The 72089-nt window shown below is 45.4% G+C and overlaps 2 long non-coding RNA genes across 2 annotated transcripts; one reads left to right on the top strand and one right to left on the bottom strand.

Moving 5' to 3' along the window:
• Positions 1–7175: 7175 nt before the first annotated feature.
• LOC146174975 (uncharacterized) lies at positions 7176–19442 on the bottom strand. Its single transcript, XR_014701729.1, has 3 exons — positions 19300–19442; positions 13319–13378; positions 7176–7227 (listed from the first exon to the last, which is right to left on the bottom strand). It is a non-coding gene; the product is annotated as an uncharacterized LOC146174975 (long non-coding RNA).
• Positions 19443–52435: 32993 nt separating this feature from the next.
• Positions 52436–59731, top strand: LOC146174974 (uncharacterized). The gene is made up of 3 exons (XR_014701728.1): positions 52436–52600; positions 54474–54623; positions 59463–59731. It is a non-coding gene; the product is annotated as an uncharacterized LOC146174974 (long non-coding RNA).
• The last annotated feature ends 12358 nt before the right edge of the window (positions 59732–72089 follow it).

Below are 72089 nucleotides of genomic sequence, written 5' to 3'. Positions count from 1 at the left end.
TGTGTTTTCATCAATGTGTTCAGGAACTACGTGCTGTTTTAATTGTCTACCGATCACATTGTTGACTACGTCCCACATTTTCCGGCTGTTTCCTTGTGCTCTCTTTATTAGCATAGAGTTGTTCTCTTTCTTTCTAATCCGTATTAATGCCACTACATGGTTTCTGGAGGATTTGAACTTTTTTAAATAGTAAACGTTTTCTTTCTGACGCTTCCACTTATGATACCATTTATCCTTCTCTTTTATAGCCTCAAGTATGTTCTCATTCATCCACGGGCACAAAGGTTGTTCGTACCTGCGGGTAGTGCATGATGTGCATTGCGATATGGCAGACTCAAGAGCCTCAACAAAATTTTCAAATTCAGTGTGTACATTTGTATGATACACGTTGTTGAAATCTAAATTGTATATTTTCTCCTGCAATAGTTGATAATCAATTCGCGCAATTGGTGCAGACCTGTTTCGAATGGGAGTGTTCATATTCATGGGCAGCAGGCAGAAGATTGGCGAGTGATCTGTTATAGTGGTATTGTACACCCCTGCTAAGACATTGTCCGTACCATTGCATATTAAGTGATCAATTACAGTTGCTGATGTAGCGGTGATCCTTGTTGGATCAGAAATTAAATTCTCAAAGTTATATTATTTCAGCAAAAATGCGTAGTCGCTGCATATGCTAGAAGATACGTCGATGTTCATGTCGCCCGTGATTAAAACAGAGCCCATTGGTTTGTCCGCTATATCGCTCAGTATACTCTCCATGAAGTCTAAAAACTGGGTCATATCAGAGTTTGGGGGTCTATATATGACACCAACCGATATTCCTCCAGACAATGTAATGAATAGTGAATCAACATTTATATTCCTGGTCCCACTTTCAGGTATAATGTTAAACAATATAGTAGATTTAACTAACAGTCCCACCCCTCCACCACGTCGGTTATCTTCTCTAGGGCTTGATACAAAATTGTATCCAGGAATAGAAAGTTCATTACCCTTTCTCAGCCAGGTTTCTGATAGAGCTATAACATCAAATTTAAACTCGTGTTCAGATACAAATGCTAGAAGTAAGTCAAGGTTTTTTTGAACACTACGGACGTTACAATGAAGTAAGGAAAAGCGTGAGCCTTTTGTAAATACATTGTTTACTTGTTCAACCATGAAAGCCATGGTTGTTAGATGAAGTTATAAAATAAAATTGGTAAACCACTTTCAGACAACTACAGCTAAGTCCTCTTCGCAAGCTATATGAAAAACATGGGAGTTTTCACTTTTCCGCATTAGAATCTTGCCTTGTGACACCCAGGCAAACTTCCAGCCCTTGTCTTTTTTCTGTTGTACCGCTTTACCAAGGAGAATCTTGTTCTCCGGACATAGGTGTTCATTCAGGAAGAGTGGATTCCCCTCCTCGAACCCTAAGACTGAAGTAGAGAGCCTTTGTCTTCTTGCCTTTTGTACCAGCTGGTCACGAACCGTTCCAGAGAAAAACTTCACGACAATGTTTGATTGATCTTTCTTTTTGGTAGGAACACGATGAATGACATCAATATCCTCTGCTTTAAGATCAGCATTTAGGTGACTCGCTATCTGAAGCATCATGTCAGGTAGTGATTCTTCAGCGCACTGCGGCACACCTTTGATTTCAATGTTGTTTCGGCGAGAATACTGTTTCAATTCGACTACCTCCCTTCGCGTTTCACTTAGTTCTTTACGTAGTCGCAAAGTCTCCTTCCGGTGCTCTGCCTGCTCATTCTTGACAGCTGTCAGGTCCTGCACAACATTCTGTACGTCTACACGCAAGCCTTCAAAAACCGAGTTCATGTGTGTCATGGAATCCTTAACTTCTTGTAGTTCGCTGAGCGCAACCTTGTTATCAGCTGCAACAGCTCTGATTTCAGCTCTAATGAAAGTAGTTGCAGACTCAAGTTTCTGCACAAGGTCGACTAGAGTCTTCGCTAGCTCTTTTACTGTGCCAGGAGGCTTCTCGCTCAGCCCCTCACTTAGCGATAAAAGGGGATTCAGGGGCCGTATCCAGCGGAGGTTCCTGTCGGGAACCGTTCTCTTTCAAGATGACGTCAATTTGACGTCAGCAAGGCAGCGGGCGCCACCTCACGGCGAAGACGGGAAAGAAATCGGCCAATCAGCGATGGCCCCAGATCGTAGGCGTGTCCATCACGAGCATGTGGCTTTTTCTGGTACCAAATGCTTGTACCAAAGTGGTGTTAAGCACGAAATAAATCTAATAATTACATAGTAATGCAAACTAGTGAATAATAGACTGAAATATTTTTAGAAGCATCCTGTTAACAACTGCCAAGCAATTATCTTGGCTCATGAGTACCTTTCTTCGCCGCTAGATGGTGTTGCGCGCGCCGCGGCGTCGTCTGCTTTCTCGCTCGCTGTGAAGTTTTTGTAAGTTCTGCCTTTCGCACAGAGTGGCAAATATCCTAATAACGATGTCTACAACGCCCGTAGTATGCAGTCCGAATCACGCTAGCTCTTTGACGGAGGAGTTGCTGCCGCCGTTGCGAGTACGAACGAGCTGCTTGATACCGGCACCGCGCCGGCGCGTCCGCGCCTGCCTATGTAGCGGGGCAGCGTCCGTAGCCTTATCGGCCGCTCAAGCGTCGTGGGTATGCGCGACCTTTCCGTGAATAGCTGTCAATGTAGGACGCAGCCGATGACACAGGGAATCCGACCGCACTCGACCCGGTCAGCCACCGTCTGCTCCCCTTCCGCTGATGTAGAAGGAGGGAAAACCCAGCCCGCACTTACGGACGCGAATTATTTGTCTCTACGACTGCCGGATTCAAATGATCGCACTGCTGTTGGCCGAGAGCTCCCGATCGCAAAGTAGCGATCGAAGCGCGTAGAGCACCTTTGCTTCTGACGGCAGCCCGGCATACCCCTTCGTCCCCACTTCGCTTCGCGATCGGCACGCAGCCTTAGCCAGTGTTGCCGCAAAACCTCCTGAGACATGTATAAGGCGTTGTCTCGTTTTTCTTTTTTTTTTACTGCGTCAGTTTACTAAACACGCAAAGCGCTGCCCAAAAAAAAAACACACACACACAAAAAAAAAGGATACCACGGCCGTACTCAAGCAGCTGCGCGGCGCGCGCCGTCGCTCGACTACGGCCATGAGGCGCCACAGCGAGCGCAGAGCGGTTCCATCTCGAAGCAGACCAACTCGTCGTGGTTCCTGCGCCGGCCGGCAAAAAGGTTCCTTTCGGAGAGGTGGCCCCGCCCCGTGCCGCTCCGTGACGTAGGCGAAAAACGTGGAGCCGCCTCCGGAAGTTTTGGGGGTCGCGCCGGACGTGACGCAGAAACCAATTAGGAGCGGCGAAAGGAACCAGTTCCCGAACGGAACCGTCGCGGGATCTGGCCCCAGTTATTCATTCATGGTAATCTACACCGTATCGAATGCTACCCAGTTACAAATTTATACTCATACACACTGCATACACCGTTAACAAAGATAAATGAATGTCTAGTAGTGGAAGGCCTTATGAACGACGCCTAACATCAGCTCAGTTCTATCGCTCGTGGTTACAGGCGGCATGCATATCCAAATGGCAGGTGCAACACAAGTCCAAAGCAACAATATGCAAGACAAAAGACACTTTTCTGGCAGCAACGGCAACGCGATCAACCTGGATCAGTTTTATAAATGCCAAAGAATAGCACCAACCTGTAAAATGCAGAGCAGAGTTATTTGGTGTCCGTGTCCCGTTGCCGCTGCTGCCAAAATGTGCCGCACTCAAATTGCATCCGCCCACAAGATGTAGACAATAGATAACCGTTGGTGTAGTTGCAGCCCGTGCAGACAGATGGCGATGAATGCGAAAAAAGGGGGCCGCTGGTCAGAACTCGACAGTTCCGTGGTCCAAGAAAACGCGTCTTCACACCAGGTTCGTCTAGGAAGTACACGTTGAAATGATGCCGCTTGAAATCCAGGACACGTCGCCGCCTCAGAAATGTGTCTTCAAAAAGACCACAGGCACGCCAAGCATCGCCACTGTAAAATGCAGAGCAGAGTTATTTGGTGTCCGTGTCCCGTTGCCGCTGCTGCCAAAATGTGCCGCACTCAAACTGCATCCGCCCACAAGATGTAGACAATAGATAACCGTTGGTGTAGTTGCAGCCCGTGCAGACAGATGGCGATGAATGCGAAAAAAGGGGGCCGCTGGTCAGCACTCGACAGTTCCGTGGTCCAAGAAAACGCGTCTTCACACCAGGTTCGTCTAGGAAGTACACATTGAAATGATGCCGCTTGAAATCCAGGACACGTCGCCGCCTCAGAAATGTGTCTTCAAAAAGACCACAGGCACGCCAAGCATCGCCACTGTAAAATGCAGAGCAGAGTTATTTGGTGTCCGTGTCCCGTTGCCGCTGCTGCCAAAATGTGCCGCACTCAAATGCTTCAGCCTACTAGCGGTCTTAAAACAATCGAAGTATTTCTTGGCCTAGTATCCTGTGTTGTTCTGGACCTCCTTGGGCCTTTCACAAAATCTATTTCCAGGAACAGATGGAATGCGCCCGCCCCTGCTTACTTCACCTCGTAGGCTCTCACGCAAGCTTTCCCAACAAGCAGTGCTTTTGACGTCGCTGAGTTTCTTCTTCACGACGTCATCATCATCATTATCATCATCAGCCTGACTATACCCACTGTAGGGCGAAGGCCTCTTCCATATTTCTCCAATTAACCTGGTTCTGTGTTAGCTGCATCCACTTGACCCTTGCGAACTTCTTAACCTCATCCGCCCACCTAACTTTCGGCCACCCCTACCACTTTTTCGTTCCCTTAGAATTTAGTTTGTTACCCTAAGTGACCATCTGTTGTCCTCTCTTCGCACTACATGTCCTGCCCACGCCCATTTCTTCTTTTTGATTTCCACAAGAATGTCTGTAACTTGAGTTATTTCTCTGACCAACTCTGCACGCTTTTTATCTCTTAATTTTACCCCTACTATTTTTCGTTACTTAGCCCTCTGAATTGTTCTTAACTTAAGTAGAACCCTCTTGGTTAGCCTCCACTTTTCAACCCCATAGGTAAGTATAGGTCATCCTACGTCATCTTAATTCATGGCATTTCCCGTCAGCTGCTTACAGATCGAGGTCCCTGCTTCAGTTCCAAGTTGTTAACTTGTTCCGGTAGTGTTCTGCCCATCATAATTTAACGATGGCATGTTACCCCAGAATACTTTCCTCACTGAGCGTCCTAACCTGGCGTTTACGGACGTGCTGTCCACGTACGTTTCTGACCACCATCGTCGCGGTGACGTCAGTTTGCCTTTCTTATTTGGGTACAATTCGTCCGTCAAGACACAACCAACCCCTCACCTTTTCATCTCCTCTTTGGCAGCGATATCTTGTAGCCTTTCGATAGTTTACTGACTACTGAAGACTTTGCTAATACTTATGCTTCCGATACCATAGCACGCGCTGACGTCGCCCGGAACATCTATCGGAATAGCCTCATGGCTTCCCAGACAGCGCAACAACACTGTTACAACCATTACCATCTAGATGTCCAGTGTCCTCCTGGCTCCCGCGTCCTCATTTGGCTCCCAGCCCGTCATGTGGGCATCAGCGAAAAACTCATACCTCCTTAAGTAGAGCCTACCGTGTCTTGCGGCAACCGAGTACCGTGACCAGCAAGATCACGCCCCAGTCTCCAAGCCCCGCACCCCTGCATCCCCTACATAAATTGTTCACGTTGCACGTCATATGTCCTACGGTTCCCACTCCTCGTTTATCAAGGACCGGAAACTTGCTTCTCCCGAGTGGAGGGGATAGTGTTACGGGCGTAGCGGAAAATGTCACATGACGACAAGGATGTTTGGGCTCTGTGGGGCAGAACGACGATGCTGAAGTTGGAGCTGGTATGTTGGTGTGCCCTGTTCTTCGAACGGTGTTCCTGACTTAAACGTGTGACACTTGCCGCTCGGGAACACCCGTTAGCAATATTAGTCACGTACAAAGCAGTCGTGGTCGATGTAGACCTACTTTCATACTATGATTCCCATGAGGCGTTATGGCGCACATTGAGCTGATTTTCCCTTTAAAGTACAGTGTTCCAGTACCTGCAGGCAATGGTCTGTCCCTTTTATGTAATAATACTTCCCCTTGTAGGCTTCGAAACACGACAATGGAATGCCACTCATTCAAATCTCTGTCATGGCCATAGCTTCTAAAACTAAATATTTCGTATCTTCGCATTATAGTTTTCTCAAACACTATGCCTTGACACATTAGGTTGAGTTAATGCTTAGCTATATCTACTTTCATATTGACACCTATTTTCCAGCACTAAATATAAAAGTTATCAATATTGGCTTTATGGGCAAGGACGAATTTTATGCAGGAGATTTATCACCAGATTATGCGTTTTTATGTAACTAATGATTGCAATAGGAATTAACAATTGATTTACCAACAATTATTCCAAAAATTTTATTTCAGAAAATTTTACGTTCGTACAGTTCAATGTTTGAGTTGATATAGTAGCAGATACAGGTAAAAAATAGCATCGGTGTTTTTACATGTTTTGTCCCAATGAGTAGCAGGGCCAGTTGTATGCGTTGTTTACCCCACTTGGAATATCAGTGAATTGTTTTTATCTGACCATTCCTGGCTTAGCAATGTCGCAGTCAGTGTAACAGGTGGGCACAATTGAATCACATGATCGGCCATGATATGTTAGTTGGCAGGGGCTAAACCGCAGCGCTATGTTCTCCTCGACCTCCCGCAACATGAGGCAATAATAATATCACCCGCATTGATTGCGTTATAAGCTATTCGAGAAAAGGTGCAAATTTTAAACATTTCCAAACTTAGCTGCACTTTGGGTGTCTGTGCAACATTATGCACAACATAAAGAAGCCACAAGATGTCGACGTAGTTGGGAGAATGCACTTACACTGAGTGTTACCAATATGCAATGGTGCAAATAGGCGAGCAAAAAATCTGCAGTAATGTTGTAATTCTTACTCTTTAAACATGTACTTCTTATAAGTAAAAAATCTCCTGTCCAAAAACAATATGAAATTTTATTTCCTACTTCTTGCTATTTGCAAGCTCTGTAGCAATCCGTCACTGTCTTGAAGTTGTTGCAATTGCCACCGTTTCCGAACCAGATGAAATCCTCGCATTCTCCCCTTTTATTGTAAAACCAGCGCAGTTCTTGTGTGTAGCGCATAGTACCCATTCTTTTCGGACATTTGCACACTGCAAATAGAATGAAAAAAAGTAAATTAGGTTTATTTACAACACATATTAATAGATAACGCATATTTAAAACCAAGTGCAACAAAACATGGATATTCGCATTGTCTTCAAAAGGTGGGCTTTTTACTATGCGAATAAAAGAAGTTTTGAAGAAACGTTTACTCATCCTTAATTGCATACACATTATTGGTATTTATTGACCAAACTATCAAAGTTAGCAACAAATGTATCAACAGATTTCGTAACATGCTATATTCTGAACACTAACTGCCACTATAATGCCCATATATTTGGTATCAATAATTGCAAACATACTGAAATAATCAAACTAAGGAACTGAAAAAAGGAAACATAATGCACCCACATGTAATGTATTGCTGCTTTTATATACTTGAAACGAATCTTTCACTACAATGGGAGGTACTCGACCTAAGTAAGGTTTGCGGATTGTTTCCGGAATACAAAGAGCAATCTATTAACTTTGGCTTTGGCAAAGGATAATGGTAGTTTCTTTTTCATATATTTTTTTCGAAAAAAAATTTGACACTAGAGTGCGGCTCCTAATTTTATTCTAATAATTTCTATTTTGTACAGGCTAAAAGGAGTGAAGCCGTGGATATTGCTTTCCTTTTTTATAGTGTTTTGAAATTAGAAACATGCTCTCAGGGAAAAAAGGCATAATGCGATTAATATGATGACTGGACTAGGCCTGATCCCAACAAAACTTGCAACCAAAGCAGGACAGCGATTCTTCTGCAGTATGAACAATATAAATGGAAAAATATATACAATATAAACACAATATAAATGTATGCACTGAGCTATATATTAGATTTTCGACATTGATTTGCATTCTTAGAAAAGAGCAGGCACTGCACCTGAAGACAGAAATAAGAAATATCTAGAAAGGAAGAAGGAATAGGGTAATATCTGTGCTTACCTTTGTTATGCTTCATAACAACCATGTCATCGACTTTAAGAAGTGTGTGGAATATTTAAATGTAAAACTTCTTGCTACTTTGCGGCAATCGGAACAACTTATTGCTAAATATCTTAGCTAATGAGATCAAAGCACACTCAGCTATATGTTTATGAAATTCAAGTGAAGGACGCCACATGAAATCAATAAAGCGAGAGAAGCGATTGAGCTACGATAAGTTCGCGCCTCATTACTTTCTAGCGCTACCACCTGTTCCATGTTGGTGGTATATACCTATATTATCTGGGTATATCATCATCATAAGCCTGATTATACCTACTGCAGGTTGAAGGCCTCTCCCATATTTCTCCACACAACCCGGTTCTGTGCCAGCTGCATCCACTTGACCCCTGCGAACTTCTTAATCTCATCCGCCCACCTAACTTTCTGCCGCCCCCTGCTACGCTTTCCTTCCCTTGGAATCCAGTTTGTTACCCTCAGCGACCATCGGTTATCCTCTCTTCGCACTACATGTCCTGCCCATGTCCATTTCTACTTCTTAATTTCCACTAGAATGTCGGTAACTTGAGTTATTTCTCTGACCCACTCTGCACGCTTTCTATCTCTTAATGTTACCCCTACCATTTTTCGTTCCATAGCCCTCTGGGTTGTCCTCAACTTAAGTAGAACTCTCTTGGTTAGCCTCCACGTTTCAGCCCCATAGGTGAGTACAGGCAAGATGCAACTGTTGTATACTTTCCTCTTGAGCGATACCGGTAAGCTGCTAGTCATAATCTGCGAATGCTTGCCAAATGCGCTCCATCCCAATCTTATTCTTCTTGTTATTTCTTTTTCGTGGTCCGGATCTGCGGTTACTACCTGCCCTAAGTAGACATATTCGCCTACTACTTCCAGTATTTCGCTACCTAATGTAAACTGCTGTTCCTTCCCGAGGCTGTTGAACATTACCTTAGTCTTCTGCATATTGATTTTCAAGCCTACCTTTCTACTTTTTCTGTCTAGGTCATCAATCATTATTTGCAGTTCATGCCCCGAGCTGCTTAGCAAGGCAATGTCATCAGCAAATCGCAGATTACTGAGGTATTCTTCATCTCCATATTTTGTGGGTATATATACACACAAAATATATATGCTGTTTGAGACGGCAATAAAACCTGCAGCTCTTTCCCTTTTGAATCTTGAAATAACTATGTTGATATGAATGCTTTCCAGCCTCTCTATTCAACAATTATATTTTGTGAGCTGTATGCGACGCCATTAAAGCATATTCCATTAGTAAGCATCCTAAACTGCCAGCAAATTTGGTTCACATTCCTATTACTGAAATAAGAACCAACTTGAAACCGACAGCCTACAAGACTCATAGATAAACCTGGGTAGTGTTCGAAATATTTATTCGCGCCTTTCGATAATGTTAGTCATATTGTTGAGAAGAGAAGATCGGCAGTGGCTCGAGAGGAGCCCTCGCGCTAGGCCAGACATTAAACCATCGTTCATCCTGTTGCCATGTTGTGCTGTCCATTTTGCTTGTCACCACGTAACATTTTTGGTTGGAGGTGCAGCGTACGTCATCCACATCCTCGCCTTGGAGCACCGACACCACCTGTGCGCCGCGACAATCGACCCAGGGCCCAGGGACATCGCCGAGCAGCTTCGCCCCAGCTCTTCAAGCCCATACCTGACCAACTACCACCGCCCAGCCTCCAGCCTGGACCTGAAGACAAGGAGAGAAGACAGACCAACCAGAACCGAGACGAAGGACCTGAAAGACCCGAATGACCCGAAGGAACCGATGGATGCGGACACGTAACCGCCGAGCAAGCCTCCCGACGTGACCTCGAGCCATCGGTCCCATAGATTCTGGTGACGGATGGTTGACAGCTCCAGGGGATGTGGATCACCCACGCATCAGTCATCGGGTTGGAAAGCAAGTCAATCACTCCTGTCTTTCCTTGAACATCCTCACCGCCACGTCACCATCAACTTCAAGTGAACCAATTGGGACGATCGCTCGGTGGCTCTGGGAAGTGTTACGAAGATCACCAGTGGCGCGAAGGGATCACTCGCGCTAGGCCAGATATTATATCATCGTTCATCCTGTCGCCTTGTTGTGCCGTCCTCTTTGTTTGTCACAACGTAACAATATTCTTAGAACATATAAATCTGGGCCTCCAGAAATCCATACTCTAGAGGTGGGTCATCAAAAATATTATTCGTGCCACTGCATTGCGCACACTAGAATTAGGCTGGCCAAAAGTTTCCTCAAAGAAAAACTCCGGGGTCTGAAGGGTGAGGTCTCAAGGCACATTCAGAAATGTTATGTGGTCATTTCTGCAGATGATGGTTTGCAACATATACGCAATAATCATCATCATCTTCACCTTAATCAGCCGGCCTTTATATATGAGAATGAAAGTTTCTTCCATATTCCTTCAATTACCACAGTCTTGTGCTAGCTGCCTTCATTCGTCCCATGTGACCTTCTTAATTTCATCTGCCCACGTGACGTTCTATCGCTCACTGCTAGGGTTTCTTTACTTGAAGTATAATTAGCTACCCTTCGCGACCATCACTTCTCTTTTCGCTCTACATGCCCTGCCTATGCCCCTTTCTTCTGGAATTCCAGGATAATGTTTTTAACTGCAGTCAATTCTCTTCGCAATGAATGAATGCTATCTATTGGGCTGGTGATTACTCCCTGCAGTTTTCTATTTCCTCATAGATATTATGGGTGTGACTGGTTATTGAGTGCTCATCCGAAAGCGTACTTGGTCATTTTTTTTTAAGTCTAAGGTAGCCTTGATTATATTAGCGATTGCTCTGATAAAAACCTTGTGCGTAACACCTCAAACATTCTCAAACCATGCTTGGCATCATTTTGTTATCTACAGTAATGCTAGCGCTTTTTTATAATACAGGTAAAATCAATGTCCCCAGGATTTGCGACTACAAGAAGACCAGAATTTCAAGTACGACATCCCCCGTCTTTCCAGAAATCCGCCATAACCTGATCTTCTCCAGCTACTTTCCCCTCTTTCATATCTTTTAAAGCTTTCTTGAACCCGGCCTTCGTTTCTGGCGGAATGTCTCATTGTTCTTCACTACTGCTAATCTCATTATTGCCATGAATACTTCGGCTAGTTTATAATGCAGATATAGAACTTCCCGGCTATATTTTGAACACTTTGCGCATATTGGTGATCACACTGCTCGCCTTTTCCTTTAGGGCATACTTTTTAATTTGCATATGCCTAAGTTCTTCACGACTTTAGACCTGCCACCATTCTTCAGACTATGCTCGATTTTCTCGTTAGTATACTTTCTTTTTCGGACACTCGGCATTTACTGATTACCTTTAATAGCTCTGCATGTGATTTATCACTCTCACTTCTCTCTGAATTTTTCTCCCTTACATATTTTATACACTTAAGCATAGCCGAGCTGCGTTATATGCTTACGATTTTCGCAAATATCAATCAATAAAAGGGCAATAATACAGCTCCAGAAAAACATCATTCAATCACTTGGTGGTAAATTCAATTCAAAATACAATTTGTGCTACATCTCTTGAGGGCTAAGCAGAATTCCTGGTCAAAATTATCTACTTCTGGACTGTTTTCTTTCTACCTAAAGCATTACAGGCTTACGGATCTTTGTACAGCCGTACGCTTGATTTGTTTCAAGAGGAGAAGTACAGGTTTCGAAAGGAAAAAAGTTGCAAAGGAAAACATATTCCAATTTGAAAATAGACATTTAGTTAGGTGAGGGCGTATTCTGATCTTCATATGTACAGTCTTGAACGTGTTAGGTGCGATAATCACACATGTAGTTGAAATTCTTCCGTTTTTGTAGCCATAATCTTAAACTAGAACTACTCTACAGTCTTACGTTTAAGGCGCGTTGTGCTACTGCTGCTGAAGCGCTCCTTGAGAACCAAATTGCGCATTCGCCACTGTAAACGAACCTTAATAGTCTTGTGTTCACAATATCCTCTTTCGCCTTTTCACCAACTACCGATTCCTTGATAGTGCACCTTGTAGCCATGCTTCCGTTTAAAATTCGTAGCACTCTCCACACTTCCACACACCCATTTTATGGTCCCTCTACATCCATTCCTATGTTCTTCCATAAGCATCTTCATACCAAAACAACTCATCAACTGACCTTGCAAAAGAAAGCTCCTAATTGGTATGATGAGTGGTACCAATATTATAACGACGTGATACCCTAAAACAACAACAGCACAGCTTTGAGAAGAAAACTTGACAGGCCACGACTTTCATGTTTTTTTTTTTTTTTAAATTTGGGTTACCAGGCTTCGCGTGCAGGTAAGGGTATAATTGCAATAACTAATACTAGCGCAACACAGCAAACACAAGACTAAGACACGGAGACATACAAGCGCTGAACATCCAACTGATATTTATTGGGTTAAATGCTACTTACGTACTAATTTCTCGAAAACATGAAGCAAATTTCTTAGCTGGTCACTTCGTCAAAAGCAACTCTGCCTTTGCTAAAGCGACCGAAGGGGAACTAACACAAATGTCACGCCGACCGGATATCTGGGCAGCCTCACCGATCTCTCGCACTATATGGTCGTAAAACCTGTTTATTACCGAACAGCTGGCAAGGTCTGGGGCACACTGTTTTACTTTCCGGGAAACTAGGTGTTTGATCTTGCACTGACGACGATGCAGGGTCAGATTGCCCGTGCCTGTCGATAAGGTGCTTGATATGTTCTTTTGGGGCGCTCACACAGGCACCTATAGATCTAGACAGTATAATGCTTTCTGCACGCAAAAGAATGGAGTGTACCACGCCCTCCACACACAAAACCAATGTGTTCAGGAGTTTTCCTTGCTTTTTTGAAGAAGTGCCACGCTAAGAAATTTTAGTAATGTAGTTGGGATATCGTATAAAAGTAGTAGGTTCAGCGGTTGTGTGTCCTCATTTCTTAGTCGTGTTGTTTACTGTGTTGCGTTGGCTTATAACATAAGGTAAAACCAACTGGCTAGCGCAGTTACCATACTTGAATAGACTACACTCGTGTCGGCGCGACAAAATGAGGTTGAACAAATTTTTTATCCTAACAATCGTCTTTTACAGTAACAAAGTTACAATGGGAAGACAGGTATTAAAATTGCTTACTTTCTTTTCCAAGGCTTGTACATGTAACGTTGTCAGCCGGAATTTTGCATGTCCGTGTACCTACAAGTTATAAACGCCAGCGTTTAATTTTCTTTCACATTTAAAAGAGTGGTGCGACATCATTAATGATGCAATTTACAATATTTCTGAACCACAATCTTCAAATATTGACTATAAATATATGGCGCAGACACACAAAATTTATTTGGAAATTGGCCTCTTTGTAAAGTTTCAACGATTATCCCTTAATCAGTTCGCCCTTAAGAAGTGTTAGTGAGATAATAGCTTCTTAAATGCATGTGGTTGGTCTAAATTTTGGCTCAAATCTGTGCATAGAAAAGGACACAAACGAAAAAAAGAGAATTATGCAGCCGAGAAAATGCAAACTTTTCTGAGCAAACAAGTTTCAGATTCACAAGAACGAATTTATGCTGTGCAAATCTGCACAGTAATTTAGTGAACTCGACCATAACACTGTGTTTGTATAAAAGTAGGATAAACAATTTTATCCTGATGTTACTGCACTTCGTATCGTACACTGCTGCGCATGAGCATCTGGAAGATATGGTCTTCAAGATGCATCAAGAGAAGTTCAACGGCAAGCGCTTATCCTGGCGAGATCTTGCTTCAAGTGGACCCCTTTCGATAAACCGAGATTTTGCGCGAAGCGTAAAATGTAATGAACAAATTAAATGCGGTGAGGGGGCCATCAAAATTTGTGTTTGACGATGGAAATCAGGTAGGACATTTTAGGCATGAGTCGCCAAGCGTTGAGGGATTAATCAATTTCCTAAACTGCAGTTTTCAGGTGGTACTGAATATCCAAAAATGCGGAGATAACGTGAAGGACGAGCCCCGCGCTAGACGGCCATCGGCACACAGAAACCACAACAACGTGCAATGTGTGCATGAAGTGCCGAATTCAGGAAATCTATTAAGTTTGCGCTTTATCGCTTTTGAAACTGCCACTGACGAGATGGTAGAGCACAACAGCATTGCTAAACAACTTGCGATGTAAAAGTTCTGCTCTAAAATTGTTCCGAAGGACTTGAAAAGCATCACGACCATCCATCCAGTTACATCTACACCACGATTAGCGACTACCAGACAATAAACAGCATCTCAAACCACTAGAGTTCTGCCGTGCCACCAGTAGACAATTCCCTCTCCCTAAACAACGAACACCACCATGGGACTCTAAGCGCCGTCAAAGAAGCTTGCGCAGGGACTTCCAGAAACATTCTACCGGGGAGCGTTCCAGTCTCCGAAAAGCCATTCGCAAAATATCTTCTACTTAACGAATATACTCTGCACACTCTTGAGGCATTGTACACGCAGCTCAAATAATTCTGTTTTTCCGAAATGTTTGCCGATAGTTTTTATGCACACCCCCTATATGGCAGCAATTCATCGAACAACGTATCATGTACTTCTACTTAAGTGGCATTATGTGATGAAATCACATCTTTCTCTGCATCTCTAAGCCAACAGTGTCGCCCATTTTGACCTATAGAGTAATATGTATCGGGTGACGTGGCTATTTGAAGGAATGAACACTGATAGTTTACTAGGCGGGTAGGTTGAGGCCTACCCCGCACCTGTTGGAAATTAGTTTTTACCACCGCCCCGTAGCACGCCCTGCAGCTTATTCGCAATATGAAGTGCTATTGCCATCCTGGTGCTAAGCCCTTTGTGAGTTAGAGGTAGTTTTCATTCGGAATCTGAGATACTAGCTGAAGGAGTGGGCGGCTCACAAAAAAGAGAATTTCAATTCGCATGCAATCGTTTTACCGCCAAAGTAGCGTCATAGGAAGTGGCAAGCCATTATTATGGGTGCCTTGGGATTATCATCCTCCAGGGACCACTATTTATGCTTGTAGATGACTTGTAGGGTAGCAAACCGGTTGCTGTTACGGGCTAACCTCCCGGCCTTTTCTCCTCATCTTCCTCCTCCTTATCCTGCTTGGTTAAATGGTGAGTTATCTATATGGCTTTTAGTGAGCTTTGACTAAATGTGGCTAGATACGACAGTATGTATTTATTTATTTAACGACATTGGCAATCTCGCAGGAGATTATAGCAGAAAGGACGCACAAGTATTACATACAATCTGGAACAAAACGTTGCCCGCAAGGCAAAAATATACCGGATACAAAGCCGTGTTATTTATGGAACTTCCATATGACATGAAGAGTGAATGATATCAATTTAACGTATAAACTATGTGACAAAGCATGGTAATGCAGACTGAGATAAATGCAATAATATTAGGCCATCAGACAGAACTGAAAGTGATACATTGTTTATTTCATCGAAGGCTAAGAGGCTGCATTTAGATCAAAGAAAAGCAAAAAGCAAATGGCTAGCAAACATTGTACGTTCAGCACTAGAAACGCTTATAAGATACGAACATGCAGTAGGCTTCATATTGAATAGAATACAAAAAGCAGGTCAAATCTTGGAAGGCTTTCCTATTACATACTCTACACAGTACCAAAAATGAGATCATAATCATGACAACTTGGATGGTAGTAATTCATTTCAGCAAGTGTTTTTAAGCTACTTACTGAATTATTGCTTGCAATTGAAAGATTCTGTTGGTTCTGTTCTGAAGTTACTTGTTGGGAATATGAACGTTGAAAGCAACATATGCTGTGTGAGTATTCGTATAGTGTGCTGATGCTTATGGCGTGTTTATCTAGTATGTGTGAAGGAGATGTACGCCCACCCAAGTTTTTAACGGTTCCATGTGTCGCGTCTCTAACTGCAACACGTAGAATGCTTCTATAGGCTACACTGCGTGCTAATTTGTGCTGTAATTTAATCCATGAAGCGGCAAGTAAAAGTGCCTGTCTTTCATAAAACACGCTAGTTGCCTGTATATTTCGTAAATAACCTAAAATCAGAATCGTCTGGTGTGATGTAAACGAAACAAGCAGCATACATCGCAATGGTTCTTGCGGTGAATTTACCCTAAAATAACTTACCAAAATAAATTCGCAGGTACTTCCAGTTTTCGATCGATCCTTCACCCAAATGAAGAGAAATGAATGGCAACCGCTAATTCGTATGCCGCTTGGATTGTCTGTTGGTCGCGACAAACAATGCTGATTTTAGTTAATTCTGGCGGATTCTAGCAAACGTCCCATTGTAATTTTTTATTACAGTAAAGGGACCATTTGTTAATACCCCATGCGTTACGTTTCTGTACGAATGAGGAACCTCCAAAGCTGAAAGACACATTCTATGTGTTGCAGTAAGAGACGCAACACTTGATATTGTTAAAAAATTGGGCGGGTGTACTATGAGGAGTCAATTATTATTTGACCGTGGATCAATTGATCCAGAATTTTTAATCGCGCTAGCTTAGCTCGGTTTTGTACAGTTAGCATTCCGACATCAATTAGCAATTTGAAAGGTTACTCACTAATTATGCATTTGTTAATTGTAAACCTGATAGCTATAAGCTCAATAGCCTCAGTTTCTTCTGTGAGTTGTTTAGTATCGGCGATCTAAACAATATTGCCATAATATAGTATTGATTTTATGAATTTATTATATGGCATAAGTTTTGTGTGTTATTGTCCTGTTGTTACTATGGTAATGAATATAGGTTATTATGAGGGGGATTGTTCTTGGGAGTGATAATTCACCTTTTAATGAATAGCTTCTCACTGAGTAATGCGTTTACGGGAACGAGGTGGCGTAAGGAAGGCCCATGGAGGTCCGGAGAAGTAGCACTGTCTAGTAATGCCCTAATGAATGGGGATTATGTTCCCATCCCCTCCTCTGATTCTTCTGGTAAGTTTCCCCCGATTGTTGATAGAACCAGTTTGTGAAATGGGTATATTTTGAAGGTACAATGAGCAAGCACAGAAAGCCTTAAGAGTTTTGAAGCTTGAAAAAGGGTCATTCACAGCGTCGCAATTTAAAAACTCCGGTAGCATTCCCAAGACGTACAGCCTAAACTTCCAACCGCTAGAACGGGTAGTGCTTTGTGCCAATTTTAATAAACTGAGATTTAGGTCACTGGAATTCAAAGAAAAGTCTTAGCGTTGAAGACATCACCGTCTCCTTTAATATTGCGAGTTTCGTTGACCAACGGCGTGACAATTCCCATCATTATCAAAACTCTTGTGAGATACTCCCAAGAGGGAGCTCGGTGTTTTCATTCAAGCGCTTCAGAAAATGGTGTTTTGAAGACCCCGCACGCATTGCCAAAAATTTAATAATGATCACTATCAGCATGTATTCCTTGCCTCAAACGGTGCAGCAGCAGCAGCAAATTTGTATTAAAAAGCTGTTTTTAATTATTGTCGACTATGTAAGTGTGGATGTGTATTGAAAATAGAGGAAAGGAAAGCCAAATCATATTAAAATTGTATAAAATGGACTTTTTCAACCTGATATCGCTCTCTAATTTCAATCTGCTACAAAAACTATTATTGTCCCCCACACGGTGCTTTCTGTATTCATATTTGCTGATCGCACACAACGTCGTGTCTGCCAGATGTTTGTGTTTTCGCCGTTGTTTCCACTGCCGCGTTGTTCCCATAGATTAGGCTGAGTGTTCTACTTCCTTATTTGCATGATGTTAAAAACTGCAATTATCTAAGAGTATTTCAATAAACGCCTTGTTCCGCCCGCTGCGTCAAACCAACTGGGCTTTTATGATGTGTGCGGGAGCTGTCAAGGTGAACATAGTAGGAATTAGGCTAGAGTGCCGTTTGCGATAACAGTGACAAATAGTGGCACCTTGGCACTTTTCGCACGGTATTTAAAGTAGACGTGGGCCCTGATCCCCTTGTTGCTCAAACATGATCGCCCGGCCATTCTCCTCAAGCTGACTGTTGTCGGTGTTTTACAATGCTTATGTTGCCGCTAAAAATACTTTTGTCACTTTAGCACGGTTCCTTGATGTTTTCTATATGTTAGACATTTTTTAGTACTATTAGAGTTAGCGTTAACATATTTGAATTCCCGTGAACGCAGCCATATAGAATGCTGGACTAATTACAAAAGTAAAGCGAAAAGTTCCGCTAGAGTTAATATTGTCACGTAGTGGTGACAAGGCCGTACGACCAAAAGATGACAGGCGTGATAGTACTGAAAGTAACTCTTTACTGGGCTGACTTTTGCCCGCAAAAGAACTAAGCAACTCGGCGGCGGCGATAGCAAGAAACTTGCTCGTCAATAGTCGAACTAAGAATGCGTGTCGCACTCGCCAACGCTCAATTTAAAGGCTGCTCAGAACAATCTAGATAACGTCGCAAACTGCTACTAGCACAACCTGGAACATTGTAGAAACATACGCGAGTGATCGGAATCTTCGAGATAGATCTCGGCGCATCTTGCGCGACAACGAAACTGATGTACTGTGATAAACTGCACCGAACTAAACACACCACAAGAAAGAAGACGGGACAAAGGCGCTTGTCCCGTCGAAACTGATAAAGGTGCGTCTCGGGACATCGAGCATTAACAAACGAAGAATGCAGAACTGATACACGATCCAGAATCAGAGTGATAAGGCCGCATGCCGGCGGCTGCCAAAAAAACAACAAATATAGTTTTGTAGGTTTCGCGGCAATAATTACAGGTAAATCATTGCCTGCAAGGTAGCGTGAAATACCATGACGTAACAATACATAATGCGAAATGTGTTTGCGTAATATGCAAATGTAAAGCATTGTGGCATAACATCTCACGAAATAATTCATTCACGAAATAGTTCATCATTATTTCGAAAAATAAGGTCCATCTTAAATCCAGTAAATTGCGTTTCATATTTCTAGCTTGAATATTGCATGGCGACCCTGTCATGGATGTTCGGCATAGATGGAGCATATTAGCTTATTTACTATAATTTGAAGTTTACTCTTTTCATAAAATAAGTGGTTCTTCGCGGTAGTCAGTTTATCACATAAACTTGCACCCGAGTAAGAGAATTTCTGTAGCATTCAAAATTGGCTCTCACTTACCATTTCTAGACTTTACGCCTGCAGAAAGAAGCACCGAAGAGAAGAGTACAACCAGCATCAAAAATGGGAAGCCACTCATCTTAGCAGGCAGTAGCTCTTCAAAAAATGAACGGCTCTTGGTGCTGAGAAAAAGGCGAGGTTCCTTATAAGCTGGCCACATATTTTTTAATCTTTCTTTTTAAGCATGTGAAAGGTGCGTATATCATGCCTGAAAAACGTGAACTTTATTTCAATCTTACCTTTCATAAACTTTGCTCCTATCTTTTCGATCAAAGGTTACAATTGTCAGTGCAGGTTTGAAAATCATTCAAACTGTACACTTCCGTAGTCCAGGTTTAATTAAAATTCAAGAAAATTCACGACCCCTCGCTTTTGATTATCGGAATCTTTATCCGGTTTAAGCAGAACCGCTACGTCAGCCAGTTCACTCGACAGCGGAGGCATCCTCCTACGGCTGAAGGGCACATTTCGGAAATAAAACGTTTGTCTTCAACTCTGATCATCACAAAGGAAAGTCGCTTAGCTATCAGAAAACCACGCGCACACACACACACACACACACACACACACACACACACACACACACACACACACACACACACACACACACACACACACACACACACACACACACACACACACACACACACACACACACACACACACACACACACACATATATATATTGTGAGCACTGTGTGGCGCTTCATCTTCCACACTGCTGAACGTGCTGCTTCATCTTCATCCTGCTCCCTCTTGTAGATACCCATCGTCATCGCGGAGTGTGTTTGGCTGTAGTGTGCGACCAAGGCTTCAGGTCTGTAATAAAGCCTGATTCCCCAAGTCCGACCTTCGCGTTGCCTTACACGTGGTGGAGGTGCGCCTTGATTTCCCCGCTGCTTCGTCACCTGCATCCACCTGGAGCTTCGTTCTGGCCGCCGTTTGATCCCGACCACCATCGTCATGACACAAGAGGGCCACTCCGCTATTCCGGCTGCTACCAACTCGACTCCAGCTCCCCTTGCCACTTGGACTGTCAGTAGCCGTCAGCGCGACCCTCAGATGTTCGCCGGTCTCCGCGGCGACGACGCTGATGACTGGCTCGACAGCTACGACCGGGTCAGTGCTTTCAACCGATGGGACGATTCTCTTAAATTAATTAATGTGTCCTTTTATTTGACGGATGTGGCCAAAACGTGGTTTCTAAATCATGAGTCGACGATTCCGGATTGGGCTACCTTTAAACAAAAGTTACGCCAGATTTTCTGCGCTCCTACTGTTCGCACGGAGTCCGCCAAGAAGAAGCTAGAAGCCCGACTTCAGCGGTCCAATGAGACCTATACCTCTTATATCGAAGACGTTCTCGCACTTTGTCGGCGCATAAATGACACCATGCCAGAGGCCGAGCGGGTTCGGCACGTCCTTAAAGGTATTGGTCCACTCGCCTATAACGCCCTGGCCGTGCAGAACCCAACCACAATTGACGCCATCATATCGACTTGTCAACGCCTTGACGAACTACAGTCAATACGCCTGCAGCCTGATGCCACTTCATTTGGTTTCACTGCCGAAGCTGACCTCCGTGTGCTTATTCGCGAATTAATTCGTGAAGAGCTCTCGGCTCAAGGTAATTTGTGCCGCCCTGCATCTGAGCCACATAATTCAAGTGCCGGCCTGCGTAGCATTGTTAAAGAAGAGCTGGCCTCAATGACCCATTCCCCGCCAACATCGGTCGCTCCTACCATCTGTCAGGTGCCAACGTACGCCCAGATCACGTCCTTGCCGCCCGCAGTTGGAGCACCTACGCCACCGGCGCCTACCACTGCTCATGTCGCTGCATTGGCACCACCTGCCGCCGCGCCGACATACTACCCCAACTGGCGCCCAGCCCGCCCTGTGTGTTATTACTGCGGGTACCGAGGCCATATTTCCCGCTTCTGTCGTCGCAGGCTCCAGAATGAACGCCGCGGCTACGAATCATTTGAAGCAGACTACCCTCCTCGCTTTTCCGGCTCTAACCACCGTTCATTCCCTGATTATCCCCGACGTTCATCACCCCCGCCAGAAAGCCCCGCTCCGCCTGCTGGTTACAGGCCTTCAAGACGCCGTTCTTTTTCGCCTTTTCGCCGCTCCACCTCGCCTCTCCGTCAAGCTTCTCTGACGACTCCCCGCCTGTCGGAAAACTGACCACTGCAGTTTTAGGAGGGAAAACTGCACTCTTCGGCCATCCCAAAAATCCTCCGGAACGTCCCTGGAATATTATTTTAGTGCGGGTTGAAGGATTATCTGTTGAGGCTTTGGTTGACACGGGCGCCGCTGTTTCTGTGATACACACTGACTTGTGCTCCCGCTTGCGAAAAGTGAAAACGCCTTATGATGGACCTGAACTCCGCGGAGCTAATGGTGCAATAATTCGGCCTTCTGCAAAGTGTACTGTGCGAGTTTTTGTTGATGGTGTCCGCCACCATGTACAATTTGCCGTGATGTCACCGTGCGCTCACCCAATTATTTTAGGCTGGGATTTTCTGTCTGCCGCATCAGCCAGCATTTCGTGTCGCGACAGGGTCATTTACATGAACGAGAGCGATCCGTCTTCTGAACCTCCCGAGCCCCGTTATCGCCTGCTTGCCGCTACTAACTCAGTGTTGCCCCCTGGATGCGAACAACTTGTCGCGCTTACTTCTACTGACATTGATAACGGAGATGTGCTAATCGTGCCTTCTGATCGCCATCTGACCCGCGGAATCGCGCTACCACCAAGTCTTGTTCGGTTTGAGCATGGCACAGCGCTTGTCGCTGCTTCGAACACTTCCCCAGAGCCCATTGTGCTGACTAAAGGGACATGTTTTCCTTGTGTCCTGGACATTCACCCGGTGTCCCTCACCACCCTTACCGCCCCCTCTTCCTCACCAGTAGCTTCTTCCGATGCTTCTCTCTGTGTTCTCTTTGGCACCATCAATTCTGACCTTCCTGCGACTCACCGCCAAGCTTTGCAGGAATTACTTCGAAAACACCAAGCCTCCTTTGATGTCACTTCTCCGACCTTGGGCCGAACGTCTTCTGCACAGCACCGCATTATTACAGAAGGTACTTCTATTGTTAGCCGCCGCCCTTACCGTGTTTCCTTATCAGAACGTAAAATCATAGAAGATAATGTGAATGATATGCTCCGGCGAGACATTATTCGGCCATCAGCTAGCCCCTGGTCATCTCCGGTCGTCTTGGTCAAAAAAAAGGATGGGTCCGTGCGTTTTTGCGTTGATTACCGCGCACTTAACAAGTCACTCGAAAAGATGTTTACCCTATGCCACGAATTGACGACTCCCTCGACTGTCTTCAGGGCGCCGAATATTTCTCCACTTTGGATTTGCGTTCCGGTTACTGGCAGATACCGATGCACGAAGCCGACAAAGAAAAAACCGCATTCGCAACTCCCGATGGGCTTTACGAATTCAATGTCATGCCTTTTGGACTTTGTAATGCCCCCGCTACGTTTGAGCGCATGATTGACACTGTTCTTAGAGGACTTAAGTGGAAAACATGCTTGTGCTACCTAGACGACATAGTTATTTTCTCTGCGACTTTTTCTGATCATTTATGCCGCCTTGATCAAGTATTAACGTGCCTGGCATCCGCCGGTCTCCAGCTGAACACAAAAAAGTGTAATTTCGCCAAGAAAGAAATCAAGATCCTGGGCCACCTCGTCAGCCGCGATGGCATTCGACCCGACCCTGACAAGCTTGCTGCAGTTTTGAACTTTGCACGCCCTCAGCGCACTAAGGAACTACGCAGTTTCCTTGGCCTGTCTTCGTATTTTCGCCGTTTCATTCCAAATTTCGCTACCATTGCTGCACCGCTCCACCGCCTCCTTACAGACCGTACTACTTTCAATTGGTCCGAAGAATGCGAAAAAGCTTTCCAAACCCTAAAGAATGCCCTCACTTCGGACCCTGTTCTCGCTCACTTCGACGACACTGCTGCCACCATTCTTCACACCGATGCCAGCAGCCTCGGTATCGGCGCCGTACTTCTGCAACGTGATACAGCTTCTCGGGAAAAGGTAATTGCGTTTGCCAGTCGAACTCTAACACTAGCGGAACGCAACTACACCATCACTGAGCAAGAGTGCCTAGCCGTCGTTTGGGCAGTTCAGAAATTCCGCCCCTACCTTTACGGCCGCCATTTCACGATCGTTACCGATCACCACGCTCTGTGCTGGTTATCAACCCTCAAAAATTTGACTGGACGCCTGGGCCGTTGGATTCTGCGTTTGCAGGAGTACCACTTTGATGTCGTATTCAAATCGGGACGCAAACATCGAGATGCCGATGCTCTTTCCCGCTGCCCGCTCTCAGATTCACCACCTAGTGCTTCCTCGAGCCTTCCTGTGTGCACCCTCGACGTCCCAATGTCGTCCAGAGCCCCAACCTTAACCTGTGCTACTCTTGCCGCTGCTCCAGATCGCTACGCCATTATTTCAAACCAGCGAGCAGATCCCTACTGTATTTCCCTAATCGACCTTCTCACCGGTGCTTCTCACCCTCCTACCGCTAGGATGCGCAGGCAACTCCAAAAGTTCAAACTTGACAACGGCGTGCTCTCCCGTTATATTTATTGCTCCGAAGGCACCCGTTGGGTCCCCGTTATTCCGAAAGCGCTTCGCATCCGTATCCTGGCGGCTTTCCACGATGATGCTACAGCCGGTCACTTAGGCTTTCATAAAACTTACCACCGCGTGAAAGCCCGTTTCTTCTGGCCAGGCCTCGCCTCAAGTGTGGCAAAATACGTCGCCTCTTGTCTGCCATGTCAGCGCCGCAAACGGCCCACTTCTCCTCCTGCTGGCCTACTACAGCCGCTACCTTGCCCTGCTACTCCCTTTACCGTTGTTGGCATAGACTTATACGGGCCACTTCCATTGTCCGCACGAGGTAATCGCTGGATCGTCACCGCCGTCGACCACCTAACACGCTACGCTGAGACCGCTTCCCTGCCTAATGGCTCAGCACATGAGGTCGCGACCTTCTTTTTGGAATCGCTCGTACTGCGCCATGGGGCCCCTCAAGTGCTTCTCAGCGATCGTGGTCGGACATTTCTGTCGAAGATTGTAGCCGAAGTTATTGACGCCTCAACCACACATCACAAATTGACCTCCAGCTATCACCCGCAGACCAATGGGTTGACTGAGCGGTTCCACCGCACGCTTTCTGACATGTTGTCTATGTATGTCGACCAGGACCACCGAAACTGGGACGTAATACTTCCTTTTGTTACGTTCGCCTACAATACGGCTGTACAGCGGACCAGAGGTTACACCCCGTTTTTCCTCGTCTACGGCCGTTCTCCCGCTACCTTTCTTGACGCCTCTTTTCTTTCTACACATGCCAGTTCCTCATCCTCTCTTCCTGACCAGTTCCTTTCCCGAGTGGCCAAATCACGCCGGCTTGCTCGCGTCAACACGGAAGCTAGCCAGGAAGACCGCAAGTACCGCTATGATGCAACCCATCGCCAAGTTTCGTTCCGTCCCGGCGACGAGGTGTTACTTTGGACCCCATTACGCACTCCTGGCCTTTGTGACAAGTTACAGCACCGTTACATTGGTCCTTACACAGTTCTTGCAAAAACCTCCCCGGTCAACTATCGCGTCTCCCCTGTTTACCCTCCTCCGGACTGTCGTTACCGTGGCACTGAAGTTGTCCACGTTTCACGTATGAAACCTTTTATTCGGCGCAATCCTGCGGACTAATTGCGGCCAGGTTGGCCGCTTGAACTGCGCGGGCGAAATAGTGTGAGCACTGTGTGGCGCTTCATCTTCCACACTGCTGAACGTGCTGCTTCATCTTCATCCTGCTCCCTCTTGTAGATACCCATCGTCATCGCGGAGTGTGTTTGGCTGTAGTGTGCGACCAAGGCTTCAGGTCTGTAATAAAGCCTGATTCCCCAAGTCCGACCTTCGCGTTGCCTTACAATATATATATATATATATATATATATATATATATATATATATATTGCCAAGAGGCAGATGAGAGACGTAAGTGTTCAGGCAAGCACCAACAGTTGCTTCAGATTCGTCGTCTCCCACTTTGTTTTCCATCGTCGTCCTCTTCGGTGGCATATATATATATACAGCATAAGTAAATAGACGTACTTGGTTGCTAGAGGTTACATACATGTGAAAAATTGCTTCATACTGTTTCCAAGTTTATTTGGAGACGACGTCTCGGCAGATGTCCTTCTTGAGATAGGCAGCGCCCCTGCCGAAACGTCGATTCCAAATAAACTTGGAAACAGTATGACGCAATTTTTCACATGTATATATATATATATATATATATATATATATATATTGTAGGGGTGTGTTTATTCGGTAAACCCAGATGGGTACAGCCGCTCAAGAGGAAGTCGCTGCGGAGCGTCAGGCGTGGCGAATCAGCAAGCCAGCGACCAACTTCTTCCGTCCTCGAGAGCGCCAGCACGCGATCCATGTCAGTGGCAATAACGACGAAGATTACCACACTACAGGTTTCCCCCGGGTAGAGAAGGAGCCATCCTGGCGACTCATGGAGCCGAAAGGACAGACGGATCGTAGTATGGCTTGATTCGGTCCACATGAACTATTTCGCGTCTACGGCGACGCAAGTCCGCAGAGGTCGCAACGGGCTCAACTACGTAGTTGACAGGAGATGTTTTTTGAAGAACTCGGTATGGACCGTGATACTGAGCAAGAAGCTTCTTTGAAAGACCGGCGGTTGTGGCAGGAACCCAGAGCCACACCAAGGAGTTGGGTGCATAAGAAGGAGCCTCGCTAGTGTCCCGATGGTTTTTTTGTTGCCACTCGTTTTCCTTTGTAAGCGAGAGAGCTAGCTGGCAGCATTCTTCTGCGTACTGGGCGGCGTCCGAGAGTGGCGTTGATTCAGAAACATCAGGGTGGTAGGGCAAAAGCGCGTCCATTGTGCAGGTTGGCTCGCGCCCGTAAAGAAGAAAGAAGGGTGAGAATCCAGTGGTGGTCTGTATCGCAGTGTTACACGCGTAGGGTACGAAGGGAAGACCCTGGTTCCAGTTGGAATGAGCGCCGTTAACGTACATGGCCAGCATGTCACTCAGAGTACGGTTGAAACGTTCTGTCAGGCCATTCGTCTGAGGGTGGTAAGAAGTAGCGGTGCGATGAAAGATGCGGCATTCTTTCAGTAGGGCCTCAAGAGCGTCGGACAAGAAAACGCGTCCGCGGTCACTGAGCAGCACCTTCGGAGTTCCGTGGCGAAGAATCAAGTTGTGGAAAGAGAGAGAGAGAGAGAGAGAGAGAAGAAACCTTTATTTAGCCGGATAGTTATATAGGGCAAGAATCAAGTTGTGGAGAAGGAACAAAGCAACGTCTCTTGCTGAGGCATAGGGTAACGGTGATGTTTCAGTGTAGCGAGTAAGATGGTGTACTGCCACGATAATCCACCGGTTTCCAGCGGAAGTAGTAGGAAGAGAACCATAGAGATCTATGCCAACGCCGTCAAACGGACGAGCAGGACAGGGTAACAGCTGCAACGAAACAGGGAACTTCTGAGGAGTTTTTCGGCGTTGACAACATTCGCAAGCGCGCATGAAATGTCGTACAAAGCGGTACATTCCACGCCAGTAAAATCACAGAAGTAGGCGCGTGTAGGTTTTCAATACGCCACCGTGAGCACACTGTGAGTCTTCATGGTACGCAGCACAAATTTCGGCGCGGAGATGACGCGGGATGACTAGAAGCCACTTCCGCCCATCAAGCAAATAATTGCGGCGATAGCGCAGACCATCACGAATGGAGAAGTGGTGGGCTTGCCGGACGAGCGCTTTGGATGAATGACCGGGAGTAGGACTTAAGAGAAAACCCATAGGTGCCCTAATCCAGGGGTCATTCCGCTGTTCAATACCCATGTCGATAGTGTCAAGAGTAGACAAATCGTAAGCACAGACGTGGTCAGACGAGGTATCACTTGGCAATGGCGAGCGGGAAAGAGCATCTGCGTCCGTATGCTTCAGACCTTACCGATAAATGAAATGAATGTCATAATCCTGGAGACAGAGAGCCCAGCGAGCAAGGCGACCACATGGGTCTTTCAGAAAGGCGAGCCAGCACAACGCGTGGCGATCGGTCAAAACATAAAACGGTCAGCCATACACATAGGGACGAAATTTCCCGATGGCTCAAATAATGGCCTAACATTCCCTTTCTGTGACTGAATAATTAGAATCTGCTTTCGTCAAAGTAAGGCTGGCGTATGCCACAAGATACGCGCTGAAACCAGGCTTACGTTGGGTAAGGACGGCATCAACCCCAATACCGCTGGCGTCAGTGTGGATCTCCGTAGGCGCAGTCGGATCAAAGTGGCGTAGAATGGGAGGCGAAACCAAAAGGCGGCGTAAAGTGTTAAAGGCTTTGTCGCAGGCTGGAGTCCAGGAGGAAATGTAGGAGCTGCCGGCAAGGAGCTGGGTGAGAGGAGCGATGATAGAGGCGGGAGATGTTAAACGATTCGTTAAGTCATTTGATAAGTGTCAGAGAACAACACCGAAAGGCAAAGTTGGCATTGCCCCTTTAGGCAACATGCCACTGATTACCACTCCTTTCGAACGAGTGGCCGTCGATCTCATAGGACCTTTCTCACCTACGTCTGATAAAGGAAACCGATATGTGCTCACCTTGATTGACTTTGCAACACGGTACCCAGACGCCATCACCCTTCCAGCTATTGATGCTGTGCATGTTGCTGAAGCGCTCGTTGAGATGTTTTCCCGCATTGGCATACCGAAAGAAATGGTGACCGATCAAGGAGCCACGTTCACCTCAGAGCTCATGAGTGAAGTTGGTCGTCTTCTTTCCATCAAGCTTCTGAAGACATCACCTTACCATGCCATGGCAAATGGTCTTGTGGAGAAGTTCAATGGAACATTGAAAACTATGCTGAAGAGGATGTGCCAAGAAAAACCTAGGTCTTGGGATCGGTATCTGGCACCGTTACTGTTTGCATACCGAGAAGTTCCACAAGCAAGCCTTGGGTTTTCTCCTTTTGAGTTGATTTACGGCAGTCATGTGCGAGGACCACTAACAGTACTGAAGGAGCTCTGGACCAATCAGCATATCGATGGAGATACTCGGTCAACGTACACCTACCTCGTCGAGCTCAGAAACCGTTTGGAGGATACGTGCCAGATTGCTCACGAACAACTAGCACGAGCACGTCAGAAACAGAAACTGTATTATAACCGGAAAAGTCGGCCCAGAAAACTGTTACCAGGTGACAAGGTTCTGATTTTGTTACCGACTGAATCCAATAAGCTGCTCATGCAGTGGAAAGGTCCATACGATGTGATAGACCGTAGAAACGATGTGGACTACATCGTGGACCTAGGACATAAAAGGAAAATTTTTCACATTAACATGTTGAAGAAGTACGAACAACCTTCTCGAAAACCTTCGTGCTTCGTACAGACGCATCCACCATAAGTCTCGGAGCAGTACTCTTGCAAACGGGCAATAATAGTATTTTACATCCAGTTGCCTACGCTAGTCGCAATCTGCTGCCCCGAGAAACACGCTATTCAACGATTGAGCGAGAATGTCTAGCTCTTGTCTGGGCAGCGCAGAAGTTTCATATTTATGTGTATGGCAAACATTTCACCATCCAATCTGATCACCAGCCGCTCCAGTACCTGCAATCCGCGAAGCATATGAACAATCGAGTGTTGCGGTGGAGTTTATTCCTCCAGGAATACAACTTCAGCATAGACTACATAAAAGGGAGCGATAACGTTGGTGCCGATTACATGAGCCGTGTGTGAAAGGTGTAGTAGTGTGTTTTGCTGACTGGAACGGGATTTAGAAAAAAAACGAACTCGTGTGTTGCATTGTGGATTGTGAATGGTGTGTGGATTGTGACGAATTTTTGTGTGTTTCTGCTTTGTGGTTATTTGTGTAGTTTGTGCATTTATTTCCCGCCACGTCTCCCCCCTCCCGGCGCCAGAACAGTTGCAAGAAACTGTCTTGGAACGGGGGGAGGTTGTGATAATGGTGATTGTGGCGAGTGTGCGGGTGGCTCGAAAGGAAGTGAAGTGTGGCCGCGTGCGGGGCGTGCCAGTGCGCGTGAGTTTGTTCCGACAAGCGAACGGGTCGGACGTTCCTGGGCGTCGCTGGCGGCGGAGTTCATCGTCCTGGGCCTGGCGTACAAGGCCGGCTCGCCAGCACCTGCCGGGCACCTGGTCCGGGTCTGGTACTGCCCAGCTCCATCGTGCCTGGCCGCCACACTTGTGCTGCCGCACTGGTGCCGCACTTTGCAGTACCCGGGCGTGACGCGGTACCCCGCGGTACACCGCAGTACCTCGGACTGTGAAGCAGGCGCCGGACACAGACGCCGGAGCGTGGCCTGCCGCGCTACCGAGTCCTCGGGCGACTGGCGTGAACGGAGCACCGGCGGACTCGCCTGCACCGGCATCTAGTCCACGAGCGGAAAACCAGAAGTAGGACGGTTTTGTGTTGGGACATATCCTATTAGGATAAGCTAGGCTGTATGCATGTCTGTTGCCAGTTACGTTAATTGGTCAAGAAAAGAAAAGCGTCCGTGTGTCTGTGAACCTGCTCTGCTACCTGCCCAGAGCTCCTGAACGGACCTGGGCCCATATATAACATCACAATACCATTACATTCGAGTATAATATGGTCAATTGCTTTACTAGAGTTTCCACATACAGCACATGCGTCATCTCTATTGTTAAATGTCTTTTGTAGCTGCGAGTTCTAAGGCACTTGATCTATCTTCAAAATGTAGGGCACTGCCTCTTGAGTTATCAAAGAAATCTTCCTTCCTGATCTGCATTTTCCACTTTCGGTATAATTTCACACTCTGTTTCTTTTCCATCGAATTTATCCAATTTTTACCTTTTGTGTTTTTCACCTGTTGCTTAATGCTCTTTATTTCTCCGTCCCTGTTACTAGCATACTTACTAGTTAGTTTCCAAGTCCTTTTCCTCCATTGTGAGTCAACGCTTTTTAGGTACAGGTATTTAAATACTTTAGCTCCCCATCTGTTACTGTCCAATTTCCTCAGGCGTTCCTCATATACTATTTTACTCTGAGCTTCCCGTGCTTCGTGCTGCCCATATCTCCTACCAGCCCAGCACTTTGCAATCGTCTTCGTGAATGCGTACCATAACAATATATATATATATATATATATATATATATATATATATATATATATATATATATATATATATATATATATATATATGTAGATATATCAATTGCCTACAATGATTTCATTGGGAATGCTGCTGCCGATGAAAAACGAATAGTAGAACTGACCCAGAAACAGTTTTCGTATCTAATGAACCACTCAAAATAAATGGCTTGCATTTCCTAATGGCATACCCTAGCATAGATGAGCTAAACCACTGCCATCTTTCGGAAAGAAATACATAAACTGGTAAGTTTTAAATATGCTCAGAATGCAACAGTGTCTTTTCAAAAAGTATTGCTTTACTTGTAGAACTTTGATCAGCATGTCGTAATAAATTTTATGCAGTCGTGTATACGGCCTTAATGCGGCCGTCCGGCGAATACATCGCCACAGTTTCAACACAAAAGAGGTAAAATCACTTCGCATCCACTACCTCATGGCGGCATGCCGGAATGGTTGTTACCATGGGAAAATTGTAAATGGTTTAATTCGTTGCCACAGTACTTGCCATTGAGCTCGCCTAGAAATTTCAATCCCCCCACAATTATTCCTCAAATATTACCTCAAGCATGGAATAAAACTGAATAAAGCTTAACTTGTGAACCAAAATATTTGTCATCACACGTCAAAGTGCCCTAACTTCATAAGAAAATTGGTTTTCCCTAAATGAATCACTAAAGGACATTGGATTGGTTTCAACATCTACACTTGTGTTGTCCACCGTCGCACTCAACAGTTCATTCTAGGCAAGAATAACGGCGTTGAGGTGGTACGTGAAAAATGCTTTCTAATAATTTGGTTTGGTTTACCGTGCTCGGCGTCCAGTGCGATTGTGGTGATCCTTTTGGTGTGGTTGAGATTTTGGGGCTTAATGTCCCAAAGCGACTATGGCTTTGAGAGACAACGTTGTGGAGGGCTGCAGAAATTTAGACCACCTGGAGTTCTTAATATCAGTAACATCGCACTACACATGTAACGCTTTACTTACACGCACAACGAAAAGCTGCCACTGCTGCCTCGATTGGATCTCCGTCCTTTGGCACAGTGAGTGAGCATCCTAATTACTGAAGTGGGCATTTATTAAGGACATGTCTGGCATTGCTCTATATAATGCAACAGAATCGATTAGATTCAATATCTCAGAGCGGAAGTAGATTGAAGCTGAAGAATTCCCTGTCGTGTCATTTTCGTAAGGTGCTGCATTGGTCTCAATTAGTGTTTAAAGAAAGGAGAGTCATATTCAACTGAAATGAAATACAGTGTTTGGCTGTAGGATTCTGTATATTGCAGCGTTTTTGCTCACAAAGATGAAAGAAATAGTACGCAATATACCACTGTTCTCATTGCTAGCTCCTGGTCTCAACTGCCAAACAAAAAATTTTTATTGTCTATGCAAACTATGTCCTGCTGGACTCCTTGCGTTAGCTTGAATAATTGTTTGTATTTCTGTATATTTCCCTCGGCATTAATTTATAAAGAATACTGTGGTATACCCCCTACTGCAATGTCCCGATGGGAGAATGTAGGTACATGTATAAAAATAAATAAAATTATTAACTATCATTCATTTAGATTTGTTGACATACCTTACAACAAAGCTACCACATGTTCAGCTGCTAACACGTCTGCTTATACAATGCGAATGCGAAGGGCTCTGTCATAGGGTGTGATAGAAAAAGTGCGAATACATTCCTAAAGCCGCGCCCTGTGGTGCTCAAGAGCGCCACCGAAACTAGGGGGCGTAATCACTGAGCATGTCATAGTCCACACTCTGCTCTATAGTTTTAGTATCTAAACGCTGAACTGGACACGCGCTCTGCAATAAAATCTACAACTTTTACATTAACCCTCTCTCTTTCAAGACTGAAGCCACTGCGAAAATCGAACGTTTCTGAGTATTTCCTAAATATCTGCTGCCAAAAACAAAATTAATTACGTGTCTTCATTTCGTCATCCTGTGACGCGTTTACAGTTTCAAGCACAATGGGCATCAATGAAATCTAACTAATCTCTTTTAATTGCGCAATTAGACGATTAATATGTTTGGGCCACAATATACTGCTTACAGCCATAGGTCGGCAAAACCACGTGTGCTCACTCAGGCTCACTCAGAAAACTTTGGTACCTCTGCGGGTCACTCTCACTCAGACTCACAAGGCCCGGACTCACTCACACTCATGAACTCAAACTCACGCAAGCTGGCGACTCACTCGGGCTCAGACTCATGAACTCAAACTCATGCATGATGACAATTCACTCGGGCTCACTCAGACTCATAAATAATCTGGACTCACTCACTCATCTCGACTCACTCACTTCGACTCACGACTCATTTGAACTCAGACTCATCATGAACTCACTCATTTCAACTTAAAGCTCATCTGAACTCACTCATCTCGACTCATTCATTTTTGACTTACGACTCATCTACGATCTCTCACTTCGAATCACGGCTCATCTGAACTCTGATTCATCTGAACTCTGACTCATCTGGACTCACTCATTTCAACTCACGGCCCATTTGAGCTAACTCATTTCGACTCATCGGGACTCACCCATAATAGAAGCACTGATTTCCACTCTCGACAAGCGACGAGTGATGGTCCTAAAGCTTGTATAAATAGGCGGAAGGCAGCACAGATAAAAACGCGGGAAATAAATGCCCAAAATGAGTAGCATTACATGATTAGACTGGTTTCTTCAATAATGAATGAGATGAAAGGTTACAGGAAAAGAAAAATATGGTAGGCATTTTCTCTTTTAAGCTGATTATAGTACGAAAGCTTGGTCTTTTTTAGCTATAGCACGGGCCAAATTTTTATACAGCTATGGTCGATTTGATCGTTGCTGTCTTGTCGGACAAAGTCAAAAAATGGTTGGATACCAATTATAAAGGTGAAACTTCAAAGACGGCCTGGGCCAAATTCTCGAAATTTCCATGCTCAACTTTACAGATAATCATAGTGTCGAGGAAGGTAAATGCAATTAGGAACTGATCGCATTTGATGTAGATTGACCAAAATCAAATTTTGGGGGTTGGTAAACCATGTGTGACCTAAACCAAAATTTGGAGGTCACCATCGTTGTCGCGTAATCGAATTATGTTACCCGGTCACTTTGGTCCGAAATCGGCTCAGGTCAATCTACGGGGTGAATGGACCAAAACTGAGGATAGGCCCGGCCAAATTTGGAGGTCGCTATCATGTTCGCCATAGTCATATTAAATCAGACAGATTTTTTCCCAAATCAGTCGAAGTCTAAATTTCGGCGGTGGGTGGGCAAACTATAAAGCCACCCTGGAGGTCACCATCGTAGTAGCCGTAGGCGAAACATGTTTGATAGCTTTTGAACCAAATTGACCGAAGCAAAATTTCAGCTATACCGGAAAGCGTTTAAATTACCCACGTACTTAGCTACGTATTCGCGACCTCCTCAAACAGCCTACCCAATTAGAGCAAGGCCACAAAAAAATAAACATCGGACAAGATTCTTGGTCTCTGGTGGTGAGCCTGTGACTTCTTTTGCAATAAGAAACTACATTAAAATGTGGTTACACAATAGTCTTTTTGGACTTAGCCTGATATTATTAGCTATGCACGGCAAAGCCTGGCTAGTTCGCATCATTGCGCACCAATAGTAGCTAACCCGCGAAATCATTTGCGAGATATTCAGAAGTAAACAAACAGCAAAGTAAAAACTATATAGCCACTGCAATACAACACACCGAGAGCAAATATTCGATTAACCTGCATTAATCGCCACAGTCAAAATAATTGCGTAACAAAAAACAACGAAACTGCTTTACACCATCAGCTCACCAAGAAGCTTATTCATTATTAGAATTACACAGGCATTTAGAGTTCGCTAGGATCTAATTGGTGACTTTTGCCCATTACTCACTCTATCACTTCACATTTTGATTCTTCAACCTCTGAGCAAGAATTCATTTCATTTCATAGGAACTTTCTGGGTCAGACTCGGCAAGACTCAGATCATATACTCAATACTAGTTAGGATTGACTCTTGATTCAGATCATGATCTAAATGTGCGTCCGGACTCACGACTCAGATCATGATTTGAATATGAGTCTGGACTCACTCAAACTCAGATCATAATTTGAGTGTGAGTCCGTACTAACGACTCAGATCATGATCTGAGGGTGAATCCGGGCTCACTCACGACACAGATCATGATCTGAGTTTGATTCCGGACTCACTCACGATTCAGATCATGATCTTAATATGAGTCCGGACACACTAACGACTGAGATCATGATCTGAATGTGAGTCCAGACTCACTCACGACTCAGATCATGATCTGAGTGTGAGCCTGACGGAGTCGACTCATGAGTGAGCCTGCCGACATATGCTTACAGCGTGTTAAGAAAGATAATGCATTCAACCATGCTTGTTCGCATGCCGTAAACCATGCATTGATCACCCCAGTAACTGTCGAGCATGGTTTACAAAACGACTGCGGTTCGTTCAAATCGCAGCAAAACATTTCTCCAGGACATTCATGCTTATACTTATATTGTTCCAGACGAGGAAGACGCGGACAGTGGTGTGGACAGGAGCGCTCTTACTTACGCCGCTTAGGGGTTAGGGGCAGCAAGCTGATGAATACAAAGAACAGAAAACCGATGAATGATGTCTCATAATTCTGATATGATTTAATGAAGTGTGGTGCCCCTAGCGCGAGCGGTCCTGCCCAAGTCACAGTTCGCTTCTTCCTCATCCGGAAATTATACGGGACTACCGAGCGATCGTCCCGATCGTGGACGAGGAAGCTTGTCAATGTCGATGAGATCCATGGAATGACGATAGATAGATAGATAGATAGATAGATAGATAGATAGATAGATAGATAGATAGATAGATAGATAGATAGATAGATAGATAGATAGATAGATAGATAGATAGATAGATAGATAGATAGACAGATATACAGATAGACAGAAAGACAGACAGACAGACAGACAGACAGACAGACAGACAGACAGACAGACAGACAGACAGACAGATAGATAGATAGATAGATAGATAGATAGATAGATAGATAGATAGATAGATAGATAGATAGATAGATAGATAGATAGATAGATAGATAGATAGATAGATAGATAGATAGATAGATAGATAGATAGATAGATAGATAGATAGATAGATAGATAGATAGATAGATAGATAGATAGATAGATAGATAGATAGATAGATAGATAGATAGATAGATAGATAGATAGATAGATAGATAGATAGATAGATAGATAGATAGATAGATAGATAGATAGATAGATAGATAGATAGATAGATAGATAGATAGATAGATAGATAGATAGATAGATTGATAGATAGATAGATAGATAGACAGACAGACCCTTGTCAATAAACGGATTATGTCCCTGTCATTAAACGTTTAGTAATACAGGATTTGTAAACGAGTTATTGGACAGTTGATGCGCAAATCGGCATAAAACATGTCAAAACATTTTACGGCCTTTGTCGCGATTGGTAGGGGGATATTGACCAATGTATGGCAAGGTATATCCGAAGTTACAAGCCTTCAATACTGGTCGGACAATATTTATCAATGCATGCCATGATATGTGTAATGTTGGCCAGTGACCACCACTCGTCAGGCAATATCGGCCACAGGAACTGAAGATGCATACAATGTTGGGAAGGCACTAAGACTGCCGGAATGATATTGACCAATGCATGCCAAGATATATTCAATGTCGACAAGCCATATATACTGGAAGGAAAATATTTACCAATGAATGCCATGATTCGCGAATCATGGGCAAGATATTGTAGATGGCTGCGCAACATTGGCCATAACATATCATTGTGTATACAATGTTGGCAAGCAATCCTATATGCAAGGTGATTATTGCCTGCTGTTGGCTACCTAAACGCTAACATGGGAGGAACATGTAAATCACTGGTCTAAGAGTGGTCAGTGTTATCGCATGGCTGTAAAATTATTTATAGTGCATTGGCAAGTCCGCACCGCTGCCGGATCAGGCATCGCTACTCAATTTCCAATATCGGACCGATCACATGTGATACCTGGGTACTCACGACATCGTAGCCACGCACAGCCTATCACTGTATTCAACGGAAACAACACGAGTCGCATGGTGGCCGTTTACGCTTTCTAATTACGAAAATCAATCGAACCTAACAGCTGTGGCAACAGCTGTCGTCTAAACGTTTCATATTACCTCAATCCCGCTCTACCGTGCTTACTCCCCAGATGCTAAAAAAATGTATACAAACCATACAAGGAACAAAGGAAATAACATTAAAAACTATTTCAGAAGTGCTTTGATTTAAACATGCGTTCACAAAAATGTAAAAGAAACACTACCATACAGAATAAGTACAGGGCCGGGCTAAGCGTGAAGTTTCTGGACTCAGAACGACACATTTGCTGTCCATTTCAAGCAGCATTCATAACACAAGATAAAATAATGAGAATACAGAAAGTGAAAAAACGACATTGATAGCATACGCAAAGATGAAAAGTTGTGAAAAGTTTAGGCCCCACAAGTAAACGTCAGGTTCTTCTTGTCTCTTCAAATCTTCTGCACCTCTCCAAGGTGCTCCTCGATTCGGCAGGCGACGTGTAGTTCACACGCAAACACACTGAGACGAAGGCCGACGAGCTTGCCGTAACAAAACGAAAATTACCTTTGTAGGACACAAACACAAGATACAGAAACCTTATTAACACGAGTCAGAGAGGCCACATAGTTTACAAAAGAGACATCGAAAAACTAACTGCTAAACGAGCGGATCGCTCCTTTTACGACTTCTTAGTGGGTGCCTGCCTGCAACGCTGTCTTCTCCGAGCGAGAATCAAACCATAATCAGAACCAGAACCAGAACCGTCGATGGCTGCGCGGCGCGCTCCTTAAATAGCCAGCGCAGAAGCTTCTAGGCGCGGAGGAGAAACGGAAAGCAGTTTAGCGCTACCAAAGCTATGCCTCGGCCCCCTTAGTCCTCTGGAGAGGTCTGGAATTTACTCGAACATGGTCAGCACACGCGGCCTTCCCGCACGAAGCGAGGAGGAGGGCCGGGATCGTGCGGGGTAATGCACGCGTGACTCCGCTGATGACAACGAGGGCGAGGAGGCTCAGCGTGGTGGCCGAGATTACGTAATCGGTTACGTCGCGTTCTCGAAGCCCGTAGAACATTCCATCGCCGTTTTCTGCGGCGCGCGCGACGAAACATTAAAGAAAGGACCACCGCGGCCTTACACGCCTCACCATAAGACGATTGCTGGGCTTTTTTGTCCAGCCAAACAGAACAAATACAAAAGGGACAAAAGGGCGGGACTTTCCATTCACAAGAACACGGTTTACATCCACAGTTCCTTTTCACAGTCCCAGGGTGGCACGAATGACATTCGCGACAGGTCGCAGTTCTTGATACACAAAGTTCACAAGCACCTTTCTTGTGTACAGACACTGCCCGACATGCAAAACTTTCACGGTAGGTCCCAGATCCTGGAGTTCCGCACACATCACACGTGGTCAAGTCCGGCAAGTGTTCTTTGCATGCTTCGCTTGCCCCTCCCTGCTCGCGAGCGCCCACACTTTCATGCACAGACGACTAGGACCGCTCACGCCCGCCGGTGCGACGCGGCTCAGGCTCAAGTGGAGCATTTGTTTCGTCTGGAGACTCGTTAGATCTACGGAGGGGCGCGGCATCGGGCGGGACGCGTAGGTTTGCAAAAAGGCAGCATGCTAAACGTTCGCCTTCGAAGCGGGGACTCGTCGTTTCACTGAGCGTCTCAGGTTCACGAGTGAAAGCGGTCGCCAATTCAGCACCTGTCATGGCACTGATTTTGATATTTACGGCCGCTGATGAGATCGCTCTCCTACATACCGCATTTTCTGCTATCAACGTGTTCATGGCCGGCGCGTCGTAGTTCATCGCGGCGGTCTCGACTTGCGGTGTTGCTGTCGATAAACCTCCAGCGATGACGCCCTGTTCTTTAGAGCCAGAGAGATGGGACGTATCCTGTGACTCTTGGAGTTTCGCTTATGCTACCCCCTGTAAGCTCATCCTCGCGCGGGGTGCTCGCTACATCCTTGAGTGTCTTGGGTTCGCACTTGCGAGCAGAGGCTAATTTCGCGCCTATCGTGGTGCTGAATTTGATGCTTGCGAGCGCTGCTGATACTTCTGCCCTACAAGCAGCATCTGCAGCGGTCAACGTAAGATCGCGGATCTCGTCGATCACGTAGCTCGCGCCCGCTGTCACTGAATCAACTCTGGAGCCCTGTTCTTGGTAAGCGCTCGCGCCTGTTGTCGCGGGTTTACCCTCATTTGCTGCATTTAACGCGTCAGGATAAGTTTCTAAACATGCGGCAGTTTCACGCTCTTCAATTTCCTCGTCTACAGCGGGTTTTGGTTCGTTCTGCTGCTACGCGCCTTCCGGTGCACCTGACGGGACACTGTTGCCTTCGGTAATTTGATCTCACTCGGGCACTTCTATTGGGAAGACATTTAGCCGATGTTTTGGCTTTGTTTACTTCGCTGGCCGGCAATGCGCCGCGCACGCCGACAGCATCGCTCGCTCCGGCGAAGGTCGTCTCCGCCGGCTCGCTCGCAGTTGCGTTGGAACCCGCGGCTTCGTCACCTGACACGCTCCCTACAATACTGTTCGGAGCCTCTTTTTCGAAGGGTTCTTTTTAGTTTCTTATGCTTGAATACCTGTTTCGATTTGGCGTCCGAGAGGCATTTGTCTTATTTCTAATAACTGGACCTCTGCTTGTACCTTTCGAGCTTCAGCTATAGCATTTTGAGTTTCTAGTTCGTGCTTTCTCAGTTCTACCTCCATCTTTCTCTTTCCATCTCGGCTACTATCTTTCTCATTTCCATCTCGGCTTCCATCTTTCTAATCTCTAATTCAGTCTCTCCTTTCGGCTCTGTCTCTCGACGCTTCAATAGGTCCTTACTGTTCGTCTTTGTTACGCAATTCTTCCGTCTCAGTGTAGCTACGGGGACTCTAACGGACACACTGGTCCATCCGGAAAACACCGACTTTCTGGTGTTCATGTTTACTAATCGAACTAACTACACGTCGACACCGTGCACCTCCCGCTCCTAATGCCTGAGCCAAGCATACCAACGGACGCAAGAAATCCCGCTCACCTGAGCAACGGTTGCGCCTTCCTCGCCGCGTCGCTCCTCGCTGCGGGGCACTTCTGATCATCGCTGCCTCTGACCGTAACCGCTGGGGGTCCTTGGGTCCTTGCAAGCGTCGACGAAGCTCCTACCCGGAACGACCGGGAAATCTTGGCACCTCAGCAACGGTTGCTCCCTCCTTGCCGCGCCGCTCCTCGCTGGTGGGCACTCCTACTCGCCGCTGCCTCTGACTGTCTCCTCTTGGGGTCCCTAGGTTCTTGCACGCGGCGAAGCTCTTCCGCCATGAACGGCCGGCAGACTTCGATGAGCGCTGATAACGTTGCGACGGCTCGAGTAACGAGCTGGGCTTGCGGAGTGCTGCAGTTACCGAATCGTACTGTCGACTGCGCCAGTAAACGTCAGGCTCTTCTTGTCTCTTCAAATCTTCCGCACCTCTCCAAGGTGCTTCTCGATTCGGCAGGCGACGTGCAGTTCCCACACGGACACACAATGAAACGTAGGAGGACGAACTTGCAGTAACGAAACCAAAATTAACTTTATATAACAAGAACACGAAGCACAGGGTACAGAAAACTTATTTGCACGATGCAGTGAGACATCACACTTTGCAAACGAGACTGCATGAAGGACTAACTGCAATACCTGCGCATCGCTCTTCTTACGACTTCTCAGTCGGGGCCTGCCTGCAACGCTGTCTTCCCCGAGCGATAATCAAACCATAATCAAAACCAGAACCAGAACCGTCGATGGCTGCGCTGCCCGCTCTTAAATAGCCAGCGCAGAAGCTTCTAGGCGCGGAGGAGGAACGGAAAACAGCCAAAGCTATGCCTCCCCCCCCCCCCCCTTGGCCCTCTGGAGAGGTCTCGAATTTATTCGAACATGGTCAGCACGAAGCGAACATGGTCAGGCGAAACGAGGAGGAGGGCCGGGACCGTGCGGGGGAATGCACGCGTGACTCCGCCCCTGACGACGAGGGGAGGCGCAGCGCGGTGGCCGAGATTACGTAATTGGTCACGCCGCGTTCTAGAAGCTTGTAGAACATTTCATCGCCGTTTTCTGCAGCGCCCGCAACGAAACATCAAAGAAAGGGCCACCGCGGTCTTACACCTCGGTTCAACACTTTAAGCATTCTTGTGCATTCCGCACTGAAAAGCGACGATTCTTTAGTTTCACGCGAAAATGTACAAGCCGCATTAAGTAAAACAATTTATGAAATGCCTCTTAATTATTGCACAGAAAGGCGCAACAGTTTCTTATCTAAAACGTCAACGCCTAACGCCCAAACACAATGAGTTAACACGGAAGAAAGACGAGCGTGAAGAAGGGGCCGGGCTGTACAAATGCAATTTGGTTTGACAGAAAGCGAAGCCATTGATAATTTTAATTCATGACAGTGATGCGTAATTCACAAAAGCAATTTTGCACGGAAAACCGTCCCTATGGGGAATAAAAACTTATTGATTTTGACCACCCGTAGGCAAGGCAGTTTTTACTCAAAAGCCACAAGAACACTCTTAAGAAACACCTGGCGAGACAAAAAGCAGCTCGGGTACACACACAGAAGAAACATTTTTTCCCGAAGGCCGCAGCTTAAAAAAATGCGATCAGCTGAAGACAATTACGTGCAAGAAGGCTGCGAAAGACTGCAGATGTTACTAGTATCCACGGGAAAAAATAAATTATTCCAGATTGCTTACTTGGATAAAATGCCGAAAGGCTATCTCCACTGGCCACAACACACATCAGTGCCGACGTATGAGAAGTCTAGCACAAAGTGCGCGAGTTGTGCTCGGCAAAATTTACTCAGGTACTTCATTGACACTGCACTACCGATGCATCGTTTCAGCGCAGGCGTATAATGATACAAATGACAAAACCAACGAGTCTTTAAACTAGTATACCTGCTCTAATACAACCCTTTGTTTTGTAGCACCCTCAAACGCACTCGGACGGCTAGCCGAGCTGCCATGAAGAAGCAATTTGAGGATTTTAGGCCTGTCCCTACGCTAGCGCCCTCTTCACTCGGTTAAGCACGATCCATTGCGTCAATCGCGCAGGCGTCTTTACACTCCCAGTCTCCCTTCGAACTCGGATGAAAACACGTAGGCGCCGCACACAATAATTGTTACAACACAGGCCGCTTAGCCGGCCGGGCTCCATTCAGCGGCGCAATCGAGATGTTAGGCCTAATATGCTTGCTGCTTGAACCGTCGTCACCATCGGCTTCTCTCGCTGCGCGACACGATGCTTGCGCCGTCTGCTGTTAAGTGCACCTCTCGCCTAAAACAAAACGTGCCGCATGAAAGCGAAACTAATAAATCAAATACGCAAAGTGTACGCTTAGGGAACACGGCGTCACTTCGGCCTTTCTCGATCTGAATTGCCATTCATTCTTTTTTATACATCTTTATAATCGTGGATTCAGAGCCTCATAAAACCTCCGCCAGAGCTCCGCGGAAGACTAGACAGAGTGGCTTCAAGGTTGACAAGGTTCAGCGCTCCGTTTAATCGGAGTTCGACCCCATGACACGGATCTAAAATGCGGATGGTATGCCGTTAGTGCTCCCTTTTCGGGTATTTTGTGTTTAGCGTGATATAGACTTCAAAATATTCCCTAGGGAAATGAGGCAAACGTCGAGACTTTGCATAAAATGTCGAAATCAGTCTACCAAACCAGTATGAAATAACAGATGATCCTATACATTCTCCTTTATTCTCTGGAAACAGTTTAAAAGTCCCCCATTATTATTTATAAAAAGATTGCTATATAATAATGAAAATACTGTTACGGTACGCAGTGAAAGAGACGATGACGAAGTGCTGGGCTAGTAGAGAAAGACGACGCTGCAGCTACGTCTGGTTCTCCTGTGAGCGTGTCCCTGAGGGTGAACTGTTGCGGCTACAACGTGCCATCGCTTCCTAATATCTCGACGTGCCTCGTAACATCTTTGTGGAGGTGCTGGGTAAGACACCAATACCACAAGCTGGATCTCCGTAGTGGCCGCCAACTTGGTGCTAGCACTATGCAGTCCGACGCAGCTACCTCCACAGCGGCACAACCAGCTCCCACTGTCGTCGTTGCGCAGCCTCGGGATCCGGGAACCTTTGGCAGCACCGATGACATCGACGTCGAAGACTGGCTCGCTATGTACGAGCGCGTCAGTAAGCACAACCGATGGGACGCAACGTTGATGCTTGCAAATGTTATTTTCTACCTGGCTGGTACGGCGCGCGTCTGGTTCGAGACGCACGAAGAGGATCTAACATCCTGGGACAAGTGCGAAGAGAAGCTTCGGGATCTCTTTGGCAAGCCAATCGGACGCAAGCTCGGCGCTAAAAAGGACCTGGCATCGCGAGCACAGTCGTCGACCGAATCATATCTGTCGTACATACAAGACGTACTAGCTCTATGCCGCAAAGTGAACAGCGCCATGCCCGAGTGTGACAAGGTGAGCCACATCTTAAAGAACATTGCTGACGACGCTTTCAACCTTCTATTTTGCAAAGATTGTACGACGGTCGACTCCGTCCTCGAGGTATGCCGGCGGTTTGAGCAAGCTAAACATCGTCGTATTGCTCCCCGCTTCGACCACTTGCCAAACACAGTTGCTACATCTTCGTGCGAAGATCTGCCAACACTGCAGCAGCCGTCCCATGAGCCCAACTTGACCAGGATCGTTCGCAGAGAGCTGGAGGCAATGGCCCCCGTCGCATTCACACCTCAGCCGGCGGATGCTACTATAGCACTGATTCAAGCTGTTGTTCGCCAAGAATTCGCGAACGTGGGCCTTAATGCGAGCGTAACCCTCAGCTCTGGTCAGCCGTCCGCACAGCCATCTGTCCAGCCCACCGTTCCGGTGGTAGCTGCTGCGGCTCCGACTGCGCCGTTCCCGACGCGATACCCCGGATCTAACCGACGCTACCGCAACCCAGAAGAATGGCGGACCTTCGACAACCGACCCATCTGCTTCAACTGCTCACGTGCCGGCCACATTTCTTGCCATTGCCGCAGCCGTTGGGTTCCGCCACCTCGACCTCGCCTCTATCATGATCGCAGCACCGCCTACGGACCACACCCAACCTCTCTCCGTGATATGCCCTCTCGTGACTTTAACCCGCCATCCCCGCGCATGTCCAGGCGATCGCCGTCTCCCCAGACCCGCCGTTCCCGCTCGCTCCTACCTCACCGTTCCTCGTCCCCTCACTTCTCTGGCCCGCTCCCGGAAAACTGATCAATGCAGCTACCGGAGGTGAAGCTGCATTGACGACCCGGTCCGAAAATCCTCTGCTGACCCTAGCTCATCGCCGCAATCTTTAGATATCTGTGTAGATGGTGTGCCTGTTACCGCCCTCATTGACACTGGTGCCCAAATTTCCGTCCTCAGCTCTTCGTTTCGCCGCCGACTCAAAAAAGTTGTCACACCCGCCTCTTCATCAGCCGTTCGTGTCGCCGATGGAGGCGTCGCTTGCGTCGTGGGACTTTGCACTGCGCGCGTGAGCATTTGTGGTCGAACTACCCCTGTGCTTCTCACTGTAATCGACCGCTGCCCTCACGATGTGATCCTCGGCATCGACTTTTTAACGGCGCACTCTGCCCTGATTGATTGTTCAAGTGGCCTCCTTCGCTTAGACCTGCCTTTCTGCTCCGACCGCACAGATATCAAGCCACGCCTCTGCTCCGTCGAGTTTGTTCGCCTACCGCCCGAAGCTGCCATGTATGTTCCTTTGGCCCCGTTTCCTGCCATTCCTGATGGTACATACGTCACTTGTCCAATCACCGATGTTGTTCTCCACCGTAACGTCATACTCACTCACACTGTCCTGACCGTCACGGATAACAGAACCTATCTTCCCGTCCTTACCTTTAGCCACTCTGTCCAAGTTTTGCCCCATGGCATTGCACTCGCCGCCTTGCTTCCGTTCGCTGACTGCGAAGTTTCTGCCCTCAAGCCTGTGCCTCTGTCTGAACCCCCCGTATCAGCTTCTCGTTCGACCCTTTTTACTTCCATGATAGCACCGGATTTGACACCTCAGCAAGTCGATGCTCTCTCCGACCTTTTGCTTTCGTACAAGGACATTTTTGATTTTGCCGACCAACCTTTGGCCCAGACATCTGTCGTTACCCATCGCATCAATACTGGTGATGCCAGCGCTATTCACAGAAGGCCTTATCGAGTCTCTCTTGCTGAGCGCCACGTGATACAGAAGGAGGTCGACAAGATGTTGACAAATAATATTATTGAGCCTTCCTGCAGTCCCTCGGCGTCTCCTGTCGTTTTAGTCAAAAAGAAAGATCAAACTTTTAGATTCTGTGTAGATTACCGCCACCTAAATCAGATCACTAAAAAAGACGTTTATCTGCTCCCGAGAATTGACGACGCCCTCGACTGCTTGCATGGTGCCAGCTATTTTTCATCGATCGGCATGCGTTCCGGCTACTGGCAAATAGCTGTCGACGAACGGGATCGAGAGAAAACCGCATTTGTCACTCCTGACGGACTATACCAATTCAAGGTCAAGCCATTTGGCCTCTGTAACGCTCCTGCGACCTTCGAGCACATGATGGACTCGCTTCTCCGTGGCTTCAAGTGGACAACGTGGTTATGCTACCTAGATGACGTTGTCGTTTTCTCTCCCACGTTCACAAGTCACCTTGAACGGCTTCCTACGATACTGGCAGTCTTTCACCGCGCCGGTCTTCAACTCAACGCAAAAAAATGCAGCTTCGGCCGCCGCCAGATCAAACTCCTGGGACACTTGGTTGACGAAAATGGTGTGCAGCCCGACCCTGATAAAGTTCGTTTAGTCCGCGAGTTCCCTACACCACGTAATCCAAGTGATGTGCGAAGTTTTCTCGGGCTCTGCTCCTACTTCCGTCGCATCATTCGGAACTTTGCTGACCTAGCACGTCCCCTTACCTCCCTTTTGCAGAAAAACGTGAATTTCTCGTGGAGCCATGAACAAGCTCAGGCCTTCACAACGCTCATTTCCGCGCTCACCGCTCCTCTTGTATTGGCGCACTTCGACCCGTCTGCGCCTACAGAACTGCGCACCGACGCTAGCGGACATGGTATTGGCGCCATCATTGCCCAGTACCAGCACGGCCACTCTCGTGTGATTGCCTATGCCAGCCGCCTTCTATCTCAGTCCGAGCGCAATTATTCCATTACGGAGCGCGAATGCCTTGCACTTGTTTGGGCGTTGACCAAATCCCGCCCCTATTTGTTTGGGCGGCCCTTCAGCGTAGTGACGGACCACCATGCCTTGTGTTGGTTGTCATCACTTAAGGACCCTACTGGCCGCTTAGGTCGCTGGGCCTTGCGATTACAAGAATACACGTTTACTGTTGTGTACAAGTCAGGCTGCCTACATCAACACGCCGACTGCTTGTCCCGCCACCCCGTTGACCCTCCTGAACTTCCTGACAATACTGCTGACAACTGCGTTTTGTCCATTTCGAACTTTCTCCACATCGGCGTCAAACAGAGTCGTGATCCTTCCCTGCGCCCCATTATTGATTACCTGCGCAATGACAGCACCGCTCCGCCCATCAGTATGTTTGTGCTGCTTAATAACACATTATACCGACGCAATATGCGCCAGATGGTGTAGATCTTTTGCTTGTTGTCCCGACACATCTACGCTCTGCTGTTCTTGCGCACCTTCATGATGCTCCTACAGCAGGGCACCTAGGAGTGTCCCGCACATACGACAACGTTCGGCGGCGATTCTACTGGCCTGGCCTCTACCGCTCTGTTCGTCGCTACGTCGCCGCCTGTGAGCTGTGCCAGCGCATGAAGACCCCGTCTCTTTACCCTAGTGGGCCCCTGCAACCACTCGCAGTTCCAACTGAGCCCTTTTCTCGAGTTGGTCTCGACCTGCTCGGGCCATTCCCCACATCGACTTCAGGGAACAAATGGATTGCCGTAGCGACCGATTACGCCACCCGGTATGCCATAACCAGAGCTATTCCCACCAGCTGTGCCTCCGATGTTGCAGACTTTCTTTTGCATGACGTCATCTTGCTTCATGGTGCTCCTCGTCAACTGCTCACCGATCGCGGTCGCTGCTTCCTTTCTAAAGTTGTTAATGACCTTCTGCGCTCATGCGCTACGCGCCACAACTTCACAACGGCCTACCATCCACAAACGAACGGTCTTACTGAGCGCCTTAATCGTACCCTGACCGATATAATGCCAATGTATGTTTCTGACCATCACCGTGACTGGGACATCTCTTTACCTTTCATAACATTCGCTTATAACTCCTCACGACATGATACCGCCGGATTCTCTGCCTTTTATCTACTCCTCGGCCGCGACCCTCTACTTCCCTTCGACACCTTACTGCCTCTTGACGATTCCTCCTGCAGTTACGCTTCTGATGCCATCGCCCGCGCTGATGCCGCCCGTCTTATTCCTCGAGACCGGCTTCGTGCGTCCCAGCGTTCTCAAAAGCACCGTTACGATCTCCAGCACCGTGACGCCTACTACCCTCCTGGCTCCCTCGTACTCCTCAGGCTCTCTGCTCGACGTGTAGGCATGTGCGAGAAACTTCTGCCCCGCTACGTGGGCCCTTACCAGGTCTTGCGGGAACTTACCGACGGGACATACGAGATTATCCCTTTGAACCGCCACTCTCCGGCAAACCATCATCCAGAAGTCGTGCATGTCGCCCGTCTCAAACCTTATATCTCGCGCTCTGTGTAGTCTACGCACCGGGACTGTGCTTCTTCCGCGGGGGGGTATTGTTACGGTACGCAGTGAAAGAGACGATGACGAAGTGCTGGGCTAGTAGAGAAAGACGACGCTGCAGCTACGTTTGGTTCTCCTGTGAGTTTGTCCCTGACGGTGAACTGTTGCGGCTACGACGTGCCATCGCCACCTAATATCTCGACGTGCCTCGTAACAATACTTTTACACACCGAGCTGTATATTCTTGCTCCCGGCTTGGAGGAGTACGGCACTCACTACTGCCAACGATATCAAACAGTCAATTCTACCCATCGTGCCGGTAATCTCAGCAGAACAGTGACTATCTGCGCTTGTGCGCTCTCATACATACGTATATGCACGATGGTTTTGTGATACATAACACACAATTTATTTAGTGCCTTGTAAATGGCAGATCAAATAAGAACTAAAGCTGAAGACTTGCGTCATGCTGGTAATGGTGTTTTCTTGCTTATTTTTTCTCAACGTGACAAATGTGCTCTTTGTTCATTGCCAACGATGGTTAGTTTTGATAAAGTGATGAAGTTTTCAGTGACTATATAAATCGGTCAGACCATTTTTCGAGGGGATATGACAGGGGGGGGGGGGAGATATATCTACGAAAGCGAAACAGGGACCGTTTTGGCTTATTGATATATGTTGTCACTGAGTAAGCCAAGTTGTTGCGAGCAACACATAGGGGGAATGGAATAAAGACACCCTATCTACCCACATCACAGGCGCCCAAGACGCTGGAATCTAAAAGAAAAATAAGCGAATAAACTAACTAGGTTTTTTGAAACCTTTGATAAAGAGCAGCTTAAAGAAAAATTTGAAAAATAAGATTACTATAAGCCGCTAATACAGCAGTTTCAATAAACGCTATGTAATACCCACCATGAATGCCTTTAGGGGGTAACCTAAATAAATAAAAATAAATAACCAAATATTATTTTACAAAGTTATGAAAACACTGAGGCATGTTGCATGTAAGGTCTTGCGACATTTCAAAATTTACCATGTAAAAACGCTGACACCATTCTAGATCCCGGATTTTTAATAGAAGAAAACATCTCATTAAAGGCAGACTTTTTATGACATAACGGAAATGCTAGAAGGAAGCGAGCTGCGTACAATTTTGGAAAGAAAAATAGAAGTCTAGGGTTTGAACGAAAGCCGTTTTGGCAGGGACTTACGTGAAGGGGCGGCAAAACACAGACAAGGAAATAATGTATGGACGCTACGCCTTCCGCAATGAAGGCTTGTTTGCAGTGAAACAGATGCGTAAAAAGAAGCAAATTTTGGCTTGAAATTATTTCCTTGGGAACTGCCGTGCGCGCTGGGAGGAGTATTGTCATTGCGATTGTGGCATTGGTTTTACGAATGATAAGCGATTCTAGATACAGACGGAATTAAAAATACTTCTTTGTTTTCAAAATCCGCATGTGACTCCAGTCTATATCATGATTCCTGACCTTATCATTTTTGAATTGCTGATTTTACAAAAAAAAAAGAATTTTTTACATTCATTTGGGTGCTTTTTAGTTCCTGCACAAAGTTTCCACTTCCCCTATATACCCAGGCAGCACAAAGAGTTGGGCCAATGTTGTAAGTACGACGGCAAGCAGTGGCCCTTCATTGGGCCAGCCTAACCAGCATGCTCCCAACATAGGACATGCCAGTCAACACAATGTCCAACAATGGCCCAGTCTAGCCAGTGCTCTCCCAGTGTTGGCGCTGCCAGTAGTCAACACTGGCTAGCTTGGGCCAAGATGTACAGTGAGTTCCCGATATTGGCACTGCCGTACATACAGAATGTCTATGTTGGACCGAGATTGCCGTTGTTCCTCCAATAATGGTCGCACGGGATTTAAAACTGGCTATAATGGGCCAAGCTGTCCTGCCTTCCTCCGTCATTGGGTTTTCCGTTTTTTAAAACTGGCTACAATGGACCAAGTTGTCCTGTGTTCTTCCGGCATTGGATGTTCCGGTTTTTAAACATGGCTACAATGGACAATGTTATCCTCTGTTCTTCCAGTATTGGATGTTCAGTTTTTTAAAGATGGCTACAATGAACCAAGTTGTCCTGTGTTCCGCCGTCGTTGGCCGTTCCTTTTTTAAAACTGGCTACAATGGATCATGTTGTCCAGTGTTCTTCCGGCGTTGACCGTTCAGTTTTTAGAACTGGCTACAATGGACCAAGGTGTCCTGTGTTCTTCCGACGTTGACCGTTCCGTTGTTTTAAACTGGCTGTAATGGACCACTGCAATTTGTCTTGTGTTTTTCCAGTATTAGCTATCCCTGTATGAAAACTGCCCACGATGGACCACTTTTTCCCCTGATCTCGCAAATGTCATTGCCATTCTAAAAACGCAGCTTTAATGGGCTGCCGAAGTGAATATTTTCCGTTGACCATTCAATCAAAACAAATTCTCCATTTTTATGGTTGAATACACGTGCGCTGGACGCCAAACCGCGGCATTTAATTCCGACAACATTTCAGCCGATCGTTCGGACCTCACCAAGTACCACGTACGGGACGACAATTACTATAACGCATTCATGCACGTACCGCTGCAACTGTCTGGATTCGTCTTTTCGGTGCGCTCATATGCGGCGCACCTTTGGGGGTCAGCTATATGTGTTTATGGTTTTAGCCTATTGGCATGCATGCAGATTTCGTCGCAGGCGCATACGTTTGTCGCACAATTATATCTAATGATAGCACGACCGTGCGACCACATATGTATACCCCAGACCGGCTAGCACTCACGACCCAATATGCCTGTATTGGACGCCGATTACATCCCTGCATCTATACGTAACCTATAGTACAAATCCAGTTGTCAGTGAGAACGCGCATAAAAACGAAATCGTGTCGCCATAGCATGTTCACGTGACATTATATTAGGGATTAGAAGGTAGCTTTTTCATTGCCGAGAAGGAAAACGTTGCCTCAAGTTGAAGGAACAAATGACCATTTTCTCAGCGATGTTTTTGTTCTAGTGCTTTTTTATTATCAAATAAGGAACTATGCGCAGCATCGTCTGTTTACCTGGAGAAAGGACCGAATACGATGTGTGTACTTTCTAGACGCAATCACTGGAAAATGAAAAGGCGGAAGACTCGCGAGGTTACCATTTTAGTTTTGGGCATTCACACGGTGGTAAAAAAAAATGACAGTTTTTCGTGCAGACTGCGAGCATGAAGGCCCCGGTACATTTATATGGCGCACAACATATATATCGCCAATAAACAAAAAAAAAGTTTTTTCCGCCTATTAGTTTAGAGTTGGACCATTCCAACCGCGCTAGGGGATGGCAAAGGAATAAAAAAAACTGTACAGGAATGAAAATAATGTGCGCTGTCGAGTCATTCGAAAAAACGAATGCAGCCTACAAACACTGTTTTAATGAGGCAGTTTTCCATGCCCTTTCCAATTCTTTCATTCTACTAAAATGATTTGGAATACGTTGCTTGCTCATTGAACGTTATCGTCTTTTTGTGCAATCCGCGTTAAGGTGAAGGTGATTGCGAAAAAAGTCTGTGTATTGCCTGATGCCACAGCGCTTCAGGACCTCGACGCGCACCAAATTGATTCTGAATCATTCATTGCTGTGTCTGTCACCGTCGATTTGCGAAGTCGAGACAAAACATGAGCGAAGAAATATTGTTACAGCTTGAGAATGATGAGGACGAAGTGGCGCGCTCGTTTGTGGAAGATTAAGAAAAAGAAGTGCGTCGAATGGGCGGCCCTCGTAGCCTGGCTCCTTGGCTGTTCCTCAATGTATATATCTTTAATCCTCTTTTGTAAATATATTTCTCCCTGTTACAAAATTATATGCCAAAATTTAAATACCTTGAACAATTCACAAATTCCGTAGAATGTTCAGAACAGCGCGGTGCGCTATAATTGGACAAAGGCTTTATCGATGTGGCCATAATTACTTGCGCAACAAAATTATGCAAGGTGTTTTAATGGTTTTGAAAGCTGAGGTAGTGTAGAATAGGTGGAAATAGTTTAAACAATGTGAAAACTGTTTTTGTTTTCCTAAAAATTTTCAATGTTCGCTGTTTTCTGTAAATTAGCGCGATCGTATCTCTGTATCCAAATGTCATAAAAATATGAGCTTTAGCTGTTTGCGGATAATTATGCTGAGAACATATTGTGGAATTTTTGCTGCTCTACCATGAACCTTTTCTGAAATAAAGGCCTGCAAATTAGGAAAATTTTCGTTTCTGATGTTTAGAATTTTTATAAAAACATCTACTCATACCCGAAAAGCGAACATTAACTGAATACAAATAAAAACATGTATATATTTAGTCGGATAATTTTCAGCTAGCTAACTTGAGCATAATTTGTATAATCTATAACCAAAGTTGGCCAGAATAGAAGAGTAGCTCGGAACTCCGCCTCATTGACATTATTAATCAGTCATCACGCAACAGTATATAATATTTTGAAGTAAATATAAAAGGTCGAACGACCATCCTTTGTTCGATCATAGGTGGCTAAAGGGAGGGGACGCGCGCATTTGTCGATGCACCAGCTGTATGGATTTACGCAAGAATGTGGATGGTAGATGGGGAGGCTTTCTATTTTTTTAGAAAATGTTTGTCCGTGGTTGGCTTGAAGAAACAATGCGTTTGCGAACACACAAAACAAAACTATTTATTAGAACTCGACTCGAGCGGTGCGCGCTGGCGGCCGCTCATCGGCACGGTCCGAAGTCACGGCTGGCCGGTGCAAGCAGAAGAGGGCTGGGTAAAGGAGGAATGGAATGTTGAGAGGGTCGTTGGTCCTTCGTTCCCACGCGCAGCCCTTGCGAACACAACACCGCGGCGGGAATCACGCGCTGGTTGCGCGGGTCGTTGTTCCCCCTCGCCTACGTGTCTACGTGCAAGACACAACAGATAGCATCCCCAGCTGCGCTGCTGTGCGGCCTCCTCCCGAAGCGTTCATTTCAGAGCTTGTTGGAGACGCTACAAGACTTGTGACAGCTTCTTAAACCTTTTTTTAATTTCTTCCCTCATTAATTTTCTTTTTCATTGTGCTCTGCATAATTTTCTCTTGCGCCTATACATGTCCATGTGCTCCGGTTGGTGCTTGCTACATATCAGTGAATAGCTGAGCTGTGAAATGTCGCCGGAGTACGGATTACAGCAACGGCGGGATACCATCGGCATTATCAGACTCAGTGAACGCCGTCATCTTAGACCGTGAGTATATATCTTTGCGGCATGCCATTCCTTCATAATTGGTTCTATATAATCTCCTACCAGTCCCAAATGTTCTCTTTCCTTATTCTCCTCGAAACAACTGCGCGAAGCATGACTTCAAGAACTAAGCGAATTTTCGTCCGGGTTACATGCAAGCAAGTGCGTGGACTTATTTGCTGGCTGCGATATGAATAGCATTTGCGCCGAAAATAGAGGAGCCGTGCGTAACAGGTGTGTATGCCACCAGCACGTGACAGAACACTGCAGGCAGCCATTTGCGCAGTTTTTTGACTGTGCAGCGCGCCGCAATCAATTAGTAACCAGACACTATGCGCCCGGCTTTGTACATATATTTTGGACAGCCTCTCTTCTGCGCGCAGGAAGCCATGTTCACACAGTTTTTGGATTTTGTTAAGAGTTAAGGGCAGTTTTTTGTTTTCGGATGTACAGACGAAGTTTTGAAAACTGTTCGTGCCGTCTGTGCAAGCGAATTTTACAGTGGGGCAGACATGTGCGTGATGCCGCTTGATGACTAGGCTTTAATTAAGTCATAATGAACCTCCACTTTTATAATGGTTAATATCATATTGAGGAATTGAAAGCCGTGAACAGCGCAATTGAGCCCCTTTTCAAAATTTTCTTAATCGACGCCCCCCTTCTAAGCACGTGCCTTCAGGTGAGGGCGTTATCAGAAAGCGGCGACAATAGGAGAGCGATTTCGCAGACGCGCTTCGAGGGCGGGCGAAAATAACAATACAAGCAAAAAGGCACATCAGCCGTGTGTGCACTGCGTCCCTGTCACTACAAAGTAAACAACGTGCACGCGGGACACAATGTACAAAACATTGACGGCCGGTATGAGGCAACCATATCGTCCGAAATATATTGCTCGCGAAGCGCTCGATGACGGTGCGCACTTTCAGGCGAAATGGGACAGGACGTCAGGTCCGCCTGTTCGGCAATTACAGCTCTTTGTACCTCACGTGCCGTACCGTATGCATGAAGTGCACGCCATAGCCATCGTGCAAGAATGTTGAAACCGAAGCAGCGATCCACGTATTCTAATTCCATAGGAAATCATTTGGGAGTAGAAAAGAGCAACTTAATATGATGTGCATGGTTCTTTAATGAACGATATGTATAAATGGACGGTTGAATAGTTACAGTAATGGAGTGTTCCGCTAGAATTGTTTACGGCCGTGACCGCAATAAACATTACTCATATAGCTCTTAGCTTTAAGCTCTGGCATTGATAAGCCTATCTAAAGTACCGACTGGCAGTGACAGGTTGTTTGCAGCTGTTGATCAAAAGGTAGGCCATCATGCTATTATTGCAGGCATATTTGCTTCTTTTTGTACCTCTGTTTACTAAAACTTAATTTTGTTCCCCATTCCTAGGGACGCTGCACCTCTTACAACACTCACTGTTCAGTCGCTTTTATTCAAGTATACAAAAAGGAGGAAATGCGCATGCACTCATAGGATAGCCTGTCTTTCCGTTAACAGCTGCAAATAACACGCCACTGCTCCTCGGTACGTTGGATGAAGTTTTCAATGGGGTTACCTGAGATGCCTAGCAATTGCTGTAATATTTATACCAATCACTGCAGTGAAACAGAAAGGTAGCACTGCATCACTTTAACTGCTGCATGCACCTATAAACGTGCCTTAATTTATTGCCTATTCTTATAGACGCAGGACCTCTTACTATAGGGTTTGTTCAGTAAGCAACCGTCTTTCATTGCTTCAATTTCTATCTCTCCACCACTTTCTTGTTGCTCTGGGTGTGATCATTTGATTTCATTGTTCAAATCATATTGTTTTATCATGTGTGAATGATTTAGCCTGCAGATACATGCTTTCATTTTTTTAGATGCGCATCGGGAGCGTTTTCTACGTAGAAGTGGATCGATTGAGTTGTATCACTGGTGCGAAAACCGACAACCCCCAGAAGATATGTGTCCTGTGGTTGGAAGGGAAATAAAGAAGAAGAAAATCAGCGGAAAAGCCTGCCTAAAAAAAGGTAGCACTGCATCACTGTAACTGCTGCATGCACCTTTAAATATGCCTTATTTTTATTGCCTATTCTTATAGACGGTGGACCTCTTGCTATTGGCTTTTTGAAGAAAGCAACCGCCTTTCATTGCTTCAATTCCTATCTCTCCACCACTTTTTTGTTACTTCGAGTGTGATCCTTTGATTTTATTGTTCAAATCATATTATTAAATCGCCGGTGAATGATTTCGCCTACACATACATGCTTTCATTTTTTTTAGGTGCGCATCGAGAGTGTTTTCTACGTATAAATGGATCGATTAAGTTGTATCACTGGTGCGAAAACCAACAATTCGGTACCCCCAGAAGATTTGTGTCTTGTGGGTGGCAGGGGTATAAAGAAGAGGATAATCAGTGGAAAAGCCTGCCTAAAAACTTACAAAGATGGCGCAAAAGCGAAATGCTGATCAGGGTTAGGGTCTGATTACTTCTGTTATCCCATTTCACTTGCTAGGTGATGTGACATATATGAAGCACCTTAGTATAATTTGTGGTATACTCACTGAAAATTGTGTAGACATTAACTTTTTTCTCGTTCAATTATTTTGAGTGACGCACGAATTGGAATAAAACGAAGTCATCCACACGTCTAATGCCCATAGACATTAGATGCGTGGATGAGCTCATTAATTGTGTTCCTATGTGAGCATGCAATAGTTTGTCGAATATATTAATATGTTAAAAGTTAATTTTTTTACTGTTAACCGGAGTAATACATATGCTCCATATCATAGCATTATTCGCCTGTAGTTTGTATCTGCTCTTTCCTAAATTGTATTCTACAAAGTATACGTGTGTCATCTCGTACGTCTATTTAACTAGCGAACAATTTGCAATCGAATCCCTTTTGTGATGTTTCAGCTACAAATAATGTATGACAGTTGTGACAATATAGGTAGCTTTAGGTATAACATATAGCGCGAAAATCTTTAATATATGCGATGATATTTTTATTCACCGCATTGGCTAAACCAGCCTGTTGAAGAGTGAAAACAAATATGTATGTCTTCGGACAGGAACAGTAATCGTGGTGCCATGACCATTTTTTTAATTAAATTTTCATATGTCGTGGGCTAATGTCTCGACACAAAGGAATGACCCTTAGGTTTGCCAGATGCGGCGTAGTATTCTCGAAAAAAAAAAAAAACGCCTATCACTAAAGCTGGAAAACGCCGTTTTTGTCGTTTCAAAAAGGTGCTCGTTTGGAGGCCGGCTGGTTGCGTAAAATTTTGTCATCCACTGTTTTTTACTCACCGCATTTGGGTAACGTTTACTTGTATAAGAAGTATTAAAAGTGTGTTTTATTGATGCAGTTGATTTAGTAAAAAATCGCAAACTTTGCTTCAAGAACAACGCGCTACAAAAATGTTAATGTTCAACCTTACATACTGGCGTGACGCATTGCGTTGTTTGCACTAAAATATTCTGTGTTTATTACGCAGGTCATATTGTTAATTTAAGGCAGAATTTGGAGCTCTAAGCTGCTATGTGTGTTCTCTGTAACGCCACCAAAAGTATTATGCTGGAAAGCGATTTGCTTAAGATTGTAATTATAAAAATTACACATTGAAAAATCATCTTCAAAAATATAGTATTGTTAGTGGTGGTCAAAACTGACAAATGGAATAATATATTAATAACCTAGATTGAATACTATTGCACCTAGCAATAAAAAAGAATGCAGGACAGAGAAAAAGTTCAGCCTTCACTTGCGTTCTGCCATGAAATTGACAGAAATAGTGAATTAATACCATTTTAAGCTATATTAAGTATTTGTCCCAGAAGCAGAAAAACGGTGTTAAGCGCTGACAATATTTTAAATTTTACTTAAGGTAAAATGTAACTAAATTAAGCAAATACTAAATTGAAGTTTTGATGCCTATTCCATAAGGGGGAGCCATATAAGCACATCTATAGAACAAAAACAAGCATTTTTATATTTCTAATATTACCTTTTGCAGAATTCAATATATATACTGACTCAAATTAACAAAGTACTTTGCATTGTTTCCACAGATTTTGATAAAAATTGATGTTGCGGCCGTTTCTTCAATTCTAATCAGTTTTCCTTATTTTACCATTTTCTTACTTTCGACCAATTTCAAAATAATATGCAGATACACACACAAATCTAGAGCTTCAAATTTTTTCAGAAATAAAGAATGGAACCTAGATAATGTAGAAAAATAGTTTCTGTGCCAAGATATTATTGGATCTTGCAAGAATGCAGGCTGAGTTTGGCCATTATCAGCACAAGCACTCGGTTTAATATTTAATGTTATATTTTTAAACAGTATAACGCAACACTTTTTCAGTCCGTGATATTTTTGAGGTACTGAAGATTTCTGAGAGGGATTTGAATGAAAATCGAAGATGATCTTTTTTTAATTGCAGCAAATTTGCCCTTTACTGCTGTTTTCGAATTCTGAGCAATTTTGATGCGTTGTGGAGAACACACCTAGTGGTCTGGAGCTCCAGATACTGCCTGGAATTAAGAACATGCGTCAGGAAGTGAAAACATATTTAGTGCAACCAACCTAATGCATCATATGCCAGTACATAAGGTTAAAAATGAATATTTTTGCAGCGTATCGCTCCTGAACAAAAGTTTGCGATTTTTTAATAACACAACTGCAAAAACAAAATAGGTTTCTAATAGTGTTTGTAAATATAAAACCTGCATATATTTAGTGAGTAAAAAAGAGCAGATGACAAAATCATGGTATCCAAACTTGCAACATTTTGAAATGGCAAAAACAGCGTTTTCTACCTCTAGAGATATACCATACAATTGTTTTTTTTTCGAGGAAACTACGCGTATCTTGAAAAACTAAGGTTAATTCTTTTGTGTCTAGATACTTGCCCACCACATATAAGAATTTCATTGGAAACGAAAGATGGCCATGGGACCTCGATTATGTTTCTTATCTAAGGCACCCAAATACGCTGTGAGAAAGCCAATATCAAGGGCTTTTTTTAATATTCCATATTTCGAACGGTAGTGCCATCTAAGAAAATTAGAAAGCTAGGCACACCTTAGGTGTAGCCAGCCCTCACTTTCTGTTACAGCTGCATTTGCTAAGCTGAATTAATGCGTTGATTACTTTATTTTAGCCACGAATATAGCGCTATTACGTGTCAATTTTAAAGAAAGGCCGCAGTGACGCGATTCCTGTAGAATTTGTAAGTGAAATCTGTAAACCTTACAAATCTACCCATATATATGATCTCTTGCAGGTTTTATTCAAGCTACATTACACCTGCTGCGCCCCATAGCTTGAGCCAAGGGTTATAAATAAACCATTAGAAACAGACGATGGAAACCGGTGGTGCATTGCTGGCAGCCACTAAGGACAGTGCAGAAAATTTTTATTTTGTACGTGGGGAAGTGAGGTTATTCGCTTCAAGTACTAAATATTCACTTTAGACAATAAATAGGACTTACAGGGTCGGTGAGCACGTTCGGAAACCCCTGTTTCAATATTTGCGGTTAGAAACCTCCTGTGTACCTTTTTTTCCAGCTGTAGATAAATTCCGGGTTATGTAGATACCGAAACCGTTACCAGCCCATTCGCGCACCTCAACTGTGCTGCTCACATGATTTTGAGCGGACAAAACAACCTGCCGCTAAGATTGCTAGCCCCATGCATGAGTAAGGGTGATATGCTGGCGATGGTTGCTTCGCGTCGGCCCTTTGGCGCACATGAAGGCTCGAGTTACAATGAGCGCGCCGAACTTTGCAATGCGGATAATGACTACAAAGCGGTAAGGATATAAATGAGTTTAACAGTATTTTTCAGCTGTAAAATACAAATACAGTCTTGTTGGACGATGTGCTGGCGCGGACGAAGAAACCATAGGCAACTTGTAGGTCTAACGCTACACAGGGCTGTCGAGCCAAGCCAAGTCCTCAATTGTATTGTCCGGGAATCAGATTTCTGTATTTTCGTGGTTTCCTATTGTATCTGGCGTTCAAAATGCAGACGTGAGGGTTCTTTATCACAAATAATCAAACGTGGATTGTGCCGGTACTCTTCAAAGTAGCAACACCATTTATTGTGTAAGTCATTAATCAGTAATTTAGGTAAATAATGTCAATAAGGATTCCAAACAAAACCTTTTCTGTGGCGCTCAAGGTAGCTTCCAGCAATATATATCTCGTTTCCTTTGCCTGCCTCCGAAATGTTTTTTTTTATCCCTTGGATCAAATTTGCTTGGACAAGCAGTATATGTGTAAAAATGATGCAATTGTGAGCTACCCGTTTAAGTGAGCTCCCGTTTAAGTGAACCACCCACAAAACCAGTCAAAAGCGTATATCAGCTAACCAGCGGCCAGTGCAGCAGTCGTGGGCTTAGATCGCTTGTGTATATTATATCTAGTCATTTAAAAAAAATGAAAATGGTCGCCGAACATTATCTTGGTAACGATTATTAGTATAAACTGTTTGCACAGCGCAGAAAGCGTAGGAGCGGCAAAAAAATAGCGCGCCAGTCATGTGCGGAGACAGCCGATAATCAAGCACTAATTCCTAGTGTGGGATGAAACACTGGCTGTCTCAGCCGTATTGCTGTGGAGGCGATCAAAATGCAACAGGGCACATGCTATGCAATGTATGTGCGTCTTTCATCCTAATAAACCCAAGGCAGCTGAAACTAGTCTGGAACTCATCAGTATAGTGTTTCTCATTGGCCATAAATTTCGGTACATGAATCCTGGAATATTCTACATCTTCCTAAAATAATGCGCGCGATTTTATATGCCTCGTAATAGTGTTGTAAATTTTGTTTCCTCATTGTTTTTGTGCAGGTGCCATTTGCGAAAAAGTTGGGGTGGACGATTTGGAGGCACACGCATTTATTCGCAGGTGGCTGCCTGGTTCCTGTGACAGGGGGGGGTGGAAGAAAAAGGCGTTATGCTGAAACCTCCCCTGGCGAACCAGGCATGCCACCTGTGAATGCAATTGCAGGGTCAGCCCCCTCACTACGCCTATGAGTGTGCCCTCCAGCTCCCTGGCCCCTTCCACTTCCCGAGAGCCCGCCCTGCCCTGACCAACCCTGCTACTGCCCCGCTAACTGCTGCTCTGTGTGCCCTCAGCGCTGGCTAGTAACAACTGCCGTCTATAGTAACAATTGCAATAAATATTATCTTTTTGTGAACCATGCCCTTGTTTTGTGAATATCTACTGGTTGCTCATGAGCAACAATTTGAATTTATATGGCCACTCCTATTTGAAAGGCCATTATTGTCCCAGCAAGTTCGATGTGCTGTCACGAATATGGCTAGAATGAAAAAGGCTGCATTTTATGGCCTGCACAGGCAGTGCCACAAAATGTGTAATCTTGACATCATCAATGGCACATGAATGGAGTAGCCGGTGTACCCATAAACCATTGGATTAATATTGGTATCGACAATATGCGGCATGAATGGAGTAGCCAGTGCACCTGCAATGGCTAACCATTGGTATGATATTGGCATTGACAATGGGCCATCAATGGAATAGCTGGTATTAAACAAATATTGGTAATACAATGATGGTATAATGCTGGACAGTATTGGCAAGAATCATGGTGCATGAATGGAAAGTCTAATATTGTGCCTACATTGGTGGCTCCAGCTTGGTTGAACACTGGACCAATCTTGGAACGAAAGATGGGCCAAGAATGGAGAATGTAGTAAAATGCCCAAATGCCAATATCAGTCCAATATTGATGCCATTCTTTTCCAGTGATGAACCATTGTTGGACCAATGCTGGTGTGCTGCTTGGGTACTTGCCACATATGATCTCGGTATATGCATGACACTATATATCACACCTTGAAATTTCATTTGCTTTGCCGGCTGCCTTTCACATAGACGAGAGCTTGCCAAAAAGTGTTTGCCAGCGCGCTTGAAACCTCTGTGTCATAGGACAACAATAGTCGCGCCAAATATTCGCTGATGCCAGGAGCATAGGGCACAGTAGCGCTTCTTCACATTAGGATGACAATTTGAACAAGGAGGTCACGACAGTTGGTCATCAGCAACATTGATAAAAGGCAAGAGTTTCCAGCTTTCTGAGACGCCCTTGCGTCCGCTTTCGTGGTAACCGAAACAGTTTGCAACGACCATTTTACCGTAATGGCTCACTACCTCTTTGCAAGAAGAACGTACCCCCTAAAATGCACAAAACTGAAGTGCCACCTCCTCTATATCTTTGGCACCGTATATTCCGCTCTTGAAAACAACACCGACTAACCTACATCGTTTTGAATGCTGCCGGTTGAAGTGCCAGCAATGACCTCGTGGTAACTGCCAGTATAAGTTTCAATATGGGGAACAGTAATAACTCGGCGTTATAACTTGATTATCTTCTAGGTCAAGGAACACACCACAGAAACTTGTGTTAACAGAAATGTTTGAAAAGCGCTGAACGCATACACTGTTTCGGCAGACAATTGTAGGATAAGAGCCAACCAATGATAATACGGTTCGCCGTCTTTAATGAAAAAATAGACCTCCTTAGGAATGCGAAAAAACTGACAACTCCAGGAATGCTACTTTCTGAGGGCTACCCTCTTCGAATTTATAAAGTACAAAAACTGCACTGGTCTAGCGTTAAAGATAGTTGAAAATCCTGAGGACAAGGTATATCTAAAACTTGACTAGCTAGTTATCAATGGGAACACGTATGTGCGGGACGATGAAAGAAAAGAAAGACGAATAGTTGCACATCAAATGAGCATAAGGATGAATCTCGCGGCCAAACTGGTGACAGTGACAGTGCTGCCGCATCTTCGAGACGTGCAGTCACTCGACGTCAGAAAGGAAGAAATTATAAATGACGGGCCGATAAGAGCAGTCCGTTGCGAATCATTTTAGTGTGTAACTATAGCCAAACATGTAAAAACGCACAAAAAAGAAGACGAGCTTCGTGTCTTGTCTTCTCTCTTGTGCGTTTTCACATGTTTGGCTATAGTTACACCCGATCATGAACTAACTAGCTCAGATTCAGATCATCCTGCGAATCATTTCTTTCAACGCACAAAGCATCGCAAATAAATTCGAGGCGCTTCTTTACGAACTGGACCGTCACGCTACTTTTGTGGCAGAAACCTGGCTACATTCTGACATCCCTAATGATGTAATTGTTCCCTCCGCGTACCGAATTTGTGACACGATAGGCTGACACGCGGAGTAGGAGTCGCGATCGTACTTAGGGAAAGTGTACCTGTTGTACTTCTGCCTGGGATTCCCAATCATGAAAGTCTGCTTTATAAGATTGATTTCTGTGGCAACCCTATTGTATTTGGTGCAGTATATCGACCTCCTAATGTAGGTGTCGCGTTTCTCGAAGACCTGTGTGATTACGTTTATTAGATTAGTGAAGTGTATTTTAGCTCGCGACTTTATTTGTCTGATATCGACTGGTCACGCAAGGACACTATGGGTGCCATTTCTAGTCATTCTGAGCTCCTTTTGCATATTGCCTTTTACATGTAATTTTACTCAGATTGTTGAGAGACCAACAAGAATCTGTACCTCTGTATCCCAGATTCTTGATTTAATGTTCAGTAGCTATGCCCTTAAGTATATTTCTGTTGATGTTTTGAAAGGTATATTTGATCATAACCTTGTTTCGTGTGCTTTTTCCCTGTTAGCTTACGTTGAATGTGAAAATCGACCCGTTGTCGTAAAAACGTTTAATAGAGCTGATCATATGGTTATCCTTGATTTTCTAAGGACTCATTTTGATAGTTTTAAGGTTGAGGAGAATGTAAATGTTTAATGGTGCATGTTTAAAAAGTATGCCTTGAATGCTTGACAATGTTTGTCCCTAATATTGTGAAGAAAAAGAAATATCACATATGGATTACGCGGGACGCAATCCACACTAAACGTAAAATAAAGCGGATGAGGCGTTCTAGTAAACGGAATGAGGCAAATGTAGCATGCTGGGCAGCTTATTAAGAAGTAATATCAAGCAAGCCGGGGAATTTTGTTTTACTAATATGCTTGGTGGGTTTCTTAGTAAAGCTCCAGAAAAGTTCTGCCGTTACATAAATGGCACAAAACAACTCTAAACGTCTATAAACGTCAATGATTCACCTGTCACCGGACCAAAACCATCGCTAACATATTTAATGAACATTTTAAATCACTGTATGCTGATAAAAACTCGAGTTTTCCTTCTAAACACGACGTCAATTCCTCCTTAATGCCAGATGTTGCTGTCTCCCGCGAAAGTATATTTAACATGCTTTTGAAACCTGACGTCAAAAAGCCCAGTGGGACAGATAACATTCCAATACCTTTCCTTCTTCATTATTCAGAATGGCTGCCCCATTATCTCTTTGATATCTTCAATGACTGATTGGCTTATTGCGCAGTACCGTCAGGATGGAAAACTGCACGTGTCGCAGCAATTTTTAAGGGAAACGAGCACGCGTGAGTATCTAATTATCGCCCAATTTTTTTGCTCTCGTCCAGTTGCAAAATGTCTGAGCATGTTTTTTGCCACACTTTGACAGAATTTTGGAATCAAACAATTTTCTATCTAATAAACAACAGGGGTTTAGGCGTGGCTTATCTACCCTCTCACAACTGATTAATACATGTCCCGATTTTGTTTATCGCAGTTCATAACAAACTAGAAATGGATGCTCTTTTCCTTGATTTCTCCAAAGCCTCCGCATAAGGATCCGCATACTAAACTCGTAGAAAAGCTTGACATTGCCGGTACCAATCCTAATATTTTTAACCTTAATATGACTTTCTTAGAAGATAGAATTTAATATGTTAATGTTAACCATGAGTACTCTGATCTACTACCGTTTTCATCTGGTATCCCACAAGGATCTGATGTTAGACCTATTCTATTTCTGATCTATGTAAACCACTTAACGAATATAGTCGATCCAGAAGTTAAACTATTGGTGTATCAAATGGGACATATTTCTTAACATGAATAAATGAATTGGTCCTCGGAGTTTGTAAAAATAAAACTGTCCTGACACATCCATATTGTAGAGCTGGCGTAAAACTTCCAGAATCCGTGTCTGTAAAATTCCTTGGCGACCAGATAAGCAATACCTAATTTGGAACGCCCACATCGATGCTATTTGCGGGAATCCTCTGAAGGCTCTCTGGTTTTTGAGGCGTAAACTGTCAAAGGCCCCAGCAAACGTGAAATTGTCAGCGTACAAGGATTTGGTGTGTCCTCATCTCGAACATCCATGTTGTTTATGGGACCCTTACACAGCCAAGAATATTTCGAAATTAAAAAGAGTGCCAAGGATCGCAGCCCGTTTCATCTGCAACAGATTCAAGCGCACAGATAGTGTTGCAGACATGATCCACTCCCTAGGCTTAGAATACATTCAGGCAAGGCGCACTGAAGGAAGGTTGAAATTTGTGTACCTAATATAAAACAATCTGATTAAAATTAACTCCCATTATTATTTTACTCCTTTTTCGCGCTCAAGTACATGTTTCAATCATAGAAAAATGGAAAACTTTGAAAGAGCGCAAACACACACGACCACTAAAGACAAGAGACGAGACACAAGCGCCGCCGGCGCTTGTGTCTCGTCTCTTGTCTTTAGTGGTTTTGTGTGTTTGCGCTCTTTCAAAGTTTTCCAAAAATGTACCAACTCGCCTAAAAGAAGTGTTAATAGAAAAATGCTAGAATTGCGAGCATACTCCAATACAGTTAAGCATTAATTTTTTGTTACACTAAATGCAGAGTGGAATGATCAGCCGATGTGTGTAGTGGACAGCTCGAACATAAAGAATATTTATTCATAACTTTAGAGCCTCTCTCACCTGAAACCTTTGTTTGTTTCATGCCTCATCTGTTCGCCCTGACGTGGAGCTTGTGTAACCTTGTTGTACATGTTTTAATTGTACCTTTGCTCACCCCTGCTGGGAGTCAAAAGACTCCGCAGTAATACTGAACACGTAAGAATAAAATAGGATTTTTTTTTTAACCTATTTACATATTCTAGCTGTTCTCAGGTGTTTTGTATATGACAAATCATTGGCGTTGATATTAACATACAAGCAAACAATTACTGCGCGCTGTTAGAGGCCCTGGCCTGTTTTTAGCATATTTTTTTTCTGTGCAATCTGTAATTTTGCCGTCCCTCTAAACATACTTTCATATATACCTGCACTTTCAAGCAAGCCTAATTAATATTCAGCTCCTATCCAGCATCATGACTACCAAGTGTACGCAGTACTTGACGACTTCAATGGCACCGGTATCTAAGAAGAAAGCTAACATTGTATTGATCTAAGAGAAAGGGGAGGCTAAGGGTTTGGAAAATTACTGGCAAACAAGCTTAGTATCCGTTATGTATAAGGTTTTTACCAAGGTAACCGCTAATTGAATTAAGGCAGACTTAGACTTCAATGAACCTAGTGACCAGTAGGTCTTCGGAAAGGGTACTCTAGCTTGAAGGGTCAGGTTTCGAGTCAAGGTTCTACTTGAGGTTTAGGTAGTTGACAAATAGCCGTCCTTTTTTTCGTTATAAACCTGACAGCAGAAGATATTCCTTTAAGTGAAAATTAGGGCTCGTGCTGCGTCCCTTCGGTGTTGTTCTTTGTGGAACCTCAGGTACTCTTTCATAGAAAAATATTCAAACTATCAACCAGGTGATGGGACAAATACTGGAAATAAAACACACCATTTATACATGGTGTTGATTTTTTAACAGCATTTGAACCCGTCCCAACCTAAGGAGTTGTCCAGGCATTGGCCATGTCTTACCTGCACATTGCCCAACCACTTCGGTGAAACTATCTGCTTGGTTGTTTATCCATGTATAATTAGTAATCTACTCATTCATGTCCTATGGTTAACCCATTAAAACGTCTGAAGTTCAATTGGGCATGAAACGTAGTGAGGCGGCAGTATTTTTATGCGCATCTTTTCCTCCAAGCCGGCTCTAACTTTGTGGCATCAACAATGGTGATGTTCTCCGGGCAGGCGAAGAGCAGCCCATACGTATGTAGCTTAAACAAGCCTGCATATCGGCAAAGGTAGGTATAAAAAGTACTTTCAATTTATTTTTCTTATAAAATCGAAACGCTCAACCTCATTCTCATAAAAAAGAGGGCACTTTTTTTAAAGCTTATCAGATGTGTGAGGCTTCACAACAATTTATTCCGGCTTTCAACTTCTAGGCTGAGTTGAAGATGTCACGTTTCTCTTCTCGTTGTGCCCGCAGTCTCATTACTTGACATTTACGAGCCATCGCTTGAATGCTGGCGCGGCTTTCCTTAACAGGACGTCACTCAGGTAGACGCTCTCCCTCCTCAGGCATCCCATAAAATATACCAAAGAAAAAAATCAGCCCTGATTCCTTATTCCTATGAACAATATTGTCGCGCAAACGAGGCCCCTCACAGCTGCGCCCGGGGAAGGTTCAGAGGCCAGAAACAGCGTTAGAGCTCAGTCTTAGAGCTAGCGCACTTCGTTCTCTCACGCCTCTGCGAGTCCATCGCCAGCGCATGCTCCATTAGACCCCCCCCCCCCCCCCCCCCTCGTTCGGGAAGCATCGGCCCGATGGTAAACTGAAGTGGAGGCAGAGTAGTATGATCACTGTTGTGACGACCGTATACAAGACAAAAGGAGAGAAGCCAGTAGTAGAGTACGTTTCGGTATTGTAAGCGTAAGTGACATACAGAAGGACGAGGTCCCAATTTGAGTGGTTAGAGGCAACATGCATAGAGAACATGTCGCCAAGGGTACGATTGAAACTTTCAGTGAGACCATTAGTCTGGGGATGACAGGCGGAGGTGGTTCTATGAATAATGTTGCACTTGGTGAGCAAGGCTTTCACAACTTCACTCAAGAAAGCGCATCCTCTGTCGCTGAGCAGCTCTCGAGGTGCTCCGTGGCGGAGAACAAATCGCTGCAAAACGAAGGAAGCTACTCCTGATGCAGTGGCAGATGGAAGTGCGACGGTTTCTGCATACCTCGTCAGATGACCAACGGCTACGATAGCCTAGTGGTTGCCGGCTGCAGTGTAGGGAAGCGGCCCGTACAAATCAATGCCAACCCAGTGGAAAGGGCGTGGTGGGCAAGATAACGGTAGCAACTCCCTAGCAGGATGTTGAGGAGATGGCTTGCGACGTTGACAGGTGAGACATGACCGAACGTACTTGAGTACGAAAGTCTACATGCCCCGGCAGTAGTAACGCAGCCGGAGACGAGTGTGTCTTGAAGGCGCCCGCGTGACCGGATTGTGGATCAGCGTGGAAATAGTCACAAATTTGCGAACGTAGCTGCCGAGGAATAACTAGCAACCACTTGCGGCCATCTGCGCAGTAGTTGTGGCGGTAGAGGAGGTTATCACGAATAGCTAAGGGGGAAGCATGGCGGCAGCGAGCACGCGATGGAGAAACAGCCGTAGGATTGAGGATAAAATCGAGGAGAGAATTTATTCAAGGATCTTGCCGCTGCACTGAATGGCATTTCATTGATGTGTAGCGATGGCGGAGAATCGTCGGAAGAGAAAAGGCTCGCGACCTCAGCTGAAGGGGGGAGCGCGAAAGTGCATTGGCGTCATGATGCTAGCGACCGGAGAGGTAAACAACGCGGACATCATATTCCTCAAGGCAAAGAGCCCATCTTGCCAGTCTGCCGGATGGGTCTTTCAGTGAGGAAAGCCAGCAAAGCGCATAATAGCCCGTCACTACCTTACAAGGGATGTCATAGAGGTAATGGCGGAATTTAGTAAGAGTTCAAATAATCGCTAAGCACTTTTTTCAGTAACAGAGTAATTATATTCAGCCTTCTTGAGTGTACGGCTAGCATAGGCGTCAACGCATTCAGTATAGCCTGATTTTCGCTGAGCGAGCACCGCGCCGAGACCAACCCCACTGGCGTCCGTGTGCACCTCGGTAGGCGCTGTGGGGTCGAAGTGACGAAGGACAGGCGGTGCCGTGATCATGCGGCGTAAACCATTAAAGGCATTTTCGAACATTGGCGACCGCACGAAAGGTCCGAACTGCCGGACAGAGGTTCTGTCAAGGGAGCAGCAATGGAAGCAAATTTTTTAATACAGCGACGAAAGTGAGAGCACAGCCCAAGGAGGCTACACGGATTTTTGATGGAAGTCGGTTTGGGAAAGCCTGCTACGGCCTGAAGTTTGGCAGGGTCTGGAGATAAACCTTCTTTGAACTGAACATGGCCAAGAATGGTGAACTGACGGGTGGCAAAACGACATTTTTCAAATTCAGCTGCAGTCCGGCATCAAATAGGCAGGCTAAAACGTTCTTCAGATGGTAGAGGTGTGTGTCAAAGTCAGGAGAAAAGATGACGTCGAGGTATCACGGACATGTCTTCCACTTTGGGCTACGCAAAATAGATTCCATCATCCGGTCAAATGTTGCCGGAGAATCACCAAGGCCAAGTGGCATAATTGTATATTCTTACAAGCCGTCAGGAGTCACAAAGGCAGTTTTGTGGCGATCAGCCGCTTCTAGGGGAACTTGCCAGTACCCGGAATGTACATACAGAGAAGAAAAGAGCTCGGCTCCTTGTAAACAATCTAGACAGTCGTCGATGCGCGGGAGAGGGTAGACCTCCTCGAGCGTACTCTCATTCGGGCGGCGAGAACCGACACAGAAGCGGAGAGAACCATCTTTCTTTTTTACGACGACAGCAGGTGACGCCCAAGGGCTGCTTGAGGACTGAATCACGCCGTTCTTGGGCAGTACGTCAACTTGCTCTTCAATACCCTGGCGTTCTGTTGCAGACACACTATAGGGCTGCTGTCGCAGTGATGCGTGGGTGCCGGTGTCGATGCGATGAGTGACTAGAAGTTTGACCCAAAGAACTTTGATGAGTGTCGGAGGAGGAGCGGAAGTGATGGAGTAGGTTAAGAAGCTGAGTACGCTGTGCTGGAGAAAGATCGTCGTCAATGGAACGGAGGAACAAGTCTGTATAGGGGGAGCGGGAGCAGATGAAGGGGGGCTGAGCGCAGTAACGGGAGAGTGCGGCGCGTCGTCAGGTTCCTCACCGATCAGAAGAGATGATATTGGCTGGAGACTGCCGAGGCTTTCACCATGGCGCAAACCAGTAGGGGAGTAAATAGGTTAGAGGCCCATAGCGAGAGCAGCCTAGGGCAATGGAAGGCACTTGCGGTGCAGGAAAGTATGGGAGTGTGAAAAGAATGGTTTAATCGCAAACAGAGGCAGAAGCGACAGGAACAAGCACAGAAGAGCAGGAAGGAAGGTTATCTTCAGCAACGAGGTCTTTAGCACAAGAATTCGATCGATCAGCATTTGGTAAGGCATCGGGCAAAGTCGAGAACGCCACTTCATAGCTAGCACAATAGATAATAGCAGCGTGACGCGACAGAAAATCAAAGCTTAAAATTACAGCGAGTGAGCAACTTGGCAGCAAAGCGAACTCAGTTGTATAAAGGCATTTCTTGATTACTACTCGAGCGCTGCACGCTGCTAAAAATTTGATATGCTGAGCGCTGACCGTTCGCAACAAAAATCCCGCAATTGGCGTCTTCACATTCTTCAAAGAGCTACATAGTTTTGCGTTCATTACCGAAATCGCAGCACCAGTGTCTATTAGAGCGATGACAGCAACACCCTCGACGAAAACTTCAGTAAGGTTGGCTGGCGACAGACAAGGATTTGGGAAGTTCGACGGGGTCGCAGTTCTCGCCTAAGAAACTGCGGCCTCTTGTTTTCCACATGTGAAGCGTTCTGTCAGCGTCGCATCGGAGAGATAGAGCGGTGTCGTGACGACGATGAACGGCGGGCGCACATGGCTGAGTGGCCTGGAAAGAAATAACTGCTGATTGGAGGCTCAGTAGGCGCGGAATACCGAGGCGTCGAAGACCAGTACCTAAAACCATAAGAAGGTGGTGCTGAGTCTGGAAGACAGTTTCAGCAATAACCGGAAATATGTCCAGCCAGCCCGCAAGTGTAACAAATGGGCCGGTTATCTGTCGTGCGCCAGGGATTGCGCAGGTGCTTGAGCTGAACGTAAACAGGTGTGGCGGAGCATATATAAGTGGTGGTCGGGAAGCAACAGCCGTATATGTTCACGAGGCTGCGAAAGGCAGCGATTGTGGGGCTGGAGGCAGATTCAGCGGCCTGTTCTTGAATAACCTGGCGCAAACTGGGAGATAGGTGTGATAAAGGCTCTTCATGGCTGGACATAAGGGGAAGCTATCGAGCAAATTCTTCCCGAATGAGGCTCTTGATTTGCGGCAGGATCGCAGAATGTACACCTGCATCTCTCAGGCCAGCAAGCGACTCAATAGACACGGTGCTCGCGCGAGTTATGGCCCTTTGTTTGAGCAGTTCATCAAAACTTTGACACAGCATGACAACTTCCGCAACGGTGGGAATATCTCGAGCTGTCAGCATCTGAACGGCATCGTCGTCGATGCCTTGCATAATGTGCTTATATTTTCGACCTCTGACATCTGTGCGTTCATGCTCTAGCACAAGTCGACGATGTCATTGATGTAACTCGCAAACGTATCGTCCACATGCTGAAACAGGGCACGCAAGCGCTGTTCAGCGCGGAGTTTTCTCACAGCAGACCGAAAACTTCAGAGGAGCTGGCTTTGAACACGGACCATGATGGAATGTCCACTTCATGGTTCCGAATCCATAGATTTACTACGCCGGTGGGAAAGAAAATAACGTTGCTGAGACTCGTTTCCGCGTCCCATTTGTTGTAAGCGCTCATCCGATCGTACGATGTGAGCTAGTCCTCGACATCATGGTCGTCAGTGCCGCTAAAGATGGCGGGTCTCGCTAGCGGTAAGAGCCGGGACAGATAATGGCGAACCGTCTTGTACGGATTGGTGGTTGCTGTCTTCAGGCATCGCAGGAGGTGGTAACGTGCGGCTGCGGAGTTCCAGGGCCAGAGGATAGATCTTAACCGGCAGCTGCACCAAATTTAGATGGGGGTTTATTGAAGTACTCAGACTGGGCCGTTCAGATACAGCGAACAGTCACACCCAAACGAGCAGCGATCATGATGCCACCGACTGGAAGATTCCCCGTGCACTTCCTCTTCACACAATAAATATAACACTGATTGCTTGCGCTTATAATGGCTAAAATTAGCCTGCATTCTGGCAAGATTAAGTAATATGTTGGCACTGAAACTATTTCTCTGCATCATACAGGTTTCGTTCTTTATTCGTGGAAAAATTTGAGGCTCTAGGTTTCTGTTTTGTCTTATTATTATTTTGGAATCGGTCAGTATTCTAAAAATGGGAAAAGAAGTAAAACTGAATTTAATTTAGGAAAATACCACAACTTCAATATTATTGAAATCTTGAGGAACAATACTAGGTACTGCGTTATTACGAGTCGCTAAATATATCGAACTGGGGAAAATAGCAGTTGAAGTATAAAAATTCGTGTTTTTAATTACAGACATGCTTATTGGCTTCCCCTTATGAATTAGACACCAAAACTTCGATCTAGTATTTGCTGAATTTAGTTACGATTTATTTTAACTGTAAGGCCACGGTGAATTATTCTCTATTTTTAAGGCGCGCGCGGTGTTTGAAGGTTCCAGCAGCTTCGAGACAGCGACGCGACCAATGGCGCAATCTGGGCCACCGCGCTGCGCCTCCTTGCCCTCGTCCACATAGGCGGACTCACGCGTACATCCCTCGGCATGGACATGACCCTCCTCTTCACTTCGTGTGGGAAGGGCGCGCTTGCTGACGATGGCTCCAGGAGATTCCAGGCCTTTCTAGCGAGCCGAGGGGAGAAGGCGTAGCTATGCAGCGCTAAACCGTTTCAGCTCCTCCTCCGCTCCTCCTACTCTTCTGGAGAATTAAGCGGCAGTCATTTAAGAGCTTGCCGTGCAGCCATAGGTGGTTCGGGTTCTGATTCTCGCTTGGAGAAGGTAGCGATGGCAGGCAGGCCCCTACACAGCAGTCCTAAAAAGAGCGTGCGCTCTCGTTGCTGTTATCAGCTCGTGGAGCAGCGGTTCGTTTTTGTTCCGCCTCTCTTGTAGTGTTGTCGCCCCTTTTTTTGCAAATAAGCTTTTTGTTTCTTGAAGACATATCGCAAAAAAGACGGGGACAACACAGATGTAGACAGGACAGGCGCTAATGCAGGCGCTAAAGCTTTTTGTATGCTGTGTTTGTTTTTATAAAGTTAATTTTCGTCGTTTTACTTCAAGTTCGTCGTCCTACGTCTCATTGTGTTTGTGTGAGCTACACGTCGCCTGCCGAATCGGCGAGCACCTTGGAGAGCTGCAGAAGATTTAAGACAAGTAAGAACCTGAGATTTTACTGGCGCAGCTGGCAGGATTATTCGGCAACTGCAGCACTCCGCAAGCCCAGCCCGTTACTCGAGCCGTGGCAAAGCTATCAGTGCTCACAGAAGTCTGCCGGCCTTTCAAGGTGAAAGAGCATCACTGCGTGCAATCACCTGGAACCTTAATA

Source organism: Amblyomma maculatum, chromosome 11 (genome assembly GCF_055883805.1).
Source record: "Amblyomma maculatum isolate TAMU_Amacu chromosome 11, ASM5588380v1, whole genome shotgun sequence".
NCBI classification, from domain to species: Eukaryota; Metazoa; Arthropoda; class Arachnida; order Ixodida; family Ixodidae; genus Amblyomma; species Amblyomma maculatum.
The sequence above is the reverse complement of the archived record's forward strand: the minus strand, read 5'-3'. Positions and strand labels throughout refer to the sequence as shown.